This window comes from Mobula hypostoma, chromosome 11, assembly GCF_963921235.1.
Source record: "Mobula hypostoma chromosome 11, sMobHyp1.1, whole genome shotgun sequence".
NCBI classification, from domain to species: Eukaryota; Metazoa; Chordata; class Chondrichthyes; order Myliobatiformes; family Myliobatidae; genus Mobula; species Mobula hypostoma.
The window spans coordinates 102,880,711-102,952,799 of record NC_086107.1 but is presented as its reverse complement, the minus strand read 5'-3'; the positions used below and the strand labels follow the sequence as shown (position 1 = coordinate 102,952,799).

General features: G+C 43.3%; 1 protein-coding gene across 1 annotated transcript; it reads left to right on the top strand.

The window, feature by feature from the left end:
- Window positions 1–37,200: 37,200 nt before the first annotated feature.
- Window positions 37,201–63,428, top strand: LOC134354034 (protein Tob2-like). The gene is made up of 2 exons (XM_063062713.1): window positions 37,201–37,340; window positions 56,768–63,428. Exon 2 carries the CDS (start codon window positions 56,828–56,830, stop codon window positions 57,740–57,742), a length of 915 nt encoding a protein of 304 aa, XP_062918783.1. The 5' UTR covers window positions 37,201–37,340; window positions 56,768–56,827; the 3' UTR covers window positions 57,743–63,428.
- Window positions 63,429–72,089: the final 8,661 nt, after the last annotated feature.

The window sequence follows — 72,089 nt, the reverse complement described above, 5'->3', positions numbered from 1 at the left end:
GCCAATGAACTGGCCTCAACAGTTTGCTGTGGCAGAGAATTCCACAGATTCACCACTCTCTGTGTGAAGAAGTTTTTCCTAATCTCGGTCCTAAAAGGCTTCCCCTCTATCCTCAAACTGTGACCCCTCGTTCTGGACCTCCCCAACATCGGGAACAATCTTCCCGCATCTAGCCTGTCCAGTGATAAATAAATTTGAATCTGAATTGGGTAGGGAATTACCCAAGAAGCAAAGGTTTCAAAGTTGCATTTAATGTCAGAGAAATGCATACAATATACATCCTGAAATACTTTTTCTTTGCAAACATCCATGAAAACAGAGGAGTGCCCCAAAGAATGAATGACAGTTAAATGTTAGAACCCCAAAGCCGACCCCCCCCAGCTCCCCCTCCCCCACCAGCAAAAAAAAGCAATGAAACCCCCCCACCAAGCACTCAAGCATGCAGCAAAACATCAGCCAAAGACACAGACTTGCAGTACCCCAAAGACTACTTGTTCACCCAGTATTTGACATACCACAGGCTCTCTCTCTCTCCCCCCAATGAGGGAGAAAGCAGTCTCTCCGTTTCACAGTGAATATATTTCCAGTTAGGATGGAGTGCAAGTTGGGGTGTTGTTCTCATGCAACTGTTCTTCTTGCTGGTCAACTCCACTTCAGAGGCTCTGGGGGGGGGCAGGGGGAGCATCTTGAATAGACCAACAAGGTGGCAATGAGAGTCACATTGGCTTTTTTCTTGGATGGGGTGAACCATGGCAATTTGTACTGGAGCACGTGGCTGGAGGTACAGCTAGTTCCACAGCACGGGTCTTCGGTCCTGAGGTGAGATGTTGTCTCCTCCCAGAGCCTTTGCTTTATCAAGCGTACTTGGTTCTCTCTTGATGTGATTGGTCGCCATGTGGACCTTCAGGCTCCGGTGTACCTGAGAGTAGAAATGAGCGCAGAAGGCATGTCCTGGATGGTCAGGGTCCTTAGTGATGGATGCCACCTTTCTGAGGCATCGCCTTTTGAAGCTGCCCTTGACCCTGGAGGGGGGGGGTTTGTGGCTGCGATGGATCTGGCTGAATCTACAACCCTGGTGCAGCCTCTTTTAATGTAGAATTAGCAGAGGAGGGAGGTTAGTGGTTAGCACGGACCCAGTTCCCGTTTCTCTGCTGCGTGACACTAAATTGAATTGGCTGGAGACTGAGGACTCTTCATCTCACGAATTGACAATAAACTGGACTGGTCAAAGAACACTGAGGCTGTCTACAAGAAGGGTCAGAGCCGTCTCTATTTCCTGAGGAGACTGAGGTCCTTTAACATCTGTCGGATGACGCTGAGGATGTTCTACGAGTCTGTGGTGGCCAGTGCGATCATGTTTGCTGTTGTGTGCTGGGGCAGCAGGCTGAGGGTAGCAGACACCAACAGAATCAACAAACTCATTCGTAAGGCCAGTGATGTTGTGGGGATGGAACTGGGCTCTCTGACGGTGGTGTCTGAAAAGAGGATGCTGTCCAAGTTGCATGCCATCTTGGACAATGTCTCCCATCCACTACTTAACGTACTGGGTGGGCACAGGAGTACATTCAGCCAGAGACTCATTCCACCGAGATGCAGCACTGAGCGTCACAGGAAGTCATTCCTGCCTGTGGCCATCAAACTTTACAACTCCTCCCTTGGAGGGTCAGACACCCTGAGCCAATAGGCTGGTCCTGGACTTATTTCATAATTTACTGGCATAATTTACATATTACTATTTAACTATTTACGGTTCTATTACTATTTATTATTTATGGTGCAACTGTAACGAAAACCAATTTCCCCCGGGATCAATAAAGTATGACTATGACTTCCTCGATATTTGTTGCTTATTTCTCTCTTTCTTTGTGCACTGGCTGAGCGTGTTTTCTTCATTGTTGTCCTTCATTGATCAGGTGATCCTTCAGTTGTGGTTTTACTGAGAATGCCGGCAAGGAAATGAATCTCAGGGTTGTATCTGGTGACGTAGATGAACGTTGATAGTAAACTTACTTTGAACTTTGGCTGTCTTCTGTGATGGCGGGGACCTGAAGAGGAGGCGGGGACGGATTCTACTTCCAGCTGAAGATGGCTGGGGATGTTTCAGCTTTCCTTCAGCGCTTGCCGGCTAGGCTGGGGATGTCCTCGGAAACCTTCTCCTGACGTTTGTGGTTTTAGCCGTCCACCACTATTAAGTGTCGAGGCTGCTGAACCTTGACCTGATTAGCCGGCTGTGGGGTCACATGATCACATCACTGTGCCTGCTGAGGCTTCTGTTGGTCAGAATCGACCACAGATATCACGTCCTGGTGGTCTAGATACGACAGCCTGGGCAGTACGATACGGAGAGCAAGCTGTTGCCTATGTAGCAAGCTCCCCCTCTCCACACATCTGATGAACCCAGAGGAACGGCAGAGACCCATACAGTTTGACACCTGCAGCACTGTAGGAGTTCCCAGTCAGCGTTGAACTCACGTAAAACTGCTTTAAGGACTGCAGCTCCACATTTTTCCCTCAGGGTTTACTCCCAAAGCCTTCTCCATGAGCGGGTATAGCCACAAGGCAGCGGAGGTTTGAACTTAGAGTTTTCCTTTTCCTACCTTCACCAACTATGGCTGACAAACCCCATCTCCCTGAAGTGATTGTTTTTAAGGCACCAATAATCCGCCTTTACCCCTTCTCCTGTCAGTAGAAATGGTTCCGCTGGGCCCAGTAGCTAAGCCACACACGAAGGCCAGGAGATGGACTTGGTTGTCAGAGGCTGTCTGAGTCGCACACCTTTGGGAGCATTGATAGATAGTGGGAGCTTGTTCCCATTACCACCCCACAGCCATGACAACCTTAAGGAACTGCTCTGTCCAAAGTTTACTGCTTTCACTGCTCACAGTGCACATGGCTCTGCCCTGCAGCTTTTCCAGCTTGGCATCTCTTGCCAAGTGTGTGCCCTGGCATATATCTTTCCCACTCCCATTCCGATGTCAGTCCACGGCCTCCTCTACTGTCGCGATGAGGCCGCACTCAGGTTGGAGGAGCAACACCTTACATTCCACCTGGGTACCGCCCCCCAAAACTGATGGCATGAACATCGATTTCTCAAACTTCTGGAAAATTGTCCCTCCACCCACACCATTCCCCATTCTCAATTCCCTCTCACACCTTTTCTCCTTACCTGTCCATTATCTCCCTCTGGTGCTCCTCCTCCCCTTCCTTCCATAGTCTTCTGCCCTCCCCTATCAGATTCCCCTTTACCTCTTTCACCAATCACCTCCCCAGCTCTTTACTTCACCCTTCCCCCTCTCCCGGTTTCACCTATCACCTGCCACCTTGTATTTCTTTCTCTCCTACCCCCACCTTCTTACTCTGACCTCTTCTCTCCAAGTCTTGATGAAGGGTCTCAGCCTGAAACTCTTTTCCATGGATGCTGCCTGACCTGCCGAGTTCCTCCTGCATTTTGTCTGTGTTGCTTTGGACTTCCAGCATCTGCAGATTTTCTTCTGTTCATGTCTTTCTGTGCTCGTCGCCAAGAAGGCAGTCAGGCCTTCATGTGTTATCTCTTCCTAAAGACAGAATATTGGACAGCGCAGCACTCCACTAACTGATATAATGTTGGTTTATATAAATATCATATCACACACAATCAAATTATTCTGCCGGCAATGAGCAACTGTGCATTCCTTTCATGTTATGGATCTGGTTAATACTGACTGCACACACAGCTCTACTGAAAGGCTGCTGACATCTTGGCTGGTCTTTATTGTTCGATTTTCCTGAATAACTGCTTTGATATCTTCCTACTTCTGTTTTGAATGCACTAAGACATGAGCAGAACAGCAAAGGAGAGCGACAGCAATAGATCTAACGTGGTGAAAACAGGAACATTTTCAAGCAGTTCTGAAAATGTGTAGCGTGGCTGGTAGATGGGTCGGGTTGAGTTGTTCCCCTATCTTGGCAATTCACTTGCAAACGTTTCGTCACCATACGAGAAGACGTCACCAGTGCGCTGTCGATTTAGCACTTAATGGTGACAAAACGTTTGCAAGTGAATCACCAAGATTGGAGAATAACTCCACCCAGCCACGTTTTCAAACTTTGACGCTAATTCAATTGGATTTGTTAACTGATGTCTTAAAACTGGAGAGGAAGCGCTCATGTACCTATGTTCTAGACTGGTGATCGCAGGCAATGTTCCCTCTAATTTGTAATGACCAGCGTGCGCAAAATATCTTGTGCTGTGCAATTTGTTGCTCAGTGACAACATGTGCGCATTGAATAATTTCTTCAATAAAAACAGTATAAATAACCCAGTTCTAAAATCTGCAGACAAATCGACACAAACTCCACGTTGTCAACTGGGAAAGGGAATGTGATTGTGTACAATTGTGAAATATACCTAACATGCCAATGAGGTGGAGGGTGACAACCTTTCGTGCGCAGTTTAAATTCCTTTGTGCTCTAGTAGCAAAGGATATGTGCACATGCACATCTTAGAGAGAACATTGATTGCAGGGTTGTGGGTAGACTTTTGAATCCTCTCCCTTCTTCCTCTGGCACAAGACTGGAAGGTATATCAATTTTATGGTTTAGCAGTGGAACGTGTACTGGGTATGATGTTTAAGAACTGCAGTGCTCTGGGTCATTTAACGATGAGCTGCAGGAATATTCATTGCCTTGAGTTATAATGTACCTTGTGCTGATAAACGCACAAATAAATATTTGTCTCCCGATCTTGCATTCTGCAATCAGCATTATTTTTACAGCTCGGCTCTGCAACGGGCAGTTATATTAAGGGTCAGATACATGCTCCGCGCTGATTTACCTCCTGAAAGAATAGCATGTTCTGAGTCAGACAGGATTAGAAAATGATTGTGGATTGTTGGCAGGGGTCGAGGAAGAGATGGAGATTGTGGAGCGTTAGAATGTATATTTACCTTTGCTTTCTGTGATTAGATCCAACCGGGGTTGCTAAGGTGACATTCATGCTGCTCTGCTCCATATCCCGGACACTTCCTCCTCTCCTCAATTTAAAATACTTCCGTCTTCTCTCGTTTTCAGTTCTCTGATAGAGGTTTCTTAATCTGAGACCTTGGCTCTATATCACTCCTCCACAGATGCTGCTTGACCTGCTGAGCATCTTTACCGCTTTCTGATTTGGCTCTGAACTTCCTACATCTGCACTGTTTTGCTTCCAATCTCTCCCTCCTCCGTCACTCAGAATGCAGGATCCAATTGTAAATTATCCCAATAGATTTCCCTCCAGTACTCATTCTAGGAAGTAATCCATCTGCCCGACTTTGGACTTTTATGTTCTGACCAAAAAATAAATGTCTATTTAGAAAATATTTCTTTTCCACCTATAAAGCTTTGTGCTGGCATTAAAAGTTGGCCTTGCAAATTCTACATCTGGATCCTCTTTGCTTTAAAAATCCAACATGAGCTTTCAGAATGTAACATCTGACAAACCCATTTGATTTTCAGATATGCAAGGCAGCCATTGCTTGCTTACTATGATTGGAAAGACGGACATTCAGCCCTTTTATTCCATGCTATCTCTCAGCAGAGCAATTCCATCAGTGCCATTTCCCTGCTGTCTTATTTCTCCTGCACACACGCTCACCAATTCGATTTTATCGTATCTTCGCGACAGAGCCCAAGTCCTGGTGCGAGGGATGACCATGACCCAGTGTTTAGACAATTCGAATGCCGGGCTGGATGGATTGAAAAGGCCGGGTGTCGGGACCAGAGGGGAGGGGAGGGCCAGTTCTGCCCACTGCCCTGCGACGTTCACTCCGCTCCCCGCGACTCTGACGCTGAGGCTGCGGACCTGCTCCATCTACTCCAGGCTTTGCGTCAGCGAGATTTCCAGCAACTTGACCCGCTGTGTGATGAACTGAAGCTGAGGCCGTGGGTCTGCTCCGGGCTTCCTGTCTATGGGCTCACTTTCATTCGAAATGTTGTGCACTTGCTTTACTGTTTGCACAATTTGTGTTTTTTTTCCTCTCTCTCTCTCTGCACATTGGCTGTTTGCTAGTCTTTTTTTTAAATGGGTTCTTTTGAGTTTCTTATTTTGTGGCTCCCTGCAAGGAGATGAATCTCAAGGTTATATAATTTATACTTACTTTGAACATTTGATTTCTTTTGCCACTGGTGCACACTAAGAGGTAATTTACAGTATTCAATTAATCTACCAGAGCCTCTTTATATGTGGGAGGACATCAGAACGCCCCCCACAGTGACGTGGAAGACTGCAGTAAACTTTATTAAGTTAATATGATCTTGAATTTTTATTAACCACTAAATCCATCATTCAGGACCATCACCATCCAGGACATGCCCTCTTCTCATTACAACCATTGGAGAGGAGATTATAGGACTCAGCCTCAATGCTAGGAACAGCTTCCTCTTCCCCACCGTCAGCTTCCTCAATGGTTCTTCAGCCCATGAACGCTACCTCAGTATTTATTTTTATGTGGTTTTGTGCCTTTGCACTGCGCTACAAATGGATCCGGGTTCGATTTCAATGTTTAAGAGAAGTTTGGATAGGTACACGGATTGGAGGGGTATGGAGGGCAACAGTCCGAGTGCGGGTCTATGGGACTAGGCAGATTAGTTGTTCAGGCACGCAGTATATGGGCCGAAGGGCCTGCTTTTGTGCTGTGGTGTTCAACGGCTGCGGCAAAAGCAACACATTACATGGTATGTAAGTCTGGTTCTAATTCTGAACAATTTCCCTTCAACTTTTAATAAGCTCCAAGAATCCAGAAATCAACCAAAATTTAAAGCTTGAAATTTTATAACCCCTGTACATGTCAGGAAGGAGGTACAGAAGCCTGAAGGCACACACTGAGTGATTCAGGAACAGCTTCTTCCCCTCTGCCATCCGATTCCTAAATGGACATTGAACCTGTGAACACTACCTCAATACTCTTTTTTGTATTTCTGTGTTTTTTTTACAGTATTTTAACTTAACTATTTAATATACTTAGTGTGACAGTTTCTTTTCATGTATTGTACTGTTGCTGTGAAGTTAACAAACTTCACAACAAACAGGAGAAAATCTGCAGATGCTGGAAATCCGAGCAACACACACAACGTGCTGGAGGAGCTCAGCAGGCCAGGCAGCATCTATGGAAAAGAGTACAGTCAACGTTTCGGGCCGAGACCCTTCACAACATAAGCCGATGATGTTAAACCGGATTCTGACTCTGATCAACCCCTCTTTCATATCGTTCATTCCTTCTTGGGAGACATGGGAGTCGTTTATTGTCCACCCCTAGTTACCTTAAGAAGTTCAACTGCTTTCGGACCCTTGGCTTGCTTTGCCACAGCGAGGGACAGTGCAGTCATTGGTCATAGGTAGGATTCATGTACCAATTGAACTGGTTAATGGCTGAAGGCTTCTTCCCCAGAAATTTTTTTTAAATTTCAAAATATACTTTATTCAAAAATAAAATTATATACAATAAATCATTCAATGACTCTCAATCCTCTACATACATTTCTCTTGTGGTCTCTACATATCCATACTTTGGCCACCCACGTGGCAATCTGTTGTTATACCTCTTCCCACCCCGCCACATGCAAAAATGCCATTCCCTATTCCCAGTTCCTCCGTCTCCGCTGCATCTGCTCCCAGGATGAGGTTCTCCATTCCAGGACATCTCAAATGTCCTCTTTCTTTAAGGATCATGGGTTCCCTTCTGCCGTCATCAATGATGCCCTCAGCCACATCTCCTCCATTTCCCGCACTTCGGCTCTCACCCCATCCTCCTGCCACCACAACAGGGACAGAGTTCCCCTTGTCTTTAGCTACCACCCCACCAGCCTCCGGATCCAGCACATTATCCCCCGCAACTTCCGCCACCTTCAACAGGACCCCACCACTAAGCACATCTTTCCCTCTCCACCTCTCTCCGCTTTCCACAGGGATCCTAACCTCCGCGACTCCCTGGTCCACACGTCCCTCCCCACTGATTTCCCACCCAGCACTTATCTCTGTAAGCGCAAGTGCTACACTTGTCCCTACACCTCCTCTCTTGCCACCATTCAGGGTCCCAAACAGTCCTTCCAGGTGAGGCAACACTTCACTTGTGAGTCAGTTGGGGTCATCTATTGCATCCGGTGCTCCCGGTGCGGCCTCCTCTACATCGGTAAAACCCGACGCAGACTGGGGAACCACTTCGTCAAGCACCTCCGCTCCGTCCGCCAAAACAGACAGGACCTCCCAGTAGCCACCCACTTCAACTCCGCTTCCCACTCCCATTCAGATATGTCCATACATGGCCTCCTCTACTGCCATGATGAGGCTAAACTCAGGTTGGAGGAGCAACACCTCATATACCGTCTAGGTAGTCTCCAGCCCCTTGGTATGAACATAGAATTCTCCAACTTCCGGTAATTCCCTCCCCCTCCCTTCCCCTATCACTATTTCACTCTGACCCCTCCCCCAGCTGCCTATCACCTCCCTCATGGTTCCGCCTCCTTCTGCTACCCATTGTGTTTTTCCCTATTCTTTCTTCACCTTTCCTGCCTATCACCTCCCTGCCTCCCCTCCCTCACCCCTTTATCTTTCCCCTTACTGGTTTTTCACCTGGAACCTACCAGCCTTCTCCTTCCCACCTTACCCCACCTTCTTTATAGGGCCTCTGCCCCTTCCCTCTACAGTCCTGATGAAGGCTTCCAGCCCGAAATGTCGACCGATCACGGACATCTCCATGTGCTGGTAGATCATCAAGTCTCGGGCTGACCAAAGAACGTCCTTCACCGAGCTGATGATCTGCCAGCATCACCGGATGTTGGTCTCCGTGTGCGTCCCCGGGAACAGCCCGTAGATCAGAGAGTCCTCTGTTACGCAGCTGCTGGGGACGAAGGGTGACACTAGCCTGTCCATCCTCCTCCACATCCTCTTTGCGAACTGGCAGTGTGCAAAGAGGTGGGTCACAGACTCCTCCTCACTGCAGTCCTCCCGTGGGCAGTGGGGTGCAGAGACGACGTTCCAGGCGTACAGGAGGGATCTGACCGGGGTTCAATTCCCACTGCTGCCTGTAAGGGCATGTTCTCCCAGTGACCCCGTGGGTTTCCTCCGCAGTCCAAAGGCCTACTGGTTGGTAGGTTAATTGGACAGTGTAAATTGTCCCGTTAAATCAGTGGGGCTGCTGGGTGGTGTGGCCTGTTTTGCCGTGTATTTCAGTCAATAAATGGATAAATAAATAAATAGAAATTGAAATTAAAAATAAGCCAAGGGGGAAACTTATAGTTTTGATAAATAAAATAAAAATAAAAATGGTGAAAATAATAGGACCAGCCTCTGATATTTCCCAGTTTCATTCTGAAGGTGTTAAAAATATCAGTGGAAACCGCATATGGGTTTATGATTGTCCACATCTATTTTCATTTGGATTATGAAGGTTGGTAATCATCGATTATTTAGAAAGGCAGAAAGGTAGAAATGAGTTAACTTCAATGTCGCCAGAGAAACATTGAGGTAAACCTATTGGAACTCTAACCAATGATAGACAAGTATTAATTAATTAGTGTCAGCAGACACCAGTGAAAGGAAGGCCGTGGCTACTGAACCTACTTCTTTGTTCGTTTGTTTTGTGCCGTGTCATATGATGTGGGCGATCGTAGTCTTTCCATGATTATGGTTGTTCTTGGCAAATTTTTCTGCAGAAGTGTTTTGCCATTGTCTTCTTCTGGGGCCTAACCTATTAGATTTTTTTAAAGTGGTAACTGGGTCTGTAGATAGGTGAGAAAGTCACCAGCCCCTCTACTTCCTCAGGAGGCCAAAGAAATCCTTTGACTCCGGCTAATTTCCACTGATACTCCGTAAAGAGTGCCCTGTTTAGGTGTATCCCGGCTCAGTGAGACAACCGCTCTGCCTGTGACTGCATGAAAACGCAGAGAGCTGTGGACACGGTTTAGGCACCATGGAAACCGGCCTGCCTTCCAGTGAGCTGCCTCGGTAAAGCAGCCAATGAAATCAAAGAGCTCAGCCACCCCGGCCATCCTCTCCCTGCCCCCCCCCTCAACATTGGACAAAGCCTAAAAGCACATACCACCAAACTAAAGAACAGTTTCTAATCCACCATTATAAAACTATTGAACAGCTCCATAGTACGATGTAACAGACCCCAGACCTCACTGTCAATCTCATTACGGCCTTGTTGTCTGACAGCTCTGTACTTTCTCTGCAAGTATACTTTATTCAGCATTATTTACTTATTTGTTTGTTTATTTTACAGTACATCAGGAAGCAACAACACCCCCCCAACAAACCCGATTAACCCTAACCTAATCACGGTACAATTTACAATGACCATTTAACCTACCTGGTACATCTTTGGACTGTGGGAAGAAACCAGAGCACCTGGGGGAAACCCTTGCATTCCACAGGGAGGGCCATAAGATTATAGGAGCAGAATTAGGCCATTTGGCCCATCGAGTCTGCTCTCTCACTCATCATGGTTGATCCATTTTCCCTCTAGGCCCCAGTCTCCTGCCTTCTCCCCGTATCCCTTCATGCCCTGACCGACCACGGGAGGGTCGTACAGATGGTGTAGGAATTGAACTCTGAACTCCGAACTCCGTCACGCCTTGAGTTGCAGTAGTGACGCGCTAGCCGCTACCCTGTGCGTAGGGGTTACAGCACCAGCGACCGGGGTTCACTTCCCATCATGCTCTGTAAGGAGTTTGTACGTTCCCCCCGTGACCGCGGTGGGTTTCCCGCCGGGCGTCCCGGTTTCCTCCCACCGTCCAAAGACGTACAGATTAGTTTTAGTGAGTCGCTGGCAAAAGCTCCGCTGGCTCCAGAAGCAAGGTGACACTGGCGGGCTGCCCCCTGTACGTCCTCAGACAGCGTCGGTCGTTGACGCAGGGGGCACATTCCTCTGTATGCTTCGATGTTCATACGACAAATCACGCTAATCTTAACCTCAGACACGAGAAAGTCTGCAGGTTCTGGAAATCCAAAGCAACACAAACAAAATGCTGGAGGAACTCCGCAGGCCAGGCAGCCTCTGTGGAAGTGAATAAACAGTTGATATTTGATGCCTGTGGCCATCAAACTTTACAACTCCTCCCTTGGAGGGTCAGACACCCTGAGCCAATAGGCTGGTCCTGGATTTATTTCCTGGCATAATTTACATATTACTATTTAATTATTTATGGTTTTATATTGCTATATTTATACTCTATTCTTGGTTGGTGCAAATTGTAACGAAAACCAATTTCCCTCGGAATCAATAAAGCATGACTATGACTATGACAATGACTATGTTGTGGGCCGAGACCCTTATTCAGGATGGAGGAAGAAGGGGAGGGGGAAGATGCCAGAATAAAGAGATGGAGTTGGGAGGGGAAGGAGGCTAGCTGGAAAGTGATAGATGAAGTCAGGTGGGTGTGAAAGGTAAAGGGCTGGAGGAGAAGGAATCTGATAGGAGAGGAGAGTGGACCATAGGAGAAAGGGAAGGAGGAGGGGACCCAGGGAAGTAGTAGGCAGGTGAGAAGAAGTGAAAGGTCCGAGTGGAGAATAGAGGAAGGTAGGGGGTGTGGGGTTTGCTTACCGGAAGGAGAAATCGCTATTCATACCATCAGGTTGGATGTTATCCAGATGGAATACAAGGTGTTTCCCCTCCACCCTGAGGGTGGCCTCATCTTGGCACAAGAGGAGGCCATGGATCGACATATCGGAATGGGAATTGACATTTTTGGCCACTGGGAAGTCCCACTTCTGGCGAATGGTGTGGAGGTGCTCAACCTTAATTTCCATCTTAATCAAATGATCTGCGTGGATGGCACAAAGGATGAAGGTTTTCACTCTACCTCCATTCCTGCGACGGTGACGCCCACCAAGGGATTTATTTAATTTATTATTTATTTGGATAAAGTCTGCATGGGTTGCCACAAGGCGTTTCATCACGTAAAATCGAATGACAGCTGTCAATCTGAAATGAAATGGAAAATGCTGGAAGCTTCTGCCAGGTCTGGCTGTGCCTGCGGAGAAAAACAAGGTTAACCTTTTGTGATCAGAACCTGGTAAGTTTTCACTTCAACAGACTGAAAATGAAAACGAACCGTACTGAAGCCAATGGGTGGTACAGGTGATAAAAGAGAAGGCTGCCGATTGGTGGGACATGGTAAATAATGTTCCCTGTGGTGCTGTACAGATGGCTCAGCATTTTATTCCATATGTTAATAACTTGGATAGAGTGTGCAGATAACACTTAGCAGGCAGGAGAAGTTGTGCTGACTGGGATCAGAGATGTTGACGGTCGAACACCATCAGACCATAAGACAGGAGCAGAAATTGGCCATTCAGCCCATTGACGCTGCTCTGCCATTCGATCATGATTGACTTATTTTCGCCCTCAACCTCAGACTCCTATCCTTAGATACTCTTACTAATCAATATACTTGATACTTTGGATGACGGGGTGGAGATTCATCCATACCAAAGGAGGCTTTAAGGAGCTCCTCCCCTCCGCTAGCCTGCAGGTCACCCTTGGGCAAGGTGTAGCACCCGCTTAGCCCCCCACCGCCACCCCCAGATCAGGGTCACGTGAAGCCATGGGAGCAGGTGGTACGAGCATCTGATGCGTATCACAAATCCTGGTTAGGCGACCACTGACGCCAGGCAGACAATCTCTGAAGAGTATCGATCATGGCTGGGGTCACCCGTCTTGTGAAGACACTGCCCAGAAACAGCCGATGGCAAACCACTTCTGTAGAAAAATTTGCCAAGAACAGTCATGGTCGTAGACCATCACAACCAAGAGAAAATCTGCAGATGCTGGAAATCAAAGCATCACGCACACAAATTGCTGGACGAAATCAGCTGGTCAGGCAGCAACTATGGAAAAAAAGTACAGTCAATGTTTCGAGACCCTTCAGCAGGATTGTCAAAGGGTCTGTTCTGCCGAAGGAGCTCGGCCCATTGACTATACTTTTTTCCACAGATGCTACCTGACCTGCTGAGTTCCTCCAGCACTTTGTGCGTGATGGTCAAGACCATGATCATCCACGTCATACAACACAGCACATAATGATGATGTCATACAACCCGGCACATAATAATGATGTCATATGACACGGTACAAAACAAATGAATGAAACTCTTACTACATTGGCTTCCCCAGCTGACATGGCAAAGAATTCCAGCCTCTGGCTAAAGAAATCCCTCCCATTCTCTGTTCTAAAAGGACACCCTTCTATTCTGAGTTTGTGCTTTCTGGTCCTGGACTCTCCTGCTTCTGGAAACATCTCCATGTCCACTCACGTACCAGGATACTGTAGAACGGAAGCAGTTATAGGTCAGCATGCAAAGAAGCTCGGCCATCAGAAAGGATATTTATTAAACCAGTTAGTAGTAACAACATTTCTGAGAGAGTAGCTGGACATTGCAAGTGCCCACAGATCCATTGGAGGCAGAGAGGAGGAACCATTTCTGCCGGCTAAGTAAAGACAAAGTCAAGTTCACTGTCAGATGCACAAGTGCACGTAGGATCAGATGCCGTGTAAAACTCATCTGCAGCAATATTACAGGTGCATGGCATCATATAATCAATATTCACAAGAAAAAAATATAAATTATACGCAGTTTAATGCAATTAGAATAAAATAAAGTCCATTTCAGTGCAAAGTGGTCAAAATGCCCATAGTCGCAAGGGATGCTGGAAATCCAGAGCAAGGAACTCAGCAATTCCCTTCAATGAAGGGGAATAAACAGTTGACATTTTGAGGCGAACAAGACAGAACAAGGAGCCCTGAAGGGCAGAGGAAACGCGGGAGACCAAAGGCAACTTGGCGCCGTACCACAGAGGCAGAAATGAGGTCCCTGAACCACACCAGGGGCACAGTAGAGAAGATGGCCAAGGGCAGACAGAGGTGGAGGACCTTCATTGCTGCCCTAAACTCCAGCGGTGTAACGGGCAGTCTGTGACTTTGAGGTGAGAACCTTCATCAGGACTCCTGACTTTGGAAGGTGGCCGTCGCGTTGCTAAACTATAATGGTTAGGTTTGTGCCATTGTTTCAAGAACAGAGCGGTTGAACTGAGCAAGCCTGTTTAGTGGTTTAAAGAAATTTACCATCGCTGTCAGCAGTTAGCTAATCCCATTATAATAGGCATTGAAAACAAACACATAACCATACATAACACAGGGCACGCTGAACTGAACAGCTCTGTGGGACGCAGCGTCAAGTGAAATACAAGGAGCTGTGGATTACCAAGGAGGCAGTGCAGAGCACCAGGGCCAGAGCCAGAGAAGTGTGGAGATAGACGTCACACTCTGCCTGGGACGTGATCTCGCATAAGGTTGCTAACTTATTGGCTGAGATAAAAGACAATGGATTAGTTATTTCGATCTGAGAAGATTATTGAAACTTAAACCACGGAAGCCCCTTCCTGATTTCATACGGTCTTAAATTTAATCCCACTTCCTAGCTTTTAATCCATGGATCTGCTCTTCCAGGTACTTTTTAAACGCCTCCGCCAACCTTTCAGTCAGCAAGCTCCAGACCCCCTTTGGTGACTGATTCCCTCTCCAGCCTTCTGCTAATTGACTTTAATTATGCCTCCTTGTTGCAGTACTTCTGTTGAGAGATGAGGTTCCTTTTCCCCTGTTAAACCTCTCCAGGCCTTTCGTGGTGTTATACACCTCAATTAAATCTCCTTTACTCCTCTCCCTCTTCGTACTTAAAACCCATTATCCTGGTTCAAAATCACGATAAACCTTCCCTGGTCCTCTTTGCTGTTGTTATATCCTTGTGAGGGGATATAAAACTGTTATCAAAGAGTCATAAAGAGATTCAGGCCCTTCAGCCCACTGTGTCCATGCTGGCCATCGACTACCCATTTGCACGAACCCCATTTTGAATTCTTCCCACATTTTTATCATCTCCTCACCCCCAGATTCCACCACTCAGCTCACAGTAGGGGCAATTCACAGCGGCCGCTTCATCTGCCAACCAATGTATCGTTGGGATGGGCGCAGGAGGAAACTGGAGCACCTGGAGGAAACCCACACAGTCACAAGAAACAAATGCACAGGATGTCGGCAGAAGCCTGTGCCCTAGAGTTTTAGATTCCCCTTTCCTGGGAACCAGACTCTATCCTTCCCCCTTTCTTCTTATTCCTCTCAGTCCTGAAGAGCCTCGGCCCAAAACGTAGACTGTTCACTCTTTTCCATAGATGCTGCCCCACTGAGGAGTCTGTTCGAGGGATGCCTACCCTGGAGAAGTTAAAATCTTCTCTTCGACAGGAATTCGGTAAAACCCTCTCTCACTGCTCCGCCCTCTGTCATCTCTGCTGCTCTCCAGTCTTTCAGACATGAGGTTTAAAGGCATATAGTTTGCTCCCGCCCACCCCAACCTTTTTATCCTAGAATCTTCCCCCTTCCTTCTCAGTCCTGAAGAAGCACCTCAGCCCAAAACGTTGACTGTTTACTCTTTTCCATAGATGCTGCCTGGCCTGTTGAGTTCCTCCAGCATTTTGTGTGTGCTGCTTTGGATTTCCAGCACTTGCAGACTTTCTCAGTTGTCATTTAAGACTCTATCCTTTCTAAGACTCTCATAATTTTAAATACTTCTCCAATGTCAACTCTCAACCTCCTGTGGTCCAGGGAAAACAAGCCCATCTGATCCAATCCCCCCCTTATAACTCCAGCTCTCCAATCCATCCACGTGAATCTCTCCTGCAACCTCTCCAATTCAATCATATCTGTCCAGAACTGCAGAAAAGGACTCCAAGTCAACTGTGGAAAGGGTGAGCAGCTTCAAATTCCTGAGCATCAACATCTCATAGGATCCACCTTGGGCCCAATGTATCGATGCAGACACCAAGGAGACAAGCCAGCAGGTGCACTTCATTAGGTCTTTGAGGAGATTTGGTATATCACCAAAGAGTCCTGCCAATTTCTACAGATGAACTGTGAGGGACAATCTGACTACCTGCATCACCGAGTCATGTGGAAGTGCCAACGCACATGATCGGAAAAAGGTACAGGGAGCTGTCGATTCAGCCAGTTCCATCATGGGCTCTTGCTTGCCAGCCTAGAGGATATCTTCATCCACCAGGAAGGAACCTCACCACCTAGGATATGCCCTCTTCTCATGACCACCATCAGGGAGGAGGGACATGAGTCCAAAGACCCACACTCAGGGACAGATTCTTCCCCTCCGCAATCAGATTTCTGAACGGTCCATGAACGCTACCTCACGATTCCTCTTTCCCACTTCATTTATTTATTGTATTTTTATGTCTTTGCAAGGTACTCCTGCCACAAAACTACAAACTTCACATAAGAACGTAAGAACATAAGAAATAGGAGCAGGAGTCGGCCATCTGGCCCGTCGAGCCTGCTCCGTCATTCAATAAGATCATGGCTGATCTGGCCATGGACTCATCTCCACCTACCTGCCTTTTCCCCATAACCCTAAATCCCCCTACTATGCAAAAATCTATCCAACCTTGTCTTAAATATATTTACTGAGGTAGCTTCCACTGCTTCATTGGGCAGAGAATTCCACAGATTCACCACTCTCTGGGAAACGCAGTTCCTCCTCATCTCCATCCTAAAACTACTCCCCTGAATCTTGAGGCCATGTCCCCTAGCTCTAGTCTCACCTACCAGTGGAAACAACTTTCCTGCCTCTATCTTATCGATCCCTTTTATAATTTCACGATATTTGCCAGTAATAATAAACCTGACTCTGATTCTGAACACAAAATAATCTGCAGATGCTGGTCCTCACCTTGTCCTCACCTACCACCCCACCAGCCTCCGGATCCAGCACATTATCCTCCACAACTTCCGCCGCCTTCAACAGGACCCCACCACTAAGCACATCTTTCCCTCTCCACCCTTCTCCGCTTTCCACAGGGATCGATCCCTCCGCGACTCACTTATCCGCACGTCCATCCCCACGGATCTCCCACCTGGCACTTATCCCTGTAAGCGTAAGTGCTACACTTGTCCCTACACCTCCTCTCTTGCCACCATTCAGGGCCCCAAACAGTCCTTCCAAGTGAGGCAACACTTCACTTGTGAGTCTGTTGGGGTCATCTATTGCATCCGGTGCTCCCGTGTGGCCTCCTCTACATCGGTGAAACCCGACGCAGATTGGGGGACCTCCGCTCGAGCACCTCCACTCCGTCCGCCAAAACAAACAGGATCTCCCAGTAGCCACCCACTTCAACTCTGCTTCCCACTCCCATTCAGATATGTCCATACATGGCCTCCTCCACTGCCATGATGAGCAACACCTCATATACCGTCTAGGTAGTCTCCAGCCCCTTGGTATGAACATAGAATTCTCCAACTTCCGGTAATTCCCTCCCCCTCCCTTTCCCTATCCCTATTTCATTCCGTCCCCTCCCCCAGCTGCCTATCACCTCCCTCATGGTTCTGCCTCCTTCTACTACCCATTGTGTTTTCCCCTATTCCTTCTTCACCTTTCCTGCCTATCACCTCCCTGCCTCCCCTCCCTCACCCCTGTATCTTTCCCCTTACTGGTTTTTCACCTGGAACCTACCAGCCTTCTCCTTCCCACCCTCCCCCCACCTTCTTTATAGGGCCTCTGCCCCTTCCCTCTACAGTCCTGACAAAGGGTCTCGGCCCGAAAAGTTGACCGTTCGTTTCCACAGATGCTGCCTGACCTGCTGAGTTCCTCCAGCGTGTTGTGCATGTTGCTTTGACCTTGATTCTGATTGTGCAGTGCAGTCCAACCAACGTTTTGTTAAACTGTAACCAAACACCCCCAACTCTTGTGCTCAGATCCTTGGGCAATGGAGGTTATCATACCACCCGCATCCTGAACGACCCGTATTACCACCTTTGTAGGTGAGCAGTGAAAGCTGGAGGGAATGGTAAAAATGCGTGGAGATTAAAAATAGCTTTAGATGTAATGGTGGAATGGTGGTTGATGGTTGGTGTGGATGACAGGTGGAAGAACCTGTTTTGGTTATGTTTTCTTTGGGACTCTATTACACCACTGTGAAAGTCTGCTTTATGATGGGTATTTATCGTGTGTTATTAGAGTTACGATGACAAATTCTCTGTCTTTGCACCAGCACTTTTGATTGTAAGTTCCTACGTAGTTTTGACAGACTCTGGATCAAGGTGTCTTCGGGGGGGGGTTGCCGTTGTTTGAATGGTGAGTGTGTGTGTGGGGGAGTCAGTGCTTTTGCTGGCGTGAGTGGGGGGGAGGGGGTGTTGGTGCTTTTGCTGCTGTGAAGGATGGTGAGGAAGGGGGTGGGGTTTGGGGTTTCGATGTTTCTATCATTCGTTCTATGGGGGTCTCTTTATTTATTGAGATACAGCCTAGAACAGGCCATTCAGGCCTTTTGAGCCTTGCTGCCCAGCAACCCCTGATTTAATCCTAGCCTAATCATGGGACAATTGACAATGACCAACTAACCTACCAATCAGTACGTCTTTGGATTGTGGGAGGAAACTGGAGCACCTGGAGGAAACCCACACGGTCACTGGGAGAACATACAGGCAGGGGCGGGAATCGAACCCCCGTCGCTCATACTGTAAAGCATCGTGCTAACCATTAGGCTATGAGCACGTGGCCAAGTGGTTAAGGCTTTGGACTAGCGACCTGAAGGTCGTGAGTTCGAGCCCCAGCCGAGGGAACGTGTTGTGTCCTTGAGCAAGGCACTTAATCACACATTGCTCTGTGATGACACTGGTGCCAAGCCGTATGGGTCCTAATGCCCTTCCCTTGGACAACATCGGTGTCGTGGAGAGGGGAGACTTGCAGCATGGGCAACAGCCGGTCTTCCATACAACCTTGTCCAGGCCTGCGCCCTGGAGAGTGAAGACTTTCCGGGCGCAGATCCATAGTCTCGCAAGACTAATGGATGCCTTTAACCACTAGGCTACTGTAGATGCCTGTGAAGAGTAAGAATTTCAGGTTGTATTCTGCATACTTCCTCTAATATTAAAGTCTATCTAAATGTACGTATATAAAATGTAAATTTCTCCCACTGTACCAGCACCTGACCCTCTCCCCATCTGAGAACTGTTGCAGTGTCACAACCACAGCCACATCAATAACCCTCATTAAGCATTTTGGCAAATGAACAGAAAATATTTAAAGCTGAAAGAAAGCATAACAAATTGAGGAGTGAAATATCATCAGTGTGGCCTTCATTGCTAGAAGGATTGAATTCAAGAGCAGGGAGGTTATGCTGCAACTGTACAGGGTACTGGTGAGGCCATACCTGGAGTACTGTGTGCGGTTCTGGTCTCCATACTTGAGGAATACTCTATACTGGCTTTGGAGACAGTGCAGAGGAGGTTCACCAGGTTGATTCCAGGGATGAAGGGGTTAACCTATGAGGAGAGATTGAGTCGCCTGGGACTATATTCTCTGGAATTCAGAAGAATGAGAGGGGATCTTATAGAAACATACAAAATTTTGAAAGGGATAGATAAGATAGAAGTAGGCAAGTTGTTTCCATTGGTAGGTGAGACTAGAACTAGGGGACATTGCCTCAAGATTCAGGGGAGAAGATTTAGGATGGAGAAGAGGAGAAACTGTTTTTCCCAGAGAGTAGTGAATCTGTGGAATTCTCTGCCCATGGAAGCAGCTGAAGCTTCCTCACTAAATATATTTAAGAAACAGTTAGATAGATTTTTACATAGTAGGGGAATTAAGGGTTATGGGGAAAAGGCAGGTAGATGGAGCTGAGTTTACGGACAGATCAGCCATGATCTTATTGAATGGCAGGTCAGGGTCGATGGGCCGGATGGCCTACTTCTGCTCCTATTTCTTATGTTCTTATGTTCTTATGTTCTCATCAATGGCCGCTCTTAATCCAGAGACTGCATTGGCTTTGACACTCTGTATTTAAGATGATGAGATTCAGACAGGAATTGATATCTCATTGTTCACTGGTTAGTCCAGTGAATGCACGCACTAAAAAGTGTTCAACAAAGTTGCACAGAATAAAGCACAAGAAATAGGGATAACAGTAGGCCATTCAGCCCCTCCTACCTTCTACACCATCTAATAAGATCATAGCTAATCTTTTGTCTCAATACTATCTCCCTATTATAAAAGAACTTGCAGGGCCATGGAGAGTGGGTGAGATGGATTGTTCTCACATCGAGTTAGTACAAACTCAAAGGGCCAAATGGCCTCTTTCTGTTTGGCAGGTTTCTACAGTGCCTGGGTAAGTCAAAAACAAAACAGCATAGGTTTAAGGTGACAGGAAGGAGTTTTAAAGGGGATCTGCGGGTTATCTTACACGAGGACTAGTGGATATTAGGAGTGTGCTACAAGAGGAGGCGGTGGAATCAGATGCCACTATATCGAAGAGTTTTTTTAAATGGGTTCTTTGTTTCGTAGCTGCCTGTAAGGAGATGAATCTCAAAGTTGTGTAATATAGGAAATGACGATGATGGCATCCGTCTGTCTCGAAGGACATTGGATAGTGGCACTGGAGTGACCTCTCCAGCACACAAGCCTGGGCAGAAGGTCTGAAGATCCTGAGATGCCCAGTCATCAAGGTCCCCCTCTCGGCCTCACTGGTGTAGTCCAAAGGAAAGTTTATGGAGCAATACGTTGGCACCAGCTTGGCAGCAGGAGCTGCTGGAAGGATGTTCAACGACATCCAGCTGCCTTAGGGGCTCCACTCCAACTTTCTGTCTGGGTTTCCTCCCGTAGCCTTTGTCTCTCCTGAGGCTACCCACAAGGCAGTGGGGCTGTTTACCCCTAGCTGGGGATCTGGTTCGTGGGCACTGGGGTGTGTCCACACACCGGTGGGCCTGTGTGCTACGTGTGCAGGGGCCAGACCTCCTCCCCGCCCTCTGTAGTTCAGCCTGAGTCCGAAAGGAGTTCAGTTTCCGTGTGTCGCCAGCGAGGAGACACTACACGAGGCTCGTTGTGGCAGAGGCTGCGTACTGGCAGGGAGAGACTCACACATTCAGCTCCCCTTTTCGCAAGACTGCTAGTCAGCGGTGGAAGCTGAAAGCAAAAGGGACAAACACTACCCACGACACTACCACACTAGATACATCACAACAACCATTTCACACACAATCTGTAATGTATACATACTTCAATAGTTAATGTACTTTGAACTTTGACTTATTTGGATGGACACTTAAATAGGCAAGGCATAATAAGGAATGGTTTGATTGAGGGATTAGTATAGCTGAGTATAAAGGTCAACAAGGACTCGGTAGGCCAGAGGGCCCATGTAGGTAGGTAGGTTTCAATAGGTACATTTATTGTCAGAGAAATTTATACAATATACATCCCGAAATTCTTTTTCTTCACAAACATCCACGAAAACAGAGGATTGCCCCAAAGAATGAATGACAGTTAAATGTTAGAGCCCTGAAGCCACCCCCCAGCTCCCCCCACACACATAAGCGGCAGCAAAGCGACGACCCCCCCTCCCCACCAGCAAAAAAAATCAACAACCCCACCGAGCACTCAAGCATTCAGCAAAGCATAAATAAAGACAGACTTGCAGTACCCCATAGACTACTCGTTCACTTGGTAATTCGACATACCACAGGCTCTCTCTCTCCCTAATAAGTGAAAAAGAGGTGTTACGTTTCACAGTGAGAGGGGGGACGTAACAAAACAACTCACCGATTTATGTCTGTGCGTTGCCTTCTTCCGAGCTCTGTGCCCAAAGAACTTGGGTCTCTGGGCGCACAGCCAGCAGCCAGCTCGCTGTTTTCGATCTTCCGTAAACTCCCACAACGCATCAGTTTTCTGCAGCAGCACCGACCTCGAATCCACCCACCTCCAGGGCTATGAAAATCTGACACCCTGAAGGCACGCTAGTCTTCTGGGCCACGTCCTTGGCATATCAAAACAAGGCCAGTTGTGAGGCCCTGAGAGGGGGTCCCATTCCCAAAAAGAACCAAAGTCAGCGTGTAACTCCAGGTCAGGGTCTTCAAAAGAACCCTGAAAGGGAAAAACAGAGATATTAAAGATGGAAATAGAGCTGTTTTGGAAGATGCAAGCAAAGGAGTTGCCGTTAGGCACCAACATCCTAAGCTTTGCCCTCCATAAAATGTTCTATACAAATTAGAATTGGTTTATTATTACAACCGCGATACCGTGACAAGCTTTTGTTTTGCATGCCATCCAGATAGATTATATCAGACATAATTTCATCAAGGTAGTTGAAAGAAAACCAGAATGTGGAATACCGTGTTGCGTTTACAGAGGAGGAGCATTGCGAGCAGACAAAGTGCCTGGGGTTGGGAGATCTGCAGTTCAAAACTTCAGTGTATGGGAGGCTTTTCACAGTTCAGTAGAAGCATTCCTTGAGCCTGATGGTGTGTATGTGTTCTCAGGTTTAGTCTCTTCTACGCGCTAAAAGGGGCGACAAGAGAGAAAGACCTGAGTAGGGGAGGTCCTTGATTCTGATGGCTGCTTTGCCAAGGCAGAGTCAATGGAGAAGAGTCCGGTGTGTGAGATGGACTGGACTATGTTCACAGCTCCCTGCAGTTTCCTGCGGTCTTGGGCAAAGCAGTTACCGCTCCAACACACACACACAAAATGCCGGAGGAACTCAGCAGGCCAGGCAGAAGCTATTGAAAAAAGCACAGGCGATGCTTCGGGCCGAAACCCTTCAGCAGGACTGGAGAGAAAATGCTGAGGAGTAGATTTAAAAGGTGGGGGCGGGGGGAGGGGAGAGAGAAATGCCAGGTGATAGGTGAAACCAGGAGGGGGAGGGATGAAGTGAAGAGCTGGGAAGTTGATTGGTGAAAGAGACAGAAGGCCATGGAAGAAAGAAAAGGGGGAGGAGCACCAGAGGGAGGCGATGGGCAGGTAAGGAGATAAAGTGAGAGAAGGAAAGGGGGATGGGAAATAGTGAAGGATGGGGGAGGTGGGAGGCATTACCAGAAGTTTGAGGTATTGATGTTCATGCCATCAGGTTGGAGGCTACCCAAGCGGAATATAAGGTGTTGTTCCTCCAACCAAGCTGTGATGGATCCCAGACTGAACTCTGTGACTCCACGGAGTTGTGCATAGTCAATCCCTTGCTTGTTAATTATCGTGCAGGTTCTCAATAGATTCGGATTCACTCATGATATATATTGCTTTGCCTTGTTATAAAAAATCGCAATATCTTGGTTACAACTTACTCCGAGATACATATTGCCTCCTATTACTGTGTACAGGTATGTCTTCCCTGAGGATTATCAGTTTGTCGTGGCGGAGAGGCTTATGAAACGTGAGACCCTGAGAACGACGGTGCCCAGAGCTCAGCTCCTGCTAGGGTCACCCGTGGCGGTGAGGTCAAGGCGAAGGTTCCAGAAAAAGAGCAATCCAACCAGGACCTCAGCAGTGGAGCTGGCAGAAGACGAGGGCACTTCACAACGTCGGTGAAGGCAAAGGACGGCTACGGCAGTGAAGAATCCTGAGTCGTCTTACACTCCATGTCACTGGAGCCTGACCCCGATCCGTCAAGGACCATGTGATTACCGCCTGTGCATCAGTCTTCCCAAGGTCACGCCCAGGCGTTCTCCATTCAGGGATAACCCCTCAGGAGAACATCATACTCAACTCGAGTGAATGGACTTCTAGAAGTATATGAAACCACCTGAAGCCTTTGAGTCAATTGTAGTCTGTGAGTTACTCCCACATCCTCTGATTAAGATATTCCCTCTTTTATGGCGTTGAATTGCAGTTTAGGGTAAACTTGAACCATCGGTAACATCGGAACAGATCTGATTTCGCATCATCTATTTCTGTAACATCATCTATTCAACTAGATACCTTCTCCATCATAGAAAGAAAAAGTTACTTATATTTATTTCGAGATATGGCACAGTAACAGGCCCAAAGATTACACCATATGACCAATCAACCTACTAACCCGTATGTCTTTGGAATGTGGGAGGAAACCACAGGCAGTTATGGGGAGAACGTACAAACTCCTTATAGACAGCGGCGGGAATTGAACCTGGGTCACTACTGTTGTTAGAGCGTTACACTACCCTAAAATACATCATTTTGCATCAACAGCCAACACAGTCCGAGGATTGTGCCATGTTTCCAGCACTAACGTAGCAAACCCACAACTTACTAACCCTAACCAGCAAGTCTTTGGAATGTGGGAGGAAACCGGGGTACCAGGAAGAAACATGCACGTTGACGGGGAGAATATACAAACTCCTTACAGATATCGGCAGGAGTTGAACCCAGCTCACTAGTGCTGTAATAAGGTTATGTTAACCACTAACTACCACGCCGCCTTAACCATGTAATCATATAACAATTGCAGCATGGAAACAGGCCATCTTGGCCCTTCTAGTCCGTGCCGAACTCTTACTCTCACCTAGTCCCACCGACCTACACTCAGCCCATAACCCTCCATTCCTTTCCTGTCCACATATCTATCCAATTTAACTTTAAACGACAACATCGAACCTGCCTCAACCACTTCTGCTGGAAGCTCGTTCCACACAGCTACCACTCTCTGAGTAAAGAAGTTCCCCCTCATGTTACCCCTAAACTTTTGTCCTTTAACTCTCAACTCATGTCCTCTTGTTTGAATCTCCCCCACTCTCAATGGAAAAAGCCTGTCCATGTCAACTCTATCAATCCCCCTCATAATTTTAAACACCTCCATCAAGTCCCCCCTCAACCTTCCACGCTCCAAAGAATAAAGACCTAACTTGTTCAACCTTTCTCTGCAACTTAGGAGATGAAACCCAGGCAACGTTTTAGTAAACCTCCTCTGTACTCTCTCAATTTTATTGACATCTTTCCTATAATTCGCCTTGCATACATGAAGCGCCTTACCCAGCCTTGAAGTCCCCTGAATACTTTATGGTGAAGCGCCAACACAAGTACAAACATACGTACAAATTAGGAGCAGGAGTTAATCACTTGGTCCCTTAAGCCTGCTCAGCCATTCACTGCCCATCTCTCAGCAACCTCTCATTTACCAACTATCCATTCATCCTTACCTCGGAGGTATACAAAGGCTCTGTTTCAGGACAGAGAGTTCCAAAGACTCACGATCCTCTGAGACTGAAAAAAAACATCTCATTTTGGTCTTAAATCTGCAACCCGTTATTTTTAAAAAGTGACCCCTCGTCTAGGTTCTTCCACAGGAGGAAACATCCTCTCCACGTCCACCTTGCCAATCCACTCATGATCATATACGTTTCAATCAAGATCTCTCTCACGCTTTAAGGATTCAGGATGTACCTTGTTTGTCATTTACACTTACACGTGTTAGGAATTTGCCGTGGTGTGTTGGCAGGACATGCAACAAAAATACAACAACGTCCAACACTTAAAAAGAATTATATAAAAATAAGTTTGGGTTAATTTAAAAATAAGTTAGAAGTTAAAGTACAGACATTGAAAAAAATGTGCTTATACACATAAATCCCAGCATGAATTTACAATGTAAACAGCATTATAAAAAGCGGTTTAAAGTGTTTACAGGGACTGAGGTAATAGCCAGAGGTGGGTGGGGGCCCAACTAGAACTATTAATCAGGTTAACTGCCTGGGGAAGAAACTCTTGTAACCTCCTGTGGATACAAACATAGCCTAGCTGATCATTTCTCATGAGATAACAGGCCCACTCCAGGTATCTGCCGAGTAAACCCTCAGTACACTGTGACCTCACCAGTTCACTGTATGAAGTATGACCTCCCCACTTCGGTATTCTGTCCTGGTCATGATAAGCAATGTTTGTCAGCCTTCCTAATTATTCGCTTGACCTAATACTAATATCCTGTGAATCATGACACTTGGATTGCTCAGCGCCGTAGAGCCCTAAATCCTTTCATGATTTTGATAAAACGATTCTTTTTTTTCCCCTACCAAAATGGACGATTTCACACTTTGATTATACTCCATCTGCCAAATTTTTTTGCCCTCTCAATTAACCTATCTATATCTCTCGCGGGGTTCCTTAAGTCCTCTTCAGAACTCACTTGAAGTTGGTGTAGTCGATATAGCGATGCAGAAACTACAGCAAACCAGTTTGTCCAAAGCAATGCTTCACAGACCTAAATGAAATAAATGTAAAGACTCTGTCCGGAAGAAGACAATGGCAAACCACTTCTGCAAAAAAGTTTGCCAAGAACAATCAGGGTGATGGGGAGACCATGATTGCCTGCATCACACAACAGGGCACCTAATGAACAAAGTATCCATGTAAACTCAGCCATTACGCACGGCCTGGCTGTATTTAGCCCACTATGTCTTTTTGGAGTTCTTTGAGGTTCCCTCTCAATCTACACTCTATAAAATAGTGATGTTTGAGATGTTTTTAGATAGACATATGGAGGGATAGGAATCATATGGAGGCAGAGATACTTAGTTTAATTTGACACGGTGTTTGATGTAGACATTGTAAGTGAAAGGGCTTGTTTGGTAATTTGGACATGTTGTACGGGCAGGCCAGTTCAGACTCGGCTCTGTGCTAAAAATATGGGACTTCCTTTGCGGACTTCAGTTCAGAATGCTGTTTGATTGCACGATGTGTTTTTTTTTCTCTGCACATTGGGTGTTTGACGGTCTTTTTTAATATATACATGAGTTCTTTTGGGTTTCTTTGTTTCGCAGCTGCCTGTCGGGAGGTTAATCTCAAAGTTGTATAATGTATACATACTTTGATAAGAATGTACTTTGAACTTTGAACTCTAATGAACATTGGCCTAGTCAACCCAACGTTACTAGAACATTAAGATAGATTTTAACCTAAACTGGTCAGCATTTAACTAATTTCTCTCGACATTACACATTTGAACCGATCTCCAAATTGGGAAAAAGCCACAAGTGAAGAGACCCACCCGAAAACAGACAAGGACATGGGTAAGTATCTATTCGGGCATAAACTGCATTTCAATTCCTTTACTTGGTTTTTGTTTTAGTTTCATTCTTTCCTCCATGGCGGAACCCTTGGCTCTGAATTACTGGGTGTGGTGCTGTTTCAGAAGGTTAGGCGTATAATCTAGCACAACATCCCAGTGCAGTACTGAAAGATTACTGCCCTACAGGGTTGATCTGAAACTATCAATTACTCATTTATTACTTTGTTTGTATTTTGTAAACTTTTTTGTGTGTGGCTGGCAGAGGATCCAGCCGCAAAATCTCTGTTCTGGTACGCAGCGAGATACTCGGTTCTCAAGAACCTCCAAAAAAAAAATAGTGTCCCTTTTAATTGAGCAACGCTCGAAACATCATGACATCACGACAAACGGCATGACCTCAAAAACTTTGACAAACGTCTGTAGTTGTCTATTTTTCTGGCTGCATCACGGTCTGGTATGGAGACACAAATGCCTTTGAAGAGAAAATGCTACGAAAGGTCAAAACAAGAGAAAATCTACAGATGCTGGAAATCCGAGCAACTCACACAAAATGCTGGGGTATCAGCAAGCCGGGCAGCAGCTGTGGAAAGAAGTACACGAGCCCTTCTCTCTTCTCCCTGCTGCCGCCAGGTAGAAGGTACATGTGTCTCAGGACTCGTACCACCAGGTTCAAGGACAGTTACTTTTTTCCGTAGATGCTGCCTGCCCTGCTGAGTGCCTCCATCATTTTGTGTGTGATCCTACAAAAGGTAGTGGATTCGGCCCGGGTAAAGCCCTCCCAACCACTGAGCACATCTACATGAAACACTGTCGCAGGAAAACAGCATCCATCATCAGAGATCCTCACCACCCAGGCCGTGCTCTGTTCTCACCGCTGCCATCAGGTAGAAGGTACAAGAGCCTCAGGATTCATGCCAGCAGGTTCAAGACCAGTTACTACCCCTCAACCGTCAGGCACCTGAACAAAAGGGTGTAACTACACTCACCTATTGAGATGTTCCCACAACCAACGATCTCACTTTAAGGACTCTTTATCTTGTTATTTCACGCTCTCGTTATTTATTGCTATTTATTTATATTTGCACTTGCACAGTTTGATGTCTTCTGTGCTCTACATGATCCTGTTATAGTTACTAGTCTACAGGTTTGCTGAGCCTGTCCAGAGGAAAATGAATCTCAGGGTTGTCTTTGTACATATATGTACTCTGATACTAAAATTTGCTTTGCACTTCGAAAACAAAACTGGAGGAACTCAGGCAGCGCTTTGTAGAAGGAAGGAAGTGGACATTTAGTGTTACAGATCAAGACCCTTCACCTGAACTGAAAGTTACTGGGGAGATAGCCAGTATAAAATGGTAGAGGTAAGGAGTGGAGCGAGAGCTGGCGGGTGATAGGTGGATCCAGGTGAGGAGGGATAGTGTGTTTAATAGTAACAGGAGGTAGTGGGGGGGAGGGTTTGATGCTTTTTTCTGGAGAAAATGGGGGAGGGGGAGGAAGGAGAGTTGATGATTTTGCTGCTGTGTGTGCGTGGGAGGGGGCTTTGGGGTTCTAACGTTTTCTGTCATTCACTCTGGGTTTTTCTTTTCTGTTTTGTGGATGTCTGTGAAGAGTAAGAATTTCAGGTTGTACACTGTATACATTCTCTGATGTTAAATTGAACCATTCGAGCTGGCAGGTGATAGGTGGATCCAGGTGAGGAGGGGTGATAGGTGGATCCAGATGAGGCAGGTGATAGGTGGATCCAGGTGAGGAGAGTAATAGGCTGATGGAAGAGGGTAGTGTGTTTAATAGCAACAGGTGATAGGTGGATCCAGGTGAGGAGAGTAATAGGCTGATGGAAGAGGGTAGTGTGTTTAATAGCAACAGGTGATAGGTGGATCCAGGTGAGGCAAGTGATAGGTGGATCCAGGTGAGGAGGGAGATAGGCTGATGGAGGAGGGTAGTGTGTTTAATAGTAACAGGAGCTGGCAGCTGATAGGCAGAGGCAAATAAAAGGCCGAAGGTGACGGGATCTGATAGGGAAGGAAGGTGGAGAGAGGAATCAAGTGGGAGAGGGCAGGTGGGGGCAGTGGGGGAGGGGACCCAGTCAGAGATTGAGGGCGGATAGAATGGGTGGAGGAAGAAAAAGAAGTAAATTCCAATGTCTGCAGTCTCTTGTTTTTCCCTTTTAAATGAGCCAAGAAAGAAACTTAATTGGAATACCAAATAAAAGTTCTCAATGCCCATAAACTTCACACTCTTTGTGGAAATGCTCCATTTTTTTTGCCCATGGAAACTTCCCTGTGCAAACTGACTTCTTTGCTTTCTTACGAAACAAGAAAAGTGAATTCCATTGAGTGTCCTGAAAATGTAACACTTTCTTTCTACAGCAATGTAAAATGCTTTGCTTGGTTTGAGTGTGTGAAAGCCATGGATTAAATACAAGTTGCCTGGGATAGCCCAAGGATGTGGAAGGTGATATATGAATGCAAGGTGTTACAATCCTCATGTTAAAAAAGGTGACGTATAAAAGTAAGTTGCTGGGCAATCCTAAGGTTGTGAAAGGTGATAAATAAATGCAAGTTATTTGGGACACCCTGATGAAGTGATAGAGGATATGTACTGTAAATCCAAGTTGCTTGAAACATCCCGAGGCTGAGAAAGGAGATATATAAATGCAGAGTACTTGGGATATCCTGAGGATGTGGAAGGTTATAGAGAAATGCAATTGCTTGGGATGCCCCGAGGATGTGGAAGTTGATATATAAATGAAAGTTGGTTTAAATTAATTACTTGAATTGAGACTCCCCAACTGCCAGAGTGGGATTCAATCTCAACTCTTTGAATAAATGGTCCAGAAATCGGACAGATAGTCCATAATTTAACAAGCGTTGTATTACAATACAATTAATGAGAAACATAAAAAAGTTTATTGGGGCTCCTATAGTTAAGTAAAAAGGGGGAGAAGAAAATGCAGGGTAAATGTGGGCTTCTTGCAGGCAGAGACTGGAGAATTTATAATGGGAAGTGAGTGAGTGAGGGGCTAAGCTCACACTTTGTTACTGTACTCACTCTGCTGCCTGTTACACTGCTGGCGTTTCAGGCAGCAGTGAAGATCGTCCATCTCTGGCAGTATTCAGGGCTTCCTTCATTGTGTCAGCTTCATCTCGGTTTTCACTACTGTCAGTCATGCAAGTCCCAGGTGGAGACTCAGGAATACCGTCACACTCAGATGCAGAACAATTCCCCATTACTGTTCCCAGAACAATTTTGTTTGAGCAGTTGGGGTTGGTAGCCCTGAGTTGGACCTCCGAACCCGGATGACCAGTGGACTACTGTCAGTCTGTCACCCTTTGACTTGTTTGGCATGGGTGACCCTACCAAGAGCCAAAGCACAAGGCCCTGACTCCAGCCAACAGCTCTCCGGGTCATTGAGGTCCTCTTGGAGGACTGTATTCACGGAAGTCATAACATAGTCCCAGAAGTACAGAAGGACCAATGGTTCAGGGTAAAGAAGAAAGTAAAAGAAATTAGCACCACTAAAGGAATATTGTGAGAGAAACTAATGAAGTTCAAAGTACAAAGTAAATTTATTATCAAAGTGCATATATGTGACATATACAACCCTGAAATTAATTTTCCTGTGGATGTACTTGACACATCTATAGAATAGTAACTATAACAGATTCAATGAAAAACCGTCCAACTAAGGCGTTCAACCAGAATACAGAAGACAACAAAATTGAGCAAATGCAAAAAGAAGAAACAACAATATAAATAAATAAGCAATAAATATTGAGAGCATGAGATGACGAGTCTTTGAAAGTGAGTCCATTGGTTGTGAGAACATTTCAACGGTGGGGCAAGGGAAGTTGAGTGAAGTTATCTCCTTTGTTCAAGAGCCTGGTGGCTGATGGGTAGTAACTGTTCATGAACCTGGTGGGGTGAGCCCTCAGGCTGTTGATGACAGGAGTGAGAAGAGAGCATGTCCTGGGTCGTGGGGGTCCCTGCTTTCCTGTGACAATGTTTCATGTAGATGTGCTCAATGGTGGGGGTGTTGCTTTACCCATGATGGACTGGCCTGTACCCACTACTTGCAAGTCTGTAAGCCAATAAATCACAAAGGTATTACTATCTATATCCCAGTAGTTTTTTTTAAAACAAATGGCTAGGTTAAGTTATAAGTATTTTATCTATCTCATTCCAGAATTCTGATATGGTTCCTGCAGATTGGGGGGTAGTAAATATGACCCCACTATTTAAAAAGGAGAGAGAGAGAGAGAAAAATCTGCCCTTGGATAGAATAAAAGTGGAGAAAGGTAAATATTTGAAAGATTGAGGAATTGAAGGTTATGGTGATCTGATAGAGAAGGGGAGCTGAGACCAGCACTGATCTGACCTAATCATATTGAAAGGCTGGGCAGGCCTGACAGGCTTTGTGGCCTGCTATTGCTCCTGTGTTCGATCTGCTGAAAAAGAAACTATTGATCTTGTGGCCTGATATCCAAAGCAGGGAGCGCCGCAAACAAACGGGCTCAATTGCTAGATAAGGAGCTGGTCATTTAAAATTGAGACATTTATTCTCTGAAAAGAGGGTGAATCTCTGGAATTCTCTGCCCTTGGATAGATTTAGAGTGGAGAGAGATAAATATTTGAAAGATCGAGGTCTGTAGGGAATGGATACAGAAGAGGAGGTGAGGCCAGCATTGATCAGCCATGATCATATTATGGTGGAGCAGGGGCCTTGTGGCCTACCCCTGCTCCTGTTTTCAATGTGCTGGTATCCATAATCCCTCCAAGAGGACCACAACCTTGTTGTGGTTTGGAAACTTGCGATTCTCAATGACCCAGAGAGCTATGTCGGCTGGAATCCGGGCTTTATGCTTTTGCCCTTGGTAGGGTCATCCATGCCCAATAGGTCAAAGGTCAGAGGCCAGACTAAGAGTGGCCCACCAGTCCTCCAGGTTTGGGGGTTCAGCTCAGGGCTGACAAGCCTGACTGGTCAAACAGAATTGTTAGGGAACAGCAATGAAGAATCCTTCTACATCTGAGTGCGACGGTATTCCTGAGTCTCCACCCGGGACCTGCATGACTGACAGTAGTGAAAACCCAGAGAAAACCCTGAGCACCACCAGAGATGGAGATCTTCATTGCTGCCCTAAACGCCAGTGGCATAACAGGCAGAAGCGAGTAAGGTATCTATAATTAAAGCTGAGCCATCAAAACACTTAGAAAATGTTAGCATGATTGAGCAGATTCAACATGGAAGGGAAATTGTTTTTGACTCATCTATTGGAGTTCTTTGATGCTTTATCCAGTAGTGAAGTTGAGAACATAAGAAACAGGAGCAGGAGACGGCTATCTTGAGTTGGTCTGCTCCACCATTTAATAAGATCTTGGCTGATGGACTGTGGACTCAACTCTACCTACCTGCCTTTTCCCCAATCACCCATTAGTTCCTCTGCTATGTAAAAATCTATTTAACTGCATCTTAATTATATTTGGGGGGGTGTGGGGGAGACTCTACTGCTCCCCTGGGCAGTGAATTCCACAGATTAGATGCTCTTTCTGAAAAGCTCCTCACCTCCATCCTAAATCTAACCGCCCCCCCCGGATTTTTAGGTTATGATCCATAGTTCCAGTCTTATCTACCAACGGATAAACTTTCCTGCTCCATCTTATCTATCCTTTTGTTAATTGTATCTATTTCTGTAAGGTCCTCTCTTATTATTCTGAATTCCCATGATTATATTCCCAGATGACTCACCCTGCCCTCATAGGCTAACCCCTTCATATCCAGAATCAATCTGGTGAACCTCCTCTGCACTGCCTTCAAAGTTAGTATATCTTTTCCCAAGTAAGGAAATCAGAACTGCGCACAGTACTCCAGGTGTGGCCCTATCAGGATCTTGTACAGTCGCAGCATAACCTCCCTGCTCTAAAATTTAATCCCTCTAGCAATGAAAGCCAACATTCCATTGGCCCTTTTGATAGCCTGTTGTACGTGCAAACCAACCTTTTGCAATTCATGTACTAGCATTCCCAAGTCCCTCTGCATAATATCATGCTGCAATCTTTCATAATTTAAATAATAGTCTGACTTTCTATTTTTCCTTCCAAAGTGGATGACTTTGCATTTACCAACTTTGTATTTCATCTGCCAGACCCTTGTCCACTCACTTAACCTATCTATATCTCTCTGCAGGTTCTCCTCATCCTCTGCACAATTTTTTTTTCCATTCAACTTAGCTTCATGAGCAAACTTACAGAAGATACACTACACATACATGGTAATGTTACAGCTATATAGGACCCTGGTCAGACCCCTCTGGTAATGTTACAGCTATATTGCTATATAGGACCCTGGTCAGATCCCACTTGGAGTACTGTGCTCAGTTCTGGTCACCTCACCACAGGAAGAATGTGGAAACTATAGAAAGGGTGCAGAGGAGATTTACAAGGATGTTGCCTGGACTGGGGAGCATGCCTACAAGAATAGGTTGAGTGAACTCGGCCTTTTCTCCTTGGAGCAATGGAGGATGAGAGGTGACCTGATAGAGGTGTATAAGATGATGAGAAGCATTGATCGTGTGGATAGTCAGAGGCTTTTTCCCAGGGCTGGAATGGCTAACACGAGAGGGCACAGTTTTAAGGTGCTTGGAAGTAGGTACAGAGGAGATGTCAGGGGTAAGTTTTTTACGCAGAGAGTGGTGAGTGCGTGGAATCGGCTGCCGGTGACTGTGATGGAGGCGGATACAATAGGTTCTTTTAAGAGACTCCTGGACAAGTACATGGAGCTCAGAAAAATAGAGGGCTATGGATAACCCTAGGTAATTTCTAAAGTAAGTATGCGTTCGGCACAGCATTGTGGGCCAAAGAGCTTGTATTGTGCTGTAGGTTTTCTGTTTCTATTCTTCCAAATCATTAATATTGTAAATTGTTGTGGGTCCAATACCAACCCCTGAGGCATCCCACTCTCCACTGATTGCCAACAGGAGGAACATTTATCCCAACTCTCTGCCTTCTATTAGTTAACCAATTCTCTGTCCATGCTAATACATTACCCAGAATTCCATGCATCCCAGTCTTATGGATAAATCTTTTATGTGGCACCTTATCAAACGCTTTCTGAAGATCCAAGTATACAATATCCACCTGTTTCTCTCTATCCACTCTGCTCAGTACATCTTCAAAGAACTACGTAAATTTAGCAAACAGGACCTGCTCTTCCTGAATTCACACTGCACCTGCCTGTTTGAATGACTTCCATCCTGATGTTTCATTATTTCTTCCTTAATGATCGCTTCAGGCACTTTCCCAACTTCAGACGTTAAGCTAACTGGCCTGTAGTTACCTACATTTTGCCTGCATCCTTTTTCTAAGCGTGATGTGACTTTCATTGTCTTCCAATCTGCCAGGGCCTGACCAGAATCCTGAGAATGTTGGCAACTTTAACTTCTGCCATCACTTTCAAATCGCTGGGAAGCATTCCATCAGGACTGCTGTTTTGCTCAGTACTAACACTTCAGTGACAGCAGTTGTATCAAGGACACCATCACTTCCATAACATCTGTCTTCAGCACATTAGGCATCTCCTTCACCATGAAGACAAACAGAAAATAATCATTCAAATTCTTGGCTGTTTTCATATTGCCCAATATTAATTCTGCCTTATCATCCTCCAAAGGATCTTTGTTCACTCGAGGCACCACCTTCTGCTTCATACAATTATTAAAACCTTTCTTATCTATTTTTATATTTTGTGCTAGCTTACTTTATTAATCCATCTTCCCTCTCTTTATTGTTTTGTGGTTCTTTGTTGCCTTTAAAAGTCTTCAAATCTTTCAGTTTCCCATTACTCTTGATGACATAGTATGCATGGGCTTTTCGTTTGATACCTTCCTTTATTCCTCTGTGCACTCACTTAACCCATCTATATCTCTCTGCAGATTCTCCACATCCTCAGCAAAACCACAGTAGATGCACCACATCCAGTGCCTCCTTCCAAATCATCCATGTAAATCGTGAACGGTTGCAGGCCCAATACAAACCCCTGAGGCTGACTCTCTACCCTCACTGTCCTAGTCTTTAGCTGGAGTATACTCTGTTGGGCAGCGCGAAAGCATCTCTTTGAAAGTCTCCCACTATTCCCTCTGAAGAGATTTTTGAGAGAGGCCATCCATGTGAGGTGTTTGGATTTTCAGGAGACTTTCAACAATGGTCCTCCCAGGAGGTTGGCGAGAAAAGGTTAGAAGATGTGGAATTGTGAGTATTGTCATCTGATAGACTAGAAAGAGTTCATTCCTAAGTTGGAGGCCAAAGGATATCAATGCAACCTATGACATAAAACTATGAGTGAATTAGATAATATGAGCAGATGATAAGAAAGGAAAGAGGCATCAGTTGAGTGCATGACACGTGGAACACAACATTGAAATTATGCCCCACTTGGTAGAAAAACTTAAAAGCTGGGTATTTTTTTTAGATGGCAAAAGGCTGAGAAATGGAGATGTTCAAAGCAACCCGGACATTCTTGTACACAATTTACTGAAAGGGTGACTTGCAGGTGAAGCAGGAAATGAGGAAGGTAAATCACAGATGGCACTTCATTGTAAGAGGATTTGAGTATGAGAGTCAGGAAGTCTAATTGCAATTACAAAGGCCCTTAGTTAAACAATTCTGATCTCCTTTTTTGCTATAAACAGAGTGAGACCGAGGCTATGGGCCAGCTCCAGCTGTTCCTGGTTTATGGTCTCAATTTAGCTCGGAATGCTTTTGCTTGTTTTTATTGTTTGCATGATTTGTGTTTTTTTCTGTTTCTCTTTGCAAATTGGGGGGTTGGTCTTTTTTAAATTGGGTTCTCTCGGGTTTCTTGCTTTGTGGCTGCCTGTTAGCAGACAAATCTCAAGGTTGTATAATTTACACATTATTTGATAATAAATGTACTTTGAATTATTTAAGAGCAGTAAAGTTTCATTAAAATGGTTCCCATGAAGGCAAGATTGGCCAGGCCCCTTAATCTTCAGCATTTAGAAGAATGAGATGTGACTTCTCTCAAATAGACAACATTCTTATATGGCTTGACAAGTTAGGTCTTTCACTTGGTTAAGGAATTTAGAACAAGGAAGAGACAGCCTCAGAATATGTGGTAATGTCATGTGAAAAAAATTCTTCACTCAAGTAATGTACCTTTGGAATCCTCTACCTTGAGGGTTGTGAAGGGTCAGTTATTGGTTTCATTCAGAACCGAACTTGATAGATATCTGGATATTAATGGTATCAATAAATGTGAGGCTATGACTTAAAAGTAGTGTTTGCAGTTTACAGATCAGGGTAGTGCAGTGTTTAGCAACCGCTATTACAATTCAGGATGTCAGAGTTCAGAGTTCAATTCTGACGTCCTCTGTAAGCAAGTTTGTATGTCCTTCCCGTGTCCACGTGGGTTTCCTACAGAAGCTCCAGTTAGTAGTTTAATTGGTCATTGTAAATTGTCCTGTGATTAGGCTAGGGTTAACATCGATGGGTTGCTGGGGGGCATGGCTTGGAAGGGCTTATGCCTTATAAATCTCCAAATAAGTAAAAGAAAACTGACTGCACATGTGGATTGGCAGAGTAGGCCCAGGCAGCTTATTTCTATTCTAGTTTCTGATTAGAGTGTGTGCGATACTGTGAAGATGCAAAACATGATATGTAAATGCAAGCAACATACATCAAAGTTGCTGGTGAACGCAGCAGGCCAAGCAGCATCTATATGAAGAGGTACAGTCGACGTTTCAGGCCGAGACCCTTCGTCAGGACTAACTAATTTCCTTCAGTTAGTCCTGACGAAGGGTCTCGGCCTGAAACGTCGACTGTACCTCTTCCTATAGATGCTGCTTGGCCTGCTGCGTTCACCAGCAACTTTGATGTATGTTGCTTGAATTTCCAGCATCTGCAGAATTCCTGTTGATATGTAAATGCAAGTTACTTTGAATGTCCCAAGGATGTGGAAGGTGATATATAAATGCAAGGCTTTCTTGCTGACGTGATTGTGACGTCAGTTACGCGGTAACCAATTGGTCAATGCATCCTACCAATCAGAAGTAGTCATTTCTCAGGCAGCAACCAATCAGAGCCGAGTTGCTAGCACGCCGCTTTATTTTTAGTATCGAGAAGGACGGCAGCCGCGTCGCGCCCCTGACGTTCTGCGTACGCCTCCTTCCGACGTGAAAAAAATAAGACGGGAGAAAAACCTCACCATTCTGACAAAGAAAATTTGGAAAACGCAGGAAAAAAACGAAGCGGTGCGACGCTTGCGATATAACGAGACACGGGAGAGGAGTCCAATGAGGGGCTGAGTGGTAAACGACACGCCGTGTGTTTTCCTTATATTGGGAAAGTAGATCCGGCGGGGCAGCTGACCGTGGGGATGTGAAGTGATATAAGTGCGCCGGGAGCTGGGGCTAAAGTTTGGGCAGCGGCAGCTCGGGCTGAGAGGCGGCGGCGGAACCGGACCTGCACCCGGACCCGGACCCGGACCGACCCGAGGCCAGCCCGCTCCCGGCACCACAAGTAAGCCTTCTCCACTTCCATACGTCAGCCTATCGAAAGCCCGTGTCTCTAATATTATAATACCTGAATTCAGCCCAAGTGGGGACACAGTCTCACTCCCTCCATTAATCCCTCTTTTAACCCCCCCTCCTCTATTGTCAATTTCCAACTCCTCCACTTTAAATCACCTGCATCATTTCTGGCTTTTTTCTTTACGTTTTATATAAAAAAGATAGGCTTTGTATTTTTTTTCAACGATTGAGGAGAAATTTCGAGCCTAAACTGTAGTTTTTCCCCTCTCTGCTTCAGCATAAACTCCATTTTCCATCCATAGATTTCCATAATAACCAAATGGGTTCGGATTTCTGAGGTACGTTTGCATCTAATCTTTCAAGTTAAAGAAAATAGGCCGTGCTGTATAAAGATCTATCGATTTTTTTGTGTGTGAGGGTGTTTATGAAATAATGTACTTTTTTTTCTTTTAAAGCCTGCAGACAGTCGGTTGTTGACGTGTTCAGTCACTAATTTCACTGCCAAGTCGAGATGTCGATTTTTTTTCAGATCGTGGATTAAAAAAAAAGCCCTCATCTCTCTCGTGGATCGTGCGTTTTATTTACTAAAATAAAGGGAGTAGTGCTGAAGGTTGTAAATGTTGCATCTAATTGCTGGGATGTTTTTTTCTTTAAATGATATGCTGCTAGTCCTGGAATAAGATCAGGTTTGGGGGGATTCGGAAGGTTAAAGTCCTTGGGCTGGAACCTCTTAAGTTGAGCCTTTTTTTCCCCTGTCTTAGTAACTGTACCTTTTTATATTATAGTAATAACCTTGGTGATCGATTGGTGAAAGTAAAAAATATATTCGCCACGGAGAGACGACCTGAGTATTTTGCCCCTTTCGGTCCGGTTTGGTTTTAATGGAATTTGTGAAAAGAGGGGGATGGGCTCAGGGACATTTAATATTGAGCAAGAGAGGGAGGAGGGAGTTCGAGGGCGCCTGCGCTGCAGTCTTTCGGGTTGGGTAGTGCGCATGCTCGCCGCGCCTGGTGCGCTCTGGGAACTGTAGTTCTGCCGTACTGGTGGCGCCAGCGCGGACGCAGTCAATGGAACTACAGATCCGATGTTGCAGCGCGAACGGGGGACCAGCCTTGCAGTGTTGTTCTAAGCCTTGAGGACTCCTTATTTGGCATGCTTGGCTATTTAGTATTTTTAAAGAGACGCCCAACACAGCTGGATAGCAAAATGTTTGTGTTGACCAAAAAAAAAGTGCTAGGAAAATTGGGTCAACCCTGAGACTCTCATTCGCATCGAATGTTTGCCGTATCATAATTTTCATGCAGCGACTTTGAGCTGCTCAAGTGCATATTTTTATTATCGGATAAAATAAATTGGTGATTGTTACTGTAGATCTTTCGAGTTTACCTCAAGGCGGAATCGTCATCAAACTGCAGATGTTAGATTTTTGTTATGGGAATAAGACTTGGCGTTTCGGATTTCAGAAACCCGAGCAGAATTCATTACATCCTTTTGACTTTTGCATATGGTGATAATAAAGTACTGCATATTTCTGCAATTATTCAGAAAATAAATTAGTCGTTGGCATTGTTATCGTTCTAAAGTCTGAACCTCCAGAGATCTAACCCAAACATATTTCTTTCCCTTTCTAACTGCAGAAATCTTGCCTCTTCTAATGTATTTTGGTGTTGATACCTTGGGATATTTGTCTGTACTAAAGAAAGTCCAATTTCAAATGGTCCTTTCCTGTCTCCTTATATTGTCGTGAGCAGCTGATCTTTGCGTTGGACCACAAGCTAATTTTGAATATGCTTTGGCACATTTTAATTAACCTAACAAAAATGACTAATTATATCAACAGACTACTGGGATGGGCAGAATGAAAGTGTCAGACTAGATCTGAAGTGTGAAGAAAGGAGGAGGATCAACAATAGAAATTGAAGGATATGCTGGGGCAGAATCAGGAGATGAGCATCCATGACGGGCATTTTTTTATTCCCTTAAGGAACATGCCAACCATTAGCTTCATAAATTGCCAAATCAAAGGAATTATGCCTGTAATTTGGAGTATGGGATACAAGATTTTAAGAAAAGTCTTGAAGGCTGTAGGAGGATATCTACTAGAATGGTTTTGGATTTGAGTAATATCATAACACATCTGTGCCTGTGTTTCTGTGATGGTGGATCATTCTTATTCATTTATCTATCACATGAACATCGAAACATTCAGTGAAATGCAGTGTTTGTGTTAGCAAACATCACAATCTAAGGATGTGATGGCGCATCCTGCAAGTGTTGCCACATGTTCCGACACCAACACAGATTGTCCACCATGTTCGCAGAACATGCAACAGACGATCAGCAAAACAAGTCCCTTCCCTTTTTCCTGTCCACCTGCGCGCGCACACTAACACCAATTCAAGCTATCTCTAGTTTCCAGTGGAATCACAGGCATTGGGCCTTCGACTAAGACGCATCCTTCTCATTGAATTTGGTTAACGGGAGTTTTATAACTTGAAAAATTTCCATTCTTGTTGAGGAGAAACGGTTTTCACTAACAGATTTAATCATCAGGGACACCAATATTGTAAAATATGCAAATAGGAGGAGCTTTTTAGTTTTAAATGTCACACTCTGAAATACAGTGCCAGAAAGGCGGGTGAAGATTTAGTCATACCTATTAAATACATATTATAAAGGGAAAAATGGTAGGGCAATGGAGAGCAAACAAGATGTCTCTTGCAGAGTCAGCACAGATACAGTGTCCTCCTGACTGCATTTTTGGAGCTCTTTCTGGATGTCTTTTCCATATGTTGATCATGGTCATGGTGGGTGAAGAATTTTGAGTGGGACTGAATGACGTAATGAGAGCATTGTCCTTCACATTGTCAAGAATGTGAAGCTTGCTTAAAACCAATGGATTGAAATTCGGTAAATTGTTCATTCTTCCACTGCTTGTATAACCTGCTCTGAAAGAAAGGAAAAGCCACAATTGGGGTAAAAATGCATCTTGGGGAAAGTTAAATGTTTTCCTTTCTTCTGACTTGTGTTAAAGATCTGAAATGTTGTGACATGATACATTTAATGGTGTGTTTCAGTCTGCTAAGTAAGAGTAAGCTATTCTGTTTAAGCTTGCCAGAGTTTGCAGTGCTTATAGTCTCCTTGATGCTGGTCATTTTTCATTGTTAGGAGCTGGTCTGAGGCTTGTTATTAAGGTATTTGACTTTGACTTGCAGAATATTACCCCCACCCCATGACAATTAGAGGGAATAATCACTAACTTGGCCTGAAACATTGACTATCTATTCATTTCCATAGAAGCTGCGTGAGTTCCTCTAGCATTTTGTGTGTTGCTCTGGATTTCCAGCATCTGCAGACTTTCCTCATCTATATCTTGCCATTTTGGTGTTTAGTTCATCTTGGAGGCTTTTCAGTATGTAAAGTCAAGAGATTTTAATTCCACTTTCCTTCCCTTGCCTAACTGTTTAGCTGCAATTTTTAAAGGATTTTTTTAAACCCAAGTGCCTAGGCAGTAAATATTGGTAAGCTGATAGCAGAGGGCATTGCAGTAGAAACTGATCCTGCTCTTATCTGTTGTACATACGTGCACTTTTCAGCAGAAAGTGCTAGATGCTTATCAGGAGCAGAACTTTCTCCCTAACCTCGGCCATCAACAGTCCCCATTATTATCACTGATGAGATCAACTCTAAACAAAGGTGGAGATCAGTCCTGCCAATTGTTTAGTCTCGCTGCTGTACTGCAGCACTGACTGTTGCCTTCACCTTTATTCATTCTGCAGCCCTGGATTTTTCAGAGCAGGCTTGAGTTCCACAGCTTTGGTTTTGGAGATTTTGCCTTGAAAATCATCAGCTATCAACCTAGCTTGTCAGGAGTGTTGAGAAACGCCAGTGTTTTGGTGTAATATGTTACACCAGATGAAAGACTGTGTGCCGGTTCAAAAACTGCTTTCCCTGCTCTCCATAGTTGTTTAGTCTGTAGCACTGATACCAATTACTCAGCCCACCTGCTGCTTGTACTCCACCCACCTTCTCACCCTTCTATTTCTTAAAGACTATTTTGCTTTACTCTTAAATATCTGTTAAGGTTCTCATTACTCCATCCAATGACTGGTTCTGCATTCTAGGCAAGCTTTCTCCTGTGTGCATTGGTGGATTTACTATTCGTTTTTTACTTGTCCACCCAGTTTTGGATTCCCTTGCAGTCAAAACTTCATTACTGACATCTTGGTGGGCTATTTTCTCAGCCTGCTCACGATGGACAGGTTATGTTGTAGAGTATAGGTCAAATGATATTAGAATCAGAATCTGGTTTACTATCACTGGCATATGCCGTAAAATTTGGTAACTTAGCGGCAGCACTACATTGCAATGCGTGATAAATATGGGGCAAAAATACCACCGGTACCATTGCTAGAGACTCGAGCAGCAATTGTGCTGTTCCATGAACCAGCTGGACCCTGTTCTGCAACTACTCGCCAGATCTCCATATCTGTTAGGAGTTCTATTTTGAGCACTTGTGTCACATGTGTCCAATCTACTTGTGTAGCCGGTGTGGGGCAGGGATCTCAGACTCTTCTGACTGACATGTCCAGTCATGTGATTGTCAGTTAATGTTAAGAGAGCGAGGGATCTCAAACGTGGAAGCAAAGAAGTGTGTGAACTGCTTTTACTGATTGTTGTGTAGGGTCTTCAGGTTTAATGTGTGTAAGTAGAACAAAATTGGCAGTAAATTCTAGGTGGGGATGATTTTTCCAGTGTATACTTTTCACAGCAGGTGTAACTGTGTAATTAAAACAATATTATGTCAATCATGTAACAAGAGTTCATTCATGATACACTGTTTATATGAGGTGAAATTTTCCCAAAGCTTTGTGCTTATCTTTACAATTTTTTCACATCTGTACCTTTTAAAAGGAGCTTAAAAAAAAAAGCAAAGTTTATTTTGAGGAAAAGTGATGTTAAGCTGAGGACTGAGAGATAAACATTGGTGAGAAAAAACAAGAAATTTCCTTTGGGAAACCAGGGTTCTGGTTCAAATAATTACTAAAGGGTGGGAAGATTGAAATTTATTAAGTATTTAAAACTAAATTGGTAATGTTGACTTCCGTATTAGACCGTTTTCTCTTGGGATCAGCAGAGCATGTATGGATGTTGAGTTGGCAAATGTCAGCAAATTCAGTTGGGGGACATTACAGGCAAGGTTGTTTTTTATCCAACAACCCAACGTAAGCAGTCTTGATTTAGAAGTCATCAGAGTGCAATGAGAAGCAGGTCTTGTTTCCGCCTATTACTATGGAACCCTAAACTGTGAAGCATTGAAGGGAGGTTATTACTGCTGGCGTTTGTAAGAGCAAGCCTTTATTTCAATCCCTGGCTCTTTTCCATAGTGTTCTTGGAGGGGATGTAATGGGGGTGGATAGGTGGTGAAATGCAATTTTTTTCCCTGTATACAATATTTTAAATTTCAACTCTGACTTTATGCCAATGGCTTTATTGACCATTTGGCAGTACTAATCAAAACCTTGTGTATCTGTTGCTAAGTCAGTGTGCTGAAGATAATTGTGTGTGTGCACAGAGATTGACTACCTCTGCTCTAAAGCAGGGAGCAAAGCAGCATTTAACACTGTTATAACACAAAATAGCGTTTCACTTACTGACATTGTCTACTGGTGGAACCTTCATTCATGACATTGTAACTCCACTCGTGACTGTGGCGTCACAGCCAGAACACTGGCAGCCGGTGTCTGTTTGTATGCTAGCTGGCACAGAAAAGGTCTTAATGCAGAATAATAGAGACCACTGAAATTGTAATTGCATGTTGTAAGCTGATAACTCGGTAATTGTGGTGTTTGAACAATGGGTATAAAGTGACCTAGCAGTGCTCTTATGATTATATATCTAAATCCCTTAGTCAGATTATGGCCCCTAATTCCAGCAGGTAACTCTTCTACTTATAAACAACCCAAATCCTTTAGAATCATTTCCTGTCATATTTTTAGTTAGCCTGTTATATTTCTGAATGCGTTTGCTTCTCGTGTCACAGTATTGTGTCCAGTCAGTAATCAGTTTGCTGTGGTGATGATCCCATTCGCTGATACAAAATGGTGTATTGACAATGCAGCAGTGGCTGTTCAATAGCCATATGGTTGCTAATCACCTGATGCTCAACGGGCAAACATATTTTCATAGCCAAACTTATGCTGTGATTTCTTTAAACATAATTCTGGATGGAGTTTGCCATGAAAATGTTCTTAATTGTTCAATTTGCAATGTACCATAGCTCATCTTGGGTAATGTATTAACTGAGTATATTCAGTTTTTTGGGAAAGCCTCTCGCTATAATTTTTCATAGTAGATCAATGAAATTAAATGATTTCAGAGTACATTGACAGAAGCTGTTTTGTTTTGCCCAACTATGTACATTTGGAATATTATAAATCTAAACATTGGCCTGTACATTTTATATGGATTTCTAGCATTTTTTGCAAGCAAAATCCCAATCTGGAGGTGCATTATCTGAGAACAGATTTTATTTCTAAAAAAAATGCATTAATACTCTATATAATTATTTGAGTTTATTGCATTTCCTTGGTCTGACTTTCTGAAAAGAATCAATCATTGCCTATGATTAGTGCATTAATTTTCTTTTGCAAGGCAGTTTTGCTTGATTCCTCCAATTTCATAAGTACTTTCAATACCTCATTCTGTGTCCATGCTAATGTGAGATAAGGCAGTGAGGGTAGGCTGCCCTTCAACCAGAGGTTTTCCTGCCCCAGCAAGTTACTTGATTGAATATTGGCAGTCCTCACTAGCTTTCCAGTAATAATAGAGGGCAATATAATTGGCAGGGGTGAGGGAAGTGGGTGGCATAGGTAACTGTCTGCATAAAGGGGCATGAATCCCAAATGCTTTGTTGCCTAGTTTAGAGACGTTGAGCTGCAGAAGAACGAGGTACATGGGGAAAAATATTAATTGTGGTGCGCAATCCCTTTAATGAACACTGTTCATTAATTAAGTACGAACACTGGAATCCAAGGGAATAAAGCAAAATCTCAAAGGTGATCATCCTGGAGCCCTGTCCAAAATTTTCTTAGATTGATAAAAGATTAGTGTATTGAATGTCTGCCTTAATTCTGAGATCTCTGGTAATTCGTACTGCTTTGCCCCCAGTACTGCAAAAGGAGTTATGGTACTAGGACAGTGGGGGCTTGAATTTTGCAGGAGTAATGACCTGGTGAACTGAATAATTAGATCTATAGATAAGGTTTTAAATTGATAGGTTGGGTGGGGTTTGAGAGGAATGGTTCAATTGAGGGAGTATTTTAGACAAAGGGCAAAGGGAATAATGAGGGTACTAAAATGGGTTATGATAGTGGAGTGTTAACAGGAGGTGATGTCTACAAACTTGAGTGCACCTGCAAATAAAGTCTGGGGGGAATAGCGAAAAATCCAAGTTTAAAGTACATTTATTATCAAGTATGTATGCAGTATACAATCCTGAAATTCATCTTCCCACAGATGGTCATGAAACAAAGAACAACCACGGAACCAACCCATTCAAAGAAAAATATCAAATCTTCCTCTCTCCCCCTCCCCGCACAAAAATAATTGCACAAATTGGAGCAAAAAATCGAGCAAAATCACAGAATAAAAATCAAAACGCATTTTTCAGTACAGTTCAGCTCGGTGTTCATTACCAGCAGGCCACCCCGATTCAAAAGTTGCCCAAAAGTAGTAACAAAAAGGAGCAGCCGGAACTAGAACACGTCATAAACCGAAGAGTCCAAAAAAATACATTATAAGCTCAAAAATGCACACGTTTTGTAACAAGTTAAATTAATTGATGGCACTAATGGAATCAATAAAACTGCTGTTACTGAAATGTGATGGCAAGGTGGCCAGCTTTGGGAGCTGAATATGTTGGTTTGCCTGACATTTCAAAATACATGAGGTAGTTGTATCAGAAGCTAAGATCGGTTTTGTAGTGAGAAATGACTTTTCAAAATCAACATTTAGAATCAGTCAGTGGAGATGATGGGGGAGGGGTAATTGGTAGGAACAGTCTACAAGCATTAGTTATAATGTAAGGTGGAGTATGAGTTAAGGAAATTGGCAAAAATTGATCTAAGGATGAGGTCAGTTTTTTTGAGTTTTTATAAAATGTGACATAAACCATGGAATAGACTGTTAAATATGTTTGTGTATTAATGAATTTGTAATGAAGATCCTTGGGAAAGTATTTGTAGAATTTCACATTGTTTGGGAAGTGGCAGTTGGAAATTAATGCCTTAAAGGTAGTTTCTAAGGTTTGAAGACTGAAATGGCTGAAGTGGGTTGGACAACTAGATAAGGTGAGCTAATAGATGAAAAATGATAGACATTTTGGATTCTCGACAAGGATATTTCCTTGAGGAATAGAGGCAAAAAATGATCCATCTTCAGTTAACTAAAGTTAAAAGTAAAAGTATAATGAAAAAGGTCTGAAGAAGTGATCAAATCAAAAACAAGAGAAATGGATGGAGGATTAGCTAGCCAGCAAAATAAAAGCAGATTCTAATGTATGAAAGAGTAAATAGCTTGTGTAAATGTTGATCCCTGGGACGATGAGACTGCAGAATTAATAATAGGAAGCAAGGACACTGCAGAGACACATTTGGTACATTTCAGTAAAAAAAAATCCACAGCAAGGTAGAGGGAAGTATTCAAACCAAAGTTACTATAGAAAAGAAGCAAAGAAACTAAAATAAGATTAATAGCTGACACATTCTCTGGATCCAATGCAATGCACCCTAGCATTTGGAAAACAGGGCTACTAATGGGGATGCAATGTCAAGATCTTCCTTAACTTCATTCTTAAAAGGTCCCACATTAGAAATGACAGATGTCATGCCTCTCTGAGAAAGGAATTTAGAATATGAATTAATTATTGAGGGAGTAGTATCAAGATATTTTAAAAATCCTCATACAATCAAGCAGTGTTGATATGGTTTTATGAAAAGTGAATCAACTTTACAGCTTTGAGGATGAATCATGGGCACCTGAATGGATTTCACAAGATTATTGGGTGGGCTAATGGATCATGATGTTGGGGCTAATATATTCTGTGAGAAATTATGTTGGGTAAACAAGTTCTTTTCCAGATGACTAAATTATAATGAGTGGGATGTGGCTTGGGTGAAGCCATTGTTATCAAGTTTGCTGACAGTGCAAAGATAAAAGGAGAAAACAAGTTGAAGCAGATTTGGCCTACAAAGCTGTGTGGATACATATCTGACCCTGAACACCTGACACTATCCGGTCTGCTGGGAAGATAAGAAAGCAGAATATTGTGTGGAACTCTATGGAATGTTGATCAATGTGGCGTAAAGGGTAGTTCATAAAAGTAGGAAGGTTTCATTACAACTGAGTCCATATTGTGTCATGCATATAGATATTTCCTTGTTGGCATTAGGGGTAATTAAGACTTGTTCATTTGTTTGATTCTGGGGTTAAAGGGATTGTTTAGGACAGGTTGAGCTGTTTGGCCTGTGCTTGTTTGAACATTGGAAGAAATGGGTGAACTTCTATACATTAAGCAAGGTAAGTTCTAAAGGAGTATTCCCTTGAGGGCTATTGAGGGGAAACTGGAAAGGTGGAAATGGGCTACATAATTTCAAAATAAAAATACAATTAAAATAGATCAGTTAAGAATCTTTGTTATTTTCTACCCCATGCAACTGAGTAGCTCAAGTCATTGAATGGCTTGAGATAAATTGCTTTGGTCTGGTGGATTTATGAAGCTGAGGTCACCTGTTTGTATGTGGGACTTGGTTAGTTGTGCTGTTTTGGAGCGTATTCTTGTGTTGAAGGTACATATGGTGGCTGGTGGCAATTTAAGTACTGAGTTTGCTCATGGGGGGTGGTGGTCATTCAGATTATTGAAGATATTGCTGCCTAAGCTATTCATAGAATTTATATTTCTGTGAAAGAGGTAAGAATGTAGGTACGTATATTTTCCAGATGAAATGTAATATACGTTTAGACTAGCACAGCTCCAGGTTAAATGGCATTAGACTGAGTGAGAATGAAATAGAGGAGCCATGGAGAAGTCATACAAAATGATTTTAAAGTATGCAAGTTCTTATTGAGGAACATAGTTTCATAAGTCTGATAAAATTATCTCTTGCCTCTTAGATCTCTACCCAACTACCCCCACCGTGCCACGTATCCGAACTCCTTAATTTGCCAAAATACCCCAAGGCATTTCACAGCAAAATTTGACATATAACTGCATAAGGAGATACTTGAGCTGATGATTAGAGGCCTAGGGCACAGCAGTAAAGCTTTGAAGAAAATCTTGAAGCTTAGTGGGTGAATACTATTTTCTGAGGCCAGATGGCTGGATCAGGCTGTAAGATGCTAAATTGGAGATGCACAAATTTGTGGGTTGTATTAGTGAAAATAATCTTAGAGATTGAGCTGGAAGCACTGAAAAAGCAAGGCAAATATTTAAGTTTGAAGTATTTACCATTTCAGGAGCTAGTGTAATTCAGTAAGCATAGGTGTCCATTTGCTGTGTCAGAGTGACGTACTGTAATCAGATTCTGAAAATGAGGACAGCATTTATCTAGTGAGAGAAGTGGTGTGGAAAGTGGAATTGTTTTCTACTCTCCCCACCCCCTTTTTTTCTCAAACGCTTAGTCACCAGGACTAAAAGCCTTTTCTCCGGACCACACTACTCTTGTTGATGTCCTGGTGATGTACAGGCTGGGACATTCTAGGAATTGTGTATCATTTTCAGCACAGCATCTGCAGAAAGCTATGAAGTGAATTTTGAGGAATTTGGGGCTTATTGGGGAAGTGGTGGGGGAGAATTTGTTGAAGTTGGCAGGTGGGCTTTAAAATTTTGGACTCTTGCAGCCATTGACAAGATTTTACTCTGCAAGTGAAGTACTTTTGTTACTGGTCTACCATTTGGATACTAGTGTTACAAATAGTGATTCCAGTTTACAGCAATGGCCTTTCTGTACCCTTTAGTCGTATGTTCAATGTGTTTCTATCTGTGTGTTTTAAGCCTCAATTCTTATGCAATTAAGCAAGATGTAATAGATCATCACGAGGTGAAAGATTACCCATTTTTCTTTCGGTTTTTATATCAGTGATTTTGTCTTGTTGCAAAACATGAGCATTTCCTCTGATGCTGCACTAGAATTGAAGAGTTAATCTGAAGCTGCACCTCTGCATTGCTTGTTAATGGGCTGTGAATTTGCACTTCCAAGTTTCTCAGCTGATCAACTTTCTATCTTTGTAAAAGCTGAAGTTGTTACAGGAAGAGAAAATAGCAGGTGATGTAATCTGGGTCACCCACATGCAGCTTTTGCAAATGCTTGGCAGAGTAATGAGAATAGTTTATTGTCAACCTTCTGACAGACACATGGAGAGAGAAAACGGGACAGGATGGCATTGCAGAAAAAGATACTTGAAACCTTCTGTACCCAAGCACAAGGAGTAGCCTTCACTGTCCTAAGGGAGAAATTTGACAGTAAATTGGAGCTCAGCAGGGTGCTGGATCTGCTTAATTCTGACAGGGCCAGTACTGTTCTTCAGTTGGAAGAAAATGTGGCTAAACTAAACCAACTAGTTTGACACACAAAATGCTGGAGGAACTCAGCAGGCCAGGCAGCATCTATGGAAAAGAGTACAGTCGACGTTTCAGGCCAAGAACCTTCATCAGGACTGGAGGAAAAAACGATGAAGAGTCAGAGTTAGAAGGTAGGGAGAGGGGAGGAAGAAACACAAGGTGAAACTGGGAGGGGGTGGGATGAAGTAAAGAGCTGGGAAGTTGATTGGTGAAAGAGATATAGGGCTGGAGAAGGAGGAATCTGATAGAAGACAGAAGGTTATGGAAGAAAGAAAAGGCGGGCACCAGAAGGAGGTGATGGGCAGGTAAGGAGATGAGGTGAGAGGGAAAAGAGAATGGTAAAGGTGGGGTTGGGCATTGCTGGAAGCTCAAGAAATAGATGTTCATGCCATCAGGCTACCAAGATGGAATATAAAGTGTTACTCCTCCAACCTGAGTGTGGCCTAATCGCGACATTAGAGGAGGCCGTGGACTGACATGTCAGAATGGGAAGTGGAACTAAAATGGTTGGCCACTGGGAGATCCACTTTTTCTGGCGGACGGTGCATAGGTCCTTGACAAAGTGGTCTCCCAATCTACATCAGGTCTCACCAGTACACAGGATGCCACATCAGGAGCACCAGATAGAGTAGATGACCCCAACAGACTCTCAGGTGAAGTGTCACCTCACCTGGAAGGACTGTTTGCGGCCCTGATTGGTAGTGAGGGAGGTGGTGTAGGGGCAGGTGTAGCACTTGTTCAGCTTACAAGGATAAGTGCCAGGAGGGAGATTAGTGGGGAGGGACAGGTGGAAAATTATGTACTGGACGTGGAGGCTGATGGGGTGGTAGGTGAGGACAAGACAAATCCTGTCCCTGGTGGGGTGAGGGCAGACGTGTGCAAAACAGAAGAGAAATTCTTCCCTCCACCTTGTAACTCTGAGTCATTTTTTTTCTCCAGTCCTGCTGAAGGGTCTTGTCCCGAAATGTCATTTGTACTGTTTTCCATAGTAGTTGTTTGGCTTGCTGAGTTCCTCCAGCATTTTGCGTGTGTTGCTTGGATTTCCAGCATCTGCAGATTTCCTCTTGTTTGTGATCTAATTTGATTACTGATCGTACTCAAATGTCGATAGAATTTGTGTTGACATTGTTCTGCTGTTTCAACCCAGTCAGGTAGGGCTTCTACTCCTGATGAGCATCCTGTGAACCCTACTGGGAAACATATGTTAGTGACTGTTATGTATTGGGTTGGCCTATCCTGTTACTCCCTTACCATCCAGCTACCTTCTGTTACTTGCTGTGTTGGGCTTTGCATTTAGGATCTACTGAGGGCTGTGCTAAGGATTCCAGGTTCTGATAAAGGAAATTCCAACTCAAGTCACCCCTTTCAAAAGGTGGAAATTAAGTAGTTAAATTTTCATTTTTGATCACAGTTCAGACAAACAACCATATTTGATCGTGTTGTCCGTTGAGTCTAATTGCCACGTTATGCACAATTTTGCCTTTAACAACCCAAACAAAAAACTGGTAGAATCGCAAACCAGTGGCTCAAAGTACGTATACAGTACACAACCCTGAGATTCTGTCTTCCCACAGCCACTTTGTCAATTTGCCCAAAATAGCAACAAAAAAAGGAGCAACCAACCAGGAACCAGAAACATATCACAATGTGAACTACAGAGTCCAATCCAAAAATAGCCTTGATTAAACCTTGCTCAAGACCCAGGGCTCCAGCACCATTGAGAGGGAGATCATTCAGATGCAGGGAGGGACCTTCCTTTGGGAGCATCAAGCAAATTTGGGGTGGAGGGGGGTGAAGAGAAGAGACTGCCACATGCAGGCACCTTCCTCCAGTGGCAGCAGTGGTGTACAGGATGCTGTTGCTGCATCGATTTATTCTCCGAATTCATGTAGAGAGTTGATGGTGGAAATTACTTCAGTAAAATGTGTATCCTCCTTTGGGTTACACCAAAAGTGGCTTGTGATTTCTCAGTTTCAATTGATTTTGAGAAAATTGGCTTTTTGAAATGCTCAACCTGAATACTGAGGCAGCCCACTCTGTACTTAAATAATAATGATCACTGCCTAGAGTGACAGGCAGTGGGTTTTGTTGTTTTCATCTTGGCTATGCTGGGTAACTTCAACCTTCTGTTCTTGCTGGCACACTAATAAATATTCTATGAAATGCTCAATATGCAATGAAGTGAAAACAGAAAATAGGAGAAATGCTCAGTGGGTCGGGTATCACCAGTGGAAGGAGAGAAATTCGTTAATGTATAACAAACGGATAGAACACTATCTGTAGAAGTAAACGGATGGTTGACATTTTGGGTCTTGAAATAGTTCGAATAGTTTGCACAGTTCAAATTTGAGTTAAATTAGCATTATGCTGGGATATTGCTGAATTTTAGTTAATACTAATTAATTTAAATGCTAATAAAAGCAAAAATATTCAATGAAAGTGAAGCTGTAGAGCTTGGTTTAGATCATTTATTCCCAACCTGTGGTCCACAAACAAAATGTTAATGAATATTAGTGGTCCATGGCATTTTTTAAAAAAAAGTTGGCAATCCCTGGTTTAGATACTCAAGGCATTTAAATATATCAAATTATCTAAGATTTGAATTGTGAGAATGTTAGTAATGGTTAAAGTAAGGTGCCGTCTAATTGTGTTGTTCTATAGGATGGTACATTGGAGTGGTGCACCATCCCACGGATACGTAGTAAATGACTGCCACAAATGAACCTTCAAAGTTAATGGTGTTGTGTTCAAATTACATTCAACTTCTGAAAATACAGTGGATTCTGGTTAATTGGGACACTTTGGGATCTGTACATTTTGGCCCAGTTAAGCAGCTGCCCCAATTAGCTGAAGTTTTATGGAAATAATTTAAAAGGTATAAAGAACACAGTACTGTTTATCTGAGTAACAAATTATGTTTTTAAATGAAATACAGAACAAATTGTAACACTTTGAAATCTGCTACTGTACTAAAAAGCTGTCTTAGTTCCTAATAGTTGTGGACAGGAATTTATTCAGTGTATGCTGTCTTATTCTTTTGATAGACTGTAAATGAACAAAATCAGTCCAAGAACCTAGTGCAGATCATGGACTGTGTGCAATGCTTTTGAGGATTATGTTCTCCAAATCTTCACTTTCATTGTAACTTTCACGGGCATCCCACCCTGCAAAAACTCATTTCAAGGAGGTAGCACCATCAATTTGCGGAAGACTCCCGGGAGAGGTGGGATGTCTGTATTCAAAATGATTGTCAGTACCTTCAAATTCTTTGTAGTTCCTAACTTGAAATAGTAAAATTGATTCTTTTTCACTTCTGGTTGTTTCTGACCTTCCAAACCTGAATGCTTGAAACCGTAGAGAGCAAAACAGTTCTGAATTGTCTTGCTGCTTATTTCTAGCCAACTCTGACAGAAATCACTGCTTTTTGAACATAAAGCATACACAACTGATGCTATTTAAAAACTGTTCCCTTTTAAGCACAGTGTACTGCGTAAGACTGATGCTAGTTAGAAATTGTTCAGCAACAGTCTCCTGTCCCAATTAAGTGGCAGTGTCCCAAATAGATTAAGGGAATCTGGACTATTTTTCCTATTTAGTTTTTCTTTTCTTTAAAAGTTGTCCCAAATAAGCATCGTCCCAGTTAACCAATGGGCCAGTTAACCAGAATCCACTGTACTTGCATTGACTCTGTATTCAAAAGTATATTTAATGTCAGAGAAATGTATACAATATACATCCTGAAATGCTTTTTCTTCCCAACCATCTACGAAAACAGAGGAGCGCCCCAAAGAATGAATGACAGTTAAATGTTAGAACCCCAAAGTGCCCCCCCAGCTCCTCTCCCTCCCGCGCGTAAGCGGCAGCAAGCAACAATACCCCTCCCCCCACCGGCAAAAATAAAGTGCACCCGCTACTGGCACTCAGTGTGAGCAAAGCAATAGCAAAGACACAGACTTGCAGTTACCCCAAAGACTACGTTGTTCACCCGATAATTCGACGTGCTTCAGGCTCTCTCCCCTAATAAGGGAGAAAGAGGTGACTCCGTTCCATTTGCCAACAAGCAGGAGAGATAACAAACAACTCGCTGGTTTATGATATTAAAAGTCCGTTATGTCGCTTTTCTCAAGCTCTGTGCCTGGAGATCGCAAGGATCCTGGGCACATAGCAGATGTTCCAACTCCCCCAATGACACACGGATCTCCTGTGGCGACACCGACCCTCGATTCACCCATCTCCAGTTACTCGATCTTAGGCTTCTGAAACTGTGCCGAAATCTTAGACCGAGTCTTTGGCATGCTGAATAGCAGCCGATTGTGGAACCCCTGCAGTGGGTCCCATTCCTGCAAAGATCCATAGTCAGCGTGTAACTCCAGGTCAGGGTCTTCAAAAGAACCCTGAAAAGGAAAAATAGAGATATTAAAGATGGAAATAGGACTGTTTTTGAAGGTGCAAACAAAGGAGTCACTGTTGGGTGCCATAACTACTTAGCTCCACCTCTCCTACCTTGTAGAATTCTGCCAGTATATTTTTATTCCTGGTTCTTGAATCACCATTGTATAATCAGTTGCATTTTTATTGTTAGATAGTCATGACATGTGAAGTTGACAGGTCTTTCAGATTTGCTCTGTCCTTCACTGTCAATTTACAAACAAAAATACTGGCCCTGCTATTGTTTTATAGAGCACTTCATTCCATGCAATACGTAAAAACTGATTTTTGAAGTTCCTTTGTTGCGATTTGTCCACTATTTGTTGTAACGGTAGCTTGTTTTGTTGTGCTAATAAGTTTGAGCTATTGAACTTTGTGCTGTCTTGTATTGCTGATGCTACAGGGCTCTACCTGAAGGACTCTTCCTTTGTCCAGTTCTATGATTTGCCGCTGGTTGCCTGGAATAGCCTTGGCTTTAGGAAAGTGTGTGCTTCTGTTTAGTGTCCACGGAGGCTGCTCTGTCATGCAGCAGTGACATCTCAAGCATATTAAAACATTTGGTAATGTTGCCATACATTCACAGCTGACTGCTCCAATAAATGAGATATAAAAAGAGTCATTATTATCATAGATTTAAAATTTGAGCTGCTGGTCTGTTTCGTGTGCTCTTAAGGTGGCATTTACAATCCAAAACACAACTCCACAGCAAGATTCCCTATTTTCTCTGTTTCCAAGTTCTAGTCATTGATTTCAAAGGCTCTGTAACACAATCCAGTGTCCTGGGCAACCAGTCATTCCATGTTCTATTTTTTGAACACTGTCAGATGATTTGTTACCAGCTCTTTGTCTAGTACCAGGAACCTCTGATCAAAATCAACTGCAGTGCCTAGTTTCCTTGGTCTGACCTTTTATAAATAAATAAATTCTGATTTGGGGACTGATTGTATTTCTTGGCAAAGAAACAGTGTTTAATGGAATTGGGTGCTCCTGCTAAAGAACACGTTAACTGGATGTATGTAGATGCAAGCAGATGAGGCAGAAGCTCTCCTCGTGATAGTGGTTATGTGAAACTCAGCCATTTGAGATACGAGCGGAATTAGGCCACCTGTCTCATTGAGTCTGCTCTGCCATTCAATCATGGCTGATCCTTTTTTTTTTGCCTCCTCCTCAACCCTAGTTCCCAGCCTTCTCCCCGTAACTTTTGATGCCATGTCCAATCGAGAACCTATCAATCTCTGCCTTAAGTACACCCAACGACCTGGCCTCCACAGCTGCATGTAGCAACAAATTCCACAAATTCACCACCCCTTGGCTAAAGAAATTTCTCTGCATCTCTGTTTTGAAAGGGTGCCCCTCTATCCTGAGGCTGTGCCCTCTTGTCCTAGACTCTCCCGCCATGGGAAACATCCTTCTCCCATCTACTCTGTCTGGGGCACCCAATGGTGAATGGGGAAAGTGATCTAGCATCCACTGGCATCCAGTGACTGTCGGTAGATTTTACATGTAGCATGTCATTATCAGATTGGAGCTTGAGTTGTAATCCTTGGGATGTTTATTTACTAATGTATGATGGTATAAGTTTTTTAGTGCCTCTGGACACATTTTGCTTCCCTATAATCAAAGCACCCAGCTTTTTACACTTATTTGAGATATAGTGCAGAACAAGCCTTTCCAGCCTGGAACAATCCCTTCCAGCACATCAAGCCACGCCATGCTGCCTGGCAACCCACTTATTTAACGCTGCCCTAAACACAGGGCAGTGTACAATTAACCAGTTAACCTACTAACCAATATGTCTGGACTATCGGAGGAAACCAGAGCACCTGGAGGATACCCACAAGGTCACAGAAGAGCTCTGCTCTTTTCTGCAGGGAAGGGGGTTGGGGATTTGATGCTATTGTTGTTGTTTTTCTGTGAGGAGGTGGTGGGGATTTGATGCTATTGCTCTTTTTGTACCATTGAGGGAGGGCGGGAGAGGTTAATGCTTTTTCAACAACTCCCATGGTCTTCCTGTATTTCATGGCTATCTGAAGAAGGTGAACATCAGTAGTATTGTACATGCATACTTTGGCAAAATGAATCTTTGAACCTTGCAATGCCGGAATTGAACTTTGAGCTCTGACCTGAGGTGTGATAGCGTTGTGTTAACCACGTACAGTGGCGCCTTCTGCTAGGTTCTTCTGAAATTCAGCCAAAGAGAGTGTAATTTCTTTTATTTCATTTTTCAGAGTGTGGGTGCTGGCAAGACCAGTGTTTATTGGCCATCCTTTTCCCTGAGCTTGTGACTGCTGCTTTAAGCGCTGCAGAGGCACTCCCATGGTTTGTTTTGGTGGCCTATTCCAAAGCTGAAGGAATATTTGGGATAGTGCGGGATTTGGATACTGCAAGTGGTAGCATTTCCGTGCACCTGTTATCTTTCTTCCCAGTGGCAAAGGCCCTGGATTTGGGAGACATTGCCAGACAAGAAGCGAAGCCATGGTGTATTTTGTAGGTGTTGATCTTACCACCTCGTAAGTAGACAGAGTTACAGGGATTGCTGAGGGTAATCACACAAGTATGTATATTTGCACATTCTGAATTTTACTGGTTAGCAGTATAACTTGTATATTCAAACTGAGACTATTTCTAGAAAGAACACTTTGATATGTATAGAGAGGTGAAGTACTGGCAAGCCTACAAGCCTGTTACTGGGGAAACTGGGGATTAGTGTGGTGAAAATATTGTGCAGATTCAGAAATGGAATTCCATTATGGTACAGCACAGGAGTATAGCCTGCCAATTGTGACTGCCAGCTCTCTGCATGTTCTCTTCAATTACTCCCACTCCCCTGCCCTTTTACCAGAACCTTTTTTTTTGTTGTTCAAGCTTTTAACCTATTTGGCAGTGGGTCCCAGATTATACCAGAAAAAATATATTTTTTAAGTTCATTGTCTGAGGATTTTAAATCTGCCTTCTGATGGTACTTTGCTACTAGAATGAATTTAGTTTATTCCCGTCAAAACTTTTGAACACATAATTGCTGAAGTGAAGCTTTTCCTGTAGTATATTAGGGGATCGTCGATGGTTTTTAAATTCCTTTTATTTTGTCATTTTTAGGAAAGCGATGCATGGCTGCAGTGACAAAGCCAGGTTAACTTTGCTTCCTAGACTTTGTCACTTTTTGAGTAATTTAGCAGCTAAAGTAGCTTAATTTATTTCTGACTACCCCTCAATGCAGGTTATCTCTTCACTTTTGCTCCCTTTAGGTGTTATGACTGAAACTCGAAATAATGTTTGAATTTATGCCCCAATAATTGTTTTAAATGTATTTTATAGTTGCACTCAGAAAATGTATGTGTAAACTAACTTTTCCATTTCTCCTTTTTAAGGAATTGTTTGAAGATCTGAAGCTCTTTCTACACTGCCTTGCCCCAGTCACCATATCCAGCATGCATTTGGAGATCAAAGTGGCTTTAAATTTCATAATCTCCTATCTGTACAACAAATTACCACGGCGACGTGCAGACCTCTTCGGCGAGGAGCTGGAGCGGTTGCTGAAACAGAAATATGAGGGCCATTGGTACCTAGAAAAGCCCCTGAAAGGATCTGGGTACAGGTGTGTCCATATCGGAGAAACTGTGGACCCCATCATAGAGCAAGCTGCAAGGAGGAGTGGTTTAGATATAGAAGATATTCGGGCCAATGTTCCGCAAGAATTGAGCCTCTGGATTGATCCGTTTGAGGTGTCCTATCAGATTGGTGAGAAAGGGGCTGTGAAGGTCCTCTACATGGACGACAATGAGAGTGCAGAATTGGACAAGGAGATAAAGAGCAGCTTTAACCCAGAGGCCCAGGTCTTCACACCCATCACTGACCAGGGCAACTCTTTGTCTAATTCTCCGTCACCATCCTTTGGAAATTCAGTGAGCCCCACCTTCATCCCGAGGTCTACTCAGCCAATCACATTTACCACTGCAGCCTTTGCTGCCACCAAATTTGGGTCCACCAAGATGAAAACTGGAGGCCGCAGAATGGCTCGCTCTCCGACCAATGGCTTGATTAAGCAGAAAGGTTTGTCTACATCAATGCATTCGCTAGTCCTCAGCAGCAACCAGATTCCACCATCCTCCCTTTCTCCCAATGCCAAGGAGTTTGTGTACCCCGGTTCCCTGAGCTTGTACTTCGGGAATGAAAATCAGTCATCATCTGGCCCGGCGCCATTCCCTAATGCCTTTGAGGTGCCACCAATCTACAATAACAACAACCTGGGCGAGAAAGCCCCGTTTGTGGAAGGACTTGACTTCAACTTGAATACCATGCAGTATCCTAACCAGCCATTTCAGCCAGTTGTCTTGGCAAACTAAAATATTTAGTGAAGAACTCTTTCTATATGTAGAACTCAAAGAAGGCCAACACTAATATATCGTGTTGAAGAGCACTTTGGGAACAGTTTAAAGTTAAGCCTCCACTCCAACTTTAATCATCTCCCAAGTTTTCAAAATTTTCTTTGGATTCGTTCAAGTCGCATACTGCAATCCCTTGGTAGGTTGTAGGATTTTTCCAGAGTTAATGAAACTTTTTTTGTTGAAAATTCTATATTCCTCCCTTGGAGAAACATGGCACCAAAAGTCCATCTTAAAAGTGGAATACTGAAATATTAGAATACTCTAAATTTGAGTAAAATAAAGGTCACAATATATAACTGGTAGTGTTATCAGTTTTTCACAGCAGTTAGATTTGGGGCATTACCTCACACCTGTGCCAGTATCTATCTGTGTTTAATTTTGCACTGTAATTGTTATGTAGGAGCTGGATCGGGGTTGCTAGGAGAACACATTTCCCACTATTTTTTAAGAGTTGCTATAGTACTGTGGGATGAGAAGCCATTACTGGTGAATAAGTTTGGCAGGTTCGTAGTGAAGCAGAATTCTGCCAAAAAAAAACAAACATCTTGAAGCAGTGGGAGTGCCTGGTCTTATCCAGTCCATGCTGGCTGTCTGTGGAGTTACGGCATTTGTTCTGTTCGCTCTCGCTCCCCTCCTTAAAACTCAGCAAGTCTTGTCAACGAGAACACCTCACTCTGCGCTGCAACAGAATCTGCCATCATGGTTAAAGGGCTTTGAAGGTCTTCATCCATGTTGATCTCCTAATTCAAACTACTACTGTATTGTGGCAACTAGCAAAAAAAAACAATCCTGTGAAGCTGTGCATCATGCTCTAAGGACTTAATAACATTTGGTTGTACTAAGTAACAAGCTCTACATTGAAGATCTACAGTACCTTGCATCTTAGAGAGCCTCCTACTTTCCCAGATTGCTATGAAGTTGGTGAATGATCTCAGCAGCAGTTTGTGCGGTATCGGATGTGATGGATAGGCATTTGCATTCCAGTGTAAGATCCTTCTGTGATACCTTTATTGAATTCGAACCTTGGAGTTCCGGGATACGTCTGTTTTTTCAGTTGGGTTCTTTTGAGCCAAGCTCTTTTCTCCTCTTCCTGTAATGCGGCCGTAGGCCTGCTATAAGTGACATCAAGTTTTTACTGATGGAAGGGATGCATCACACTTGGGATAGCCCATGTTCTGTCATGGGAGCTGCGCGATATTCACCTCTGATGCCAGACGTAGCTGAAATGATACTTGAGCTGATCGTATGTTGGGGTGGGGGGCTTTGAGTAACCATGAACCCAGGCATTTAAAAGCGCATGAGGCCAATTATCTGTTAAACTCTGCTGCACATTGTGTCCTTGCGGTGGTCCAGCTGTTAGCTGTAGAGTAACATACCAGGTCCATGAATAGGCTGGTGGAATCTGATACAACAGGAAAGATGTAAGTGACTAAATTATAGTTGAAATAATATATGGCTATCATACCAGTCAGGACTTGGTAGTAAATGCTGTATCCTGTCAGTCACTGAGAAGGGTTATTTTGTCTTTCTTTGGTTTTCAGGTTCTTGACAGTGAAGTAATCAATCTGTAATGCCCAAATAACTCTGTATTTGAATAGATCTATGCTGTTGCCTATACAGCTCCGCTCTTCCTTTCCATTGTGTAGTGCAGTGTGTTCTGAGGTTGACTCTTGCAGTAAGTGCTTCAGCTCTCTTTGCTGAACTGCTTTTAGTTAACAGAATCATTCTACTTGGCATGAGCTACAGTCAAATGATGCTCCAGCAATTTCATCTCAACAGAAAATTACCCTTTTATTGAACTTATCAATGCCACAGTCAGGATTTCATGAAGCCTGTTGTTAGCAGCTATACTGTAATGAGTAACCAGACCCATTGTAAGTGGCAATACAGGCTTGACCTTGACACATCTAGTAATTTTGTATTAAAACTTGTTTGGAAGGAGTTGCAGTCATCTTAAAAGGGATTTGACAAAATAGTTTGAAGTTACTGTAAAACATGCTTGATCAGTTCACATCGAGTCACAAGGACATGTGCAGCAGTGTTTACTTTCCAATTACAAAAAAAAGTCTTTAAGCATTATCCTCGGATAGGAGAGCAGTATTTAATTTGATGCATTTCCAACCTGTCTTAGATGACCAGGCTGGTTATTTCGGTCTCAGAGATGAACAGGGGGTGTTGGTGATGTGATTATCAATTTGATAAATATTTTATCCTAATATTTCAGAGTTCCTTTTTATTGCAATAGTTGACCAAATTAAAAGGTTTGTTAGAACAGTTAATTAGGTTTAGAATCGTAGAAAAAAAAGAATAAAGTGGGGTTTGCATATCAAAGGAAGCACTTGTTATACATATTATGAATATATGCAAGAGGACTTGTGCTGTTTATAACCCACAAGATTAGGGCATCCTCTATTCACCCCGAAGGTATTCTTGACCTCATACTAGCTCTCTTCTGCTCCTTGCATTTTCCATCTTACCCACTGATCAAACTATTAAGCAGCTAATTCCAAGCCACCCCTGAAGAGAAGTAATTTTAATTTATTCCAAAACCCTGCCTAGAATAACTAAGCTGGTGATTCAGCAGGAAAGGTGGGTGACCAAAGCTCTTTATTTGATTTTGGGATTTGCCAGATGTGAGTTGTTTGTACTGGTCTAATGTATTACTGGTACTGAAAGTTGGGATAGGGACCCAGGAGTTAGAGCTATGTTTGATCAATTTGGTTGTTTAAAAACCAATTCTTTTCTCTCACAAGCAAAGGAGGCAGAATGCATTTAGACCTCTTCCAACGTTGCTCTGTAGCTTTCTGTTAGACAATGCGAGCATCTCCTCTGATTTATTCTCTGTTTTACTGTGGTAAAGGTGCAGGTTTCCTTTGTGTCCTACCCAAACAGTGCAGCCAAGTGGGAGAAAAAAAAGCTGGGTTCAGACTATCAGTTAATAAAGCTTACAATCTGCGCAAGTACATGCTTCAGATAGGAACACTATCCTTCCAATATTTATAATATTTATGACACTCCCCCTAATATACTAAGTAGCTGATGACCTCTGAAGTTTGATAATGGTCTACTTGAACCGAGCACTAAGAGTTTCCTGGAAGTATCCCTGATAGATTTGATTGTTCAGCTTTTATCCTCCCCTGGATCATGTGCAATCACTGAGCTGTGGGCCCAGCGCAGCTATTTTGGGACAATGCTGGTGATCAGCACCAACGACTAACAGTATTCACAGTAAAAGTTGACCCAGATTAAAGGGTGAAAGCTCATTATACCTTATGGTTTTTTTTCTGATTTTAAAGAGCAAGTCCTATATTTGTACATGGTTCTGGCATTAAAATGTTTCTGAATTACTAGATTAATGTTACGGCTCAGCCTCGTTAGTGCTGTGGCTTTAAACCTCTAAGAACACAATCTGAACACAACTAGTTAAAGAACCAAATATAACGATCAAGGGTAATATTAAGAAGTCCTAAAGGACCAGATGAGTACAGCTATCTGCTTTAGTATTTATCTTGAATTGTTGTGGGAGTCCTGAAGTTATTAGGCCTTAAGCAATTAATGGAGTGTAAGTCCTGAGCTTGAGTAAGGGACTGAGGACTAGCCATACATTCAAGTTGCAACTGCTGTATAATCTGCTTGGCTAGTGATTCAGCAAATCCAGATTATCATAACACTTTTGGCTGAGTCATTATTGTTCAGTGCACCTATACTGCAATTAAGCCCCACTGCCATCTCAACCTTGTCTAATCAGTAACCCAGAATCCAATATACAATGCTGGAACTATTGATTTTTTTGAGCTATTGTGTGACTTGTGCTGTTATCCCAACATCCCACACACTGTACTAAGACTTGGACTGCTGAAACAGATGATTTGATCATTTTAGAGTTGAAGTTGGTGTATGTACCCTGACTGATGTCCCGCTGCTCCCTGGCCCATGTCAAAATAGCATGCTGTTTGTTATTCTGAACTGTTTGGAATTAACATACATGCACCCCGAAAATGCAAATGCCACAACTGCCTATAATTTTCAACTAGTATTTCTGAAATTGAAAGTGGTCACCCAAATTGTACGTTTACAAACAAAGTTTGCATTTAAACACAATTGAAAATCTGCATTTTAAAGCTTTTCTCTGGCTTGCCGGGATTTAGTTGAGTTGCTTTTAATATATTTTTTTAAAAAAGAGCACGGCAGAAAATGTGCACTTTTGTGGTATAGAAAGGAATATGGAGGAAATGGTGGTGGCTAAAAGATCATTGTAAATTTTGTTCTGTTCATGTTCTAGGGACACCTTTTCAAGCTTTTTGACTTAAAGTAAGAACAATGCCTACATTCCCCGCTTGTGTCCAGTGACCATTTAACATTCACTGTGTTCTTCCAAGGTTTGAAGATTAGTATCCTGCTATTGGGAAAGTTTTTTTTCAAATTGCCAGTTGAGTATTGGTGAGAAAGTTTGAACAAAGGCTGAAAAAGGTACACTTTGCCTCATGAATTATAATGGGAGAATATGCAGCCAACAATAAGGCAATGCAGAACAACAACTTTTGATCAACAGAAGGCAGAATTGACCTCTAATCTTGAGGCCAAAATAGCAACTTAACATCAATGAGTAGCCTTGGCTTTGACACCTGGCCCTCTTTCTTCAGCCCAACCCTCATCCTCAAGACTTGTGACCTTAAAAGTCATTCAGCAGATATGTGGGCCTTCTAGTATTTGTTAATGAGGCAGTAAAAACTTGCCCAAGCAGAGGCTCATTTAGTGTCAGGGATCTGATCTTCCTGGCATGCAATGGATCAGTCTGTCTGCGCCAGACATTGGGATTGGTGCTTCTGGGGCAGCCTTGGTGACCATAACAAAGTTCTGCCTGTCAGCAAAAGGATGGAAACACAATAAGAAATCTGTTTATGAGGTACAATTAGTCTCAGTTCCTGGATGATTTAATGGCATCCCTGTTTCATAAGCTTTTTAGATGTGCTGTTGAGGGTAAAGAAACTGGTCATTTTTTTGTTAAAATTATTGCCTTTTGAGGACTTTCTATTCCTTTTCTTTCTTCCTTCCCTGACCCTCCCCTCTCACCCCCACCCCAAGTGTTCTTCATTGAGGTGATGTGATGTATTATGCAGATGTTAGCCTTTCTTTACTTGAACATTAAAAAAAAACACTGCTTGGTTTTATTTTTTATTTTTAAAAAAATTGGCACTAACTGATCGGAATCTTAAGTTTCTTTGGTTTCCTTTGCTTGATAATTTACTATGTTTGTAAAGGTTAAGAGTATATATTTCTAATGTACATTATTGTAATTTCATTTCAGATTTCATATGCAACAAATTATTTTTTCAAAAAAAATTGAAAACAGATATTGACATTGTATGCTTCAGAAAAAGTAAAAACGATGGCAGGATTTTTTCAAATTATGTACATTTTACTTTTTTGAAAGGAATGGTTATTTTCTGTTAAGGAAAGCGGATGCAAATAATTCCTTTTATTGTAGACTGAAAAATATCCCAATTTTCTACTTTGGAACATTGTGCAATACTTGCTTGACGCTAAGATGTTTTTGCAGATTTGTTGTAGGTGAGGTCAGAGCTGTATAGTTTATAATGTTCCGGATCTTTTTTAAGTTTGTATTAAAAGCATGAAAATTGGAGCTGTTTGTGTGTAGTACCTTTATTTTTTAAAAAACGATTAATTCTGTACTTTATAGCAATTAACTTTGAGTACTATGTGCCCGCTTGCTCCTGTGCAACTTTTCAACAAAACTTAAAATTCTGTTCTGTGTCTGGAGTGCTGCTATGTTATCCTATGGAGAAGTAGTAAACACTCTAATCCTTGCCCATTCTTAACCACAGTGCTGTTACGAGCAGCTCCCTACCAGAAGAGTCAAAACATTTTCACTTTCCTTCCCTTGTGCCCTGTAGCTAGGTGGCTGCTAGCTAGCTGTTGTTTGTAGACCATTTAATGGGTAATAACACACTTGAACACTCATCTCCCTTCTACAGTCAAGAGAAAGGGTAATATTTTAATCCTGTTGCTATATTTGACTTAAAACTCTGGCATTCTCACAACGGAGTTGGAACATTTAAAAGATCAACTTGGGAAACATTAACTGTTTCTGACAGCTGTATCTCACTTAACTCCCAAAGAAAGCTTACTAAGCTAAACAATATGGGCTAAATGCAATTGCAGTTACTGCTTCTGATGTTCAAAGTGCAGTATGTTCTAAGCATAGATAGTTCAAGGTTAAGGTGTCACACTGAGAAGTGCTTGTTCTGCTCATGGGTCAGTTTTCTGTCACGGTCAGATACCACTCACAAGCTGTGTTGTGATCTGTAGTCCGACTTTAGTGTCTTCTGTAGAAAGAATCTTCACATTAGAAATGCTGCAGTCAGTGAGATTTAAGTCTGCACTTTTGCTTTCTCAGATGCACGAGTTGCCAAAATAACCCATCAAAGTTTAAAGCATGACTAATGTCCTGTTTAATGTTAATCCTTAATCAAAATAATTTGCCTTGTTTGTGCAAGCTTGCTTTGTGTAATGTGGTTGATTTCTTAACACTTGCAACAGTAACTATGCTTAAAAGCACTTCATTATAAGGTGAGTTCAAAGTAGATTTATTATGCAAGTATATATGGGGACACATACATAACCCTTAGATTCATTTTCTTGTGGGCATACTCAATATATCCATAATAGAATTACAACCATAATAGAATCAATGAAAGACCACACCACTTTGGATGTTCAACCATTGAGCAAAAGACGACAAACTGTGCCAACACAAAAAAAAAACCAAATAAACAATAAGTATCAAGAAAATGAGATGAGTCCTTGAAAGTCAGTCCATGGGTTGTGGGAACAGTTCAGTGATGGAGCGAGTGAAGTTAATGCCCTTTGGTTCAAGAGCCCGATGGTTGTGAGGTAATAACTGTGAGTCTCAAGGCTCCTATACCACCTTCTTGGATGGCAGCAGTGAGAAGAAAGTATGTCCTGTGTGGTGGGGGTCTCTGTTGATGGATGCTGCTTTTCTGCAACACTGCTCTGTGTAGATGTACTCGATGGGGAGGGCTTTATCTGTGATGGACAGCTGTATCTACTGTTTTTTTTGTAGGATTTTCCATTCTAGGGCATTGGTGTTTCCATAGCAAGCTGTTCTGAAGTTAATCAAGGTGAATAAGGCTTCAACTTGTGGGATTGGAAATCCTCACTGTGAAACTAGCTCATTTGATATTTGATGAGAGACAGGGATTTTTATCATGGGACTATTTGTAGAGAGGCATTAGCTTCATGAGGGTGGATGGGGAAAGAATTAAATAGCAAATACAAAAATGATTTGCCAGCTTTCACAAATAAACCGATTTAACTGCCTTGTGGAGGAGGTGGATGACAGATTGAGGAGAATGCAGGTGAATGAGGTTGAGGGGGATAATAGCAGCCATGATCAAATGGCTTAATTCTACTCCTGTGTCTTATGGAAAGTATCACATGCTTAATTAATTAATTTGAGTTGCCACACCTCAAGTCTGTAATCTTGATAGGCTGTAGTTACACATCCTGAGACCAAGATTCAAATAGGATGAATCTCAAAGAGATTCTTTCATTATCAGGCATATCATATCCTACAAGATACAGAGGGTTAATAAATGGCTATAAAATGTGCCTCTGATAATATTGCACTTCACCCTGTTTTGGTTGACAAGTATTCCACTGCAAATCATTCTTCAGGAATTAGCAATTTGCAGGGAGCTTTACAAGCATAAATGTAGGGCTAAAGTCCTGCTTCTTGTAACAATGGAAGACCATTTTCTGATGGTAAGTGCAGCCTTAACGGTTGCTAATACCAAATAGAATGCTACAACTGCTGAAGAAAGTAGGCCAATTTTGGTGCTACCTGGTTCCTAATGGACTAAATCACAGAAAATCTTGGTAAAATTTGCATCAATATTCGTGTAATATTTCCGAAACAGTAAGCACAATGACTGAGGGTTTGGATAGAACCTGGGCTGAATAAGCAGATTGGTTTCATGTTAGATCCTAACATCTTGCTCCCTATTGCTTCAACCTGAGGGGAAAGCATGGCATAATCTTTCAACATTCCAGCTTGTACTGACAGGTTAATTGCAGGTGCGTTACTCATCATATAAGAGGTGGTGGAAAAACCTCATCATTTGACTAGAATAGACACAGCACGTGCTAAACACTGTCGCAGATATCTTGGTAATGCTACTCCAGACTGAGGTTCTCAAAGTATCTTTAACAAAGTACGTACATGTAGTGTATACCACCTTGAGATTTAATTTCTTGCAGGCATTTCCAAGAAAAAAAATACAGGGCAATTTCTGAAAAATTATGTATGAACAAACACTAACAAGCAGCCAATGTGTCAAAGAAGACAATGTGCAAATAAAATAAATATGAAATAGAAAAGAGTTCTTGAAAGTGAGGCTGCAGGTTGTAGAATCAGTTCAGAGCACTGGTGAGTGAAGGTATCCATGCTGGTTCAGGACCCTGACAGCTGGAGAGTAATAACTTCCTGAACCTAGTGGTATGGTACCTTGGGCTTCCGTACCTCCTGCTCACTGGCAGTAGTGAAAAGAGGACAGATGGGTGGTCTGTGATGGACGCTGTTTTCTAGTGCCAGTGCTCCATGTAAATATACTCAAGGGTGGGGCTGTGTTGGACTGAGCTGTGTCTACCACTTCCTGTAGACTTTTTCTGTTCCTGAGCACTGGCATTCCTATACCAGGCCTAACACTCTAGACCCATGAGGCTGCAGTTGGCAAGATAGGAAGGCTGACATTTTAGTTTGCTTCCCAACCTCTGGACATCCAATGTGTTTTTACTATGAAGTGCCTTTATTTTGAGCTACAGTTACTGTGGTAACATAGGAAATACAATAATTAACTTGCACACGCAAGACCCCACATCAGTTCCCTACCCCTCACTGGATCATTAGATTCGGCAGTGAACAATAAACATCGGCCTGAGCAGCAGTGGGGACATTATACAAACGACACATCTTTCTTTAAAGGCCGGGTTGGGGGTGGTTGGGAAAGTAGGCTTTCATTTTAATTCTGTTATTTTAGGTGGTGATCTATTGATTATGCAGAATTTCAACTACAGCTGCCCATTTCTCAAGTCTTAGAGACATTGCAATTTGCAAAGCCAACCTCCATATAATAAAGATATTTCATTCCAGTGTGTTTTTTTAAAATTAGCATTGTAACAGACCCTAACAGCCTAATGAGTCCATGCCACCAATCCAGCTTAGGAATGTGGGAGGAAAGCAGAGCACTCGGAGGTCACAGGGAGAATGTACAAACTCCTTACAATGTTGAAATTGAACCCGGGTCTCTGGCGCTGTAATAGAGTTACTCTTAACTGTGAGGGTTTCCAACCTGGGATCCACTGCCCCCTTGATTAATGGCACCGGTCCATGGTGTAAAGAAAGGTTGGGAACCCCTGGTCAATCTACATACAGCCATACAGCGAATCTAGTTAACATGGAGTTATGGAATACTTGATGTTGCCAAGGCAGTAATGTCTACATATCTTTCCATGTGACTGCTCTGTCAGATACAGTTGCAAATTGATACAGAGCAGATGACCAACGTTCCATGATATGTACTGTGGAATTCCTTTTTATTCACTGGTGACGAAGGAACAAAGTACATAAAAGGTATGAGGCATTAGTTGAAATTCCTAAGTACATTTTCCTTTGTGCTACAAAAACTTTACAACTGGAACACCTTTGCTATTAAGTCCAAAGGTACTGAATAAAAAGAAAAAGGTTCATTTTGCTAAAAAGAAACCAGACTAATTGGGGAAAATGTAAGAATTCTGCTGAATTGAAACAACACCTAGAATCTCCAGAAAGAAATAAAAGTAATCACATTACAACATAAATCTTACTTTTAAAAAAACCTGCCAGGAGTCCTCAGTAGGTTGAGCAACAGCAGTGGAGGCAGAAAATGCATGTCAACGTTTTTGGTTCTATTCCTGGATTTAATTGCTTCAGGTGTGATAGAATCGGAGGGACAAGAGGGGAAGGTGTTGCATTGCTTGTCAGAGAAAATATTACAGCGATGCTCTGGCAGGATAGATTAGAGGGCTCGTCTAGGGAGGCTATTTGGGTGGAATTGAGGAATGGGAAAGGTGTAGTAACTCTTATGGGGGTGTATTATAGACCACCAAATGGGGAGCAAGAATTGGAGGAGCAAATTTGTAAGGAGATAGCAGATATTTGTAGTAAGCACAAGGTTGTGATTGTGGGAGATTTTAATTTTCCACACATAGACTGGGAAGCCCATACTGTAAAAGGCCTGGGTGGTTTGGAGTTTGTAAAATGTGTGCAGGGTAGTTTTTTGCAGCAATACATAGAGGTACCAACTAGAGAAGGGGCAGGGTTAGATCTCCTGTTAGGGAATGAGATAGGTCAGGTGACGGAGGTTTGTGTTGGGGAGCACTTCGGGTCCAGTGATCACAATGCTATTAGTTTCAATATAATTATGGAGAAGGATAGGTCTGGACCCAGGGTTGAGATTTTTGATTGGAGAAGGGCTAACTTTGAGGAGATGTGAAAGGATTTAGAAGGAGTGGATTGGGAGAATTTGTTTTATGGGAAGAATGCAACAGAGAAATGGAGGTCATTTAAAGGTGAAATTTTGAGAGTACAGAATCTTTATGTTCCTGTTAGGTTGAAAGGAAAGGTTAAAAGTTTGAGAGATCCATGGTTTTTCAAGGTATATTGGAAACTTGGTTCAGAAAAAGAGAGATATCTACAATAAATATAGGCAGTATGGAGTAAATGAGGTGCTCAAAGAATATAAAGAAAGTAAAAAGAATCTTTAGAAAGGAATTAGAAAAGCTAAAAGAAGATATGAGGTTGCTTTGGCAAGCAAGATGAAAATAAATCCCAAGGGTTTCTACTGTTATATTAATAGCAAAAGGATAGTGAGGGATAAAATTGGTCCCTTAGAGAATCAGAGTGGACAGCTATGTGTGGAGCCAAAAGAGATGGGGGAAATTCTGAACAATTTCTTTTCTTCGATATTCACTAAGGAGAAGGATATTGAATTGTGTAAGATAAGGGAAACAGGTAGGGAAGTTATGGAAACTATGATGATTAAAGAAGAGGAAGTACTGGAGCTTTTAAGGAATATAAAAGTGGATAAGTCTCCGGGTCCTGACAGGATATTCCTTAGGACCTTGAGGGAAGTTAGTGTGGAAATAGCAGGGGCTCTGACAGAAATATTTCAAATGTCATTAGAAACGGGGATGGTGCCGGAGGATTGGCGTATTGCTCATGTTGATCCATTGTTTAAAAAGGGTTCTAAGAGTAAACCTAGCAATTATCGGCCTGTGAGTTTGACGTCAGTGGTGGGTAAATTGATGGAAAGTATTCTTAGAGATGGTATATATAATTATCTGGATAGACAGGGTCTGATTAGGGTCAATATGGATTTGTGCGTGGAAGGTCATGTTTGACAAATCTTATTGAATTTTTTGAAGAGGTTACTAGGAAAGTTGACGAGAGTAAAGTGGTGGATATTGTCTGTATGGACTTCAGTAAGGCCTTTGACAAGGTCCCACAGGGAAGGTTGGTTAGGAAGGTTCAATCGTTAAGTATTAATATTGAAGTAGTAAAATGGATTCAGCAGTGGCTGGGTGGGAGACTCCAGAGAGTAGTGGTGGATAACTGTCAGATTGGAGGCCGGTGACTAGTGGTGTGCCTCAGGGATCTGTAAGGGGTCCAATGTTATTTGCCATATACATTAATGATCTGGATGATGGGGTGGTAAATTGGATGAGTAAGTATGTAGATGATACTAAGATAGGTGGAGTTGTGGATAATGAAGTAGGTTTTCAACCTTGCAGAGAGATATAGGCCAGTTAGAAGAGTGGGCTGAAAGATGGCAGATGGAGTTTAATGCTGATAAATGCAAGATGCTACATTTTGGTAAGACTAATCAAAATAGGACATACATGGTAAATGGTAGGGCATCGAAGAATGTGGTAGAACAAAGGGATCTAGGAATAATGGTGCATAGTTCCCTGAAGGTGGAATCTCATGTGGATAGGGTGGTGAAGAAAGCTTTTGGTATGCTGACCTTTATAAATCAGAGCATTGAGTATAGGAGTTGGGATGTAATGTTGAAATTGTACAAGGCATTGGTGAGGCCAAGTTTGAAGTATTGTGTACAGTTTTGGTCACTGAATTATAGGAAAGATGTCAACAAAATTGAGAGAGTACAGAGAAGATTTGCTAGAATGTTACCTGGGTTTCATCACCTAAGTTACAGAGAAAGGTTGAACAAGTTGGGCCTTTATTCTTTGGAACGTAGAAGGTTGAGGGGGGACTTGTTAGAGGTATTTAAAGTTATGAGGGGGATAGATAGAGTTGACGCGGATAGGCTTTTTCCATTGGGAGTAGGGGAGATTCAAACAAGAGGACATCAGTTGAGAGTTAAAGGGCAGAAGTTTAGGGGTAACATGAGGGGGAACTTCTTTACTCAGAGAGTGGTAGCTGTGTGGAACGAGCTTCCAGCAGAAGTGGCTGAGGCAGGTTCGATGTTGTCATTTAAAGTTAAATTGGATAGATATATGGACAGGAAATGAATGGAGGGTTATGGGCTGAGTGCAGGTCAGTGGGACTAGGTGTGAGTAAGAGTTCATCACGGACTAGAAGGGCCGAAATGGCCTGTTTCTGTGCTGTAATGGTTATATGGTTATTGAGGCCCTGCAGCAGGAATGAGGGAAGAGGAACAGCACTATGAGGGAGGTGCTGAGACGCAGATTGGTAGGTAATGCGTGGAACAGGCGGTGGGTGGGTAGATGCAACTGGGTAAAGGGGTGATGGGAAAAGTGAACAAAGGAGGAAGAAATCTAGATGGACATTAATTTATTGGGGGAGAGCACCAGGGGAATGGTTTACTTGTAATAGTAGAATTTGATGCTCATACCATTCATTCGATTGTAAACCACCTAATGGATCTGAGATGTTTATTTTTTTCAATTTACATTTGACCTTTAGCAATGGTGAAGGTGAAGACACATGAGAGTGGGAAGCAGAGTTAAAATTACGCAATCAGAATCTCAAGATGGCTGTTGAGTACAGAACATGAGTACTCTGCTCTTGAGAAAGAGTAGGTGCACGGTGCTCTAGGCTGGGGTTGTCCACGTATCACAGTCGTAAAGGTTGGATGCTGAGGACAGGGGATTCCATTCCAAAGGCTGCTACTGAAAATTTGGTGCAGAGTTTTAAAGCTAAGGGGAATTGAGAGGAGTGATGTTAGAGCAAGAGTTCTTAACCTTTTTTATGCCATGGACCTCTTTAGCAGTCTGGTGAAGCCCAGGGACCCCTACCCACAATCATGTGTTTAAATATCTAAAATTAAATACATAGGATTACAAAAGAAACCAATAATATCGAAGTAATAATAAGTGTGCTGTAGATTATATTTTGAGATATTTGTAACAACTATAATGTGCTATGGAAAATGTTTGTGGTTTCTGTTGGTGAGTTAGAGCAAGAATGAGAGGGTCAAAGAGGACTTAAAACAGTGACTAAAGGAGAGTTTAGGAAGACCTGAAAGTCTAGTACAGGGAAGTGGCTTGTGGGACAGCAACAGAAGGAAGGGTACAACAACCAATTTGCTGGAAGAACTCAGCAGGTCAAGCAGCAACACCCATAAAAATTGCTGGTGAACGCAGCAGGCCAGGCAGCATCTCTAGGAAGAGGTACGGTTGACATTTTGGGCCGACAACCTTCGTCAGGACTAACTGAAGGAAGAGTTAGTAAGAGATTTGAAAGTGGGATGGCGAGGGGGAGGGATGGAGCCAAGAGCTGGACAGGTGATTGGCAAAAGGGATATGAGAGGATCATGGGACAGGAGGCCCAGGGAGAAAGAAAAGGGAGAGGGGGGAATCCCAGAGGATGGGCAAGGAGTATAGTGAGAGGGACAGAGAGAGAAAAAGGAGAGAGAGAAAAAGGAGAGAGAGAATATATATATATAATAAATGAATAATGGATGGGGTATGAAGGGGAGGTCAAGCGGCATCTGTGGGAGGAAAGAAATTGTCTATGTTTTGGGTCGGACCTCTATGTCAGAGTCCTCCAGCATATCGTTCCTCCAGGTTCCAGTGTCATCAGATCCCTGTATCCCCAGAGCAAAAGATGAACAGCCAATCACAAGTAGTGGATTTTGGGATGGGATTGGTGAAAATTACTGACTTGGACATGGAAGCAGAGGCTGGAGAGGACAATGCTGAGATATGGGGGAAATGTACTGTATTGCAGACATTCCACCCT

Bases quoted from the DNA above. Each gene is read 5' to 3' on its own strand.
- LOC134354034 (XM_063062713.1), top strand. From the start codon at position 56,828: ATGCATTTGGAGATCAAAGTGGCTTTAAATTTCATAATCTCCTATCTG.